Source organism: Telopea speciosissima, chromosome 5 (genome assembly GCF_018873765.1).
Source record: "Telopea speciosissima isolate NSW1024214 ecotype Mountain lineage chromosome 5, Tspe_v1, whole genome shotgun sequence".
NCBI classification, from domain to species: Eukaryota; Viridiplantae; Streptophyta; class Magnoliopsida; order Proteales; family Proteaceae; genus Telopea; species Telopea speciosissima.
In genome coordinates this window covers 49,112,592-49,184,680 of record NC_057920.1, presented here as the reverse complement: position 1 = coordinate 49,184,680, position 72,089 = coordinate 49,112,592, and the positions used below count along the sequence as shown (strand labels likewise).

Here is a 72,089-nt window from a genome sequence, read left to right as displayed (position 1 = left end):
TTACAACCAGTCCATTTGATCTATAAAGAAGATTTCAAGACTTGGCAATAGTTTTTTAGAGATTTCATCGTACCATGGTTCATTAAATCCAAAATAAGAGAGAGTATTCCCTTTTTTGATGAAATATCCATTGAGAGTTTTGAGATAAGGTGTGGTGAAGCTTGCCTCGACTTTTGTGTTCTTTGATTTCTTTACCCTCTTGTATTTTTCTAGGTCCTCCTTTTGTAGCTTTTTTAGGTAAGCTTCATATTTCTTTTGTTTCTCCTTCAGATCCTCCTTAGTTGGAGTGTAGCCTAGACCATAGTATTCTTTATTGGTAGAAGGTAGTAAGAGTTCTCACATTCCTTGGTGAGATTTTCCAAGGCCCATGCCTGAAAAATATCCCATTTTCTTGAGCATGTTAGGGACTGCTACATTATGATTGTTCAGGTGCGTGAGAGGCAGCTTCTCTCTTAGGGGTTATGTCGGGTATGTGGCACACACTGTAGCAAACTGAATACCGGCTAGCTAAGAATCTATTTTATTGCTGGCCTCCACATTTTCTAACATGCTTATCACCTCAGGATTGGCCAAGATGGTGATGACCTTATCGTCGACTATAAACTTGAGCTTCTGATGTAGAGAAGACGGTACTGCCCCAACAGCATAAAGCAAGGAGTATATTGAAAGATGAAGGAATGTCGATGACTTGGAACTTGACCTTGAACTTGGTCGGGCCCATTGTGATTTCAGTATCCAGAATTCCTTTCACATTTCTTCTAGTGTTGTCATAGGATCTCACTCCTTGTATGGAGAGTTGTAACTTCATGGGGTCAATCCATATATGTTGGATTGTTCGTTGTGGGCAAACATTCAAGGCTGAGTCATTATCTACTAAGACTTGAGTGATTCAACTTCCATTGTAGTCAATAGTGACATAGAGTGCCTTTGTATGGTTGGGTCCTTCAGGTGGGAGATCCTTGTCTGAGAACATGACAGACTTGACCACATAGAGGACCGCTACTATATTAACTAGTTGGATTGGTTCAGTTTCAATTGATACATGTACACTAGCCAAAGCTTTTAGGACTGCCTCTCTATGGGTCCGAGAACCGATTAACAAACCCCAAATTGAGATGTTGGCTTGAGTCTTCTTGAGATGTTTAAGAACCTCATTTTCTGGTTCAATTGTAGTATGGTTCTGGTTCTTATGTCTTACCAACTCTGCGGGGTTGTCAACATTGACTTCGACGCTGGTTTGAAATTCTTACCACATCTTGTATTGGCATTGTTGCACTCCTCATCAAACTGAAAGCATAACTTGGAATCAAAATGCGCTAGAAGGTGATCGACATCCTGATTTGATTCGTCTAATTCCCCATCACTTATATAACTCGAAACCCATAGACACTTCAATGGATCAGGCATGCACCTTAAGCCTAGACCAGTGCCCCAAAACTGATGAAGAAAGAAACCAAATGTCCAAAGTACCCTATGCAGCTGCAGTAGGTTGTCTTATGTATGCGATGATGTGTATACGTCTGGACATATGCTTTGCAGTTGGCATGGTTAGTCGTTACTAGAGTAATCCAAGACCTGTTCATTGGTAAGTTGTGAAGCCGATCCTTCGATACTTACAAGGGACCACAGACCTCATGCTCACCTGCAGTGGTTCAGATTTGAGAATGAGAAGCTACAATGATGTTGATTGGGTCAGTGATAAAGACAAGCATAAATCCACCTTAGGGTGTGCATTTGTCCTAGGAGGTGGCTGTTACTTAGTGTAGCAAAAAATAGACCTGCATCGCCTTATCCATGATGGAGTCAAAGTATGTCATATGTTCAACAACAGTGCAGGAAGCCGTTTGGCTCAGGAGGTTCTTGCAGAAAATTTAGTGTTTCTGCCCATTCAAACAATGTTGTGCTTATACATTGTGATAGCACAACCACGTTGGCTTCTGTAAAAGACCCCAAGTTTCATGGGAAGGCCAAACACATTGACATTCGCTATCATTACATTCGAAACATCATTGCGCAAGGTGAAGTAGTCCTGATGTGAATTCACCTAGAGGGGGGTGAATAGGTGAAGGTAGTGGAATATAAAAAAATTACAAAAATAAAAGAGTTATCTATGAAATGCAAATAAGTAACAAAGATAACACAAGAGATTTATAGTGGTTTGGCCAAAACTTGCCTACTTCCACTCCTCTCACCTTAGAGAGAATTCCATTAAAAAGAATCTTGAGAATGAGCAAGAGAACTCATAAAAATCTTGATTGAGAGCTAGAGAACTCAACTAATCTTGATTGAGAGCAAAAGGACTCAACTACTCTTGATTCCGAGCAAGAGGACTCAACTTAACACATATAATTGAAAATGTACTAAGAAAGGATTACCTCAACCTTAGTAGATGTGTGAACTACCTTCCACCTTTGAAGCTTGAAGCTAATTGAAGTAGAGGAGCTTGAGTGTGTGAGCTTTGTGATGATTTGATGCTTTCAAACAATGAATGGCTCACTTTGATGCTAATGCAATTGATCTTGTATTGAAGGCTCTTAATTGTGATTAGTAGTAGTAATTAGAGCCTTAAACAAGTGTGTATTTATAGGCTAGGTAGCTCTAATTAATATGGAAACTATCTTAAGATCAGATTAGATAAAATAGTAATAATCCGGTATACTGATTCCCAATCCGATATGCCGGTTCACCAAATTTCCTTAAATGAATTAAGGAGTAACGGTCAAATTCCAACAGTCATTTAATAATCCAATATGCTGGATCATGATCCGGTATACCGTTTCAAGGTAAAACACAGTCAGTAGTGATTCGGTATGCTGAATCACTATCCAGCGTGGGATGGAAAGCTATTGTGGCTTATTTCCTGAGACCAGCAATGATCCAGTATGCCGTTTAAGGATCTGGTATGCCGGATTAGCTATTTTCTGCTAAAATGAGCTAATTCCTTTATAGGGCTACCTTGGGGGTTTCCAAACTAAAAGGTCACATGTATAGGGGTTGATTTAACCTCCTAAAGTCATTCTATATAAATGTATGCATGTGTGTGTGTGTGTGTGTGCATTACATTAATTGTGACTTAAACAAAAAAAATTACAAACAAGTACAACTTTGAAATCTTTAAACTTGAAGGTCTTCAAAGTAGAATCTTCTGTTTGACTTGGTCTTTGTCTTCAAGACGTAATTCCTTCATTTTATTAACTTTAGAAATAGTCACTTGACTTGAGCAATAGTCCAATTGAGTGTGTTCTTCTATATGAGTGTATGCTCTTGTATGCTCCCCCTCACTTGGTGCTATGCTCTCATCTAAACAACTTAAACAAGAGTTAGTCCAAGAGTGGTTTTATTTGTTTTCATCAAAACTTCTATGTCATCATGGTGGATGACTTGGAGTGTATGAGGTCTTTTCCTCAACAATCTCCTCCTTTTGACGATGACAAATAATCCAAGTGAATAAAATAATAAAGCAACTTTTAATTGAAGCAATATACAGAAATGCAAGGAAATTGCACATATCATAAAGCAAAGTTGCACATTCAATTTGAAACTTGAAATAGTGTGAGCAAATTACATCAAAAAGTTTCAAAACATAACATACAAGACATTTTAAATTCCATTACATTTTTATTCCATGCCCATATATTTCTCCCCCTTTGTCATTGTCAAAAAGAGGGTGGAGACAATTCAAAGATATGGGTCAAACGGTGGAATAGGAGGGATGGAGCTTGATTCACCGGGGATTGGTGCGCGAAAGGGTGGTCTATACCCTTGAGGAGTAAAGCCTTGTGGTGTAGCTCCCGGTGTGTCAAAAGTTAGATGTCTAATATTGAAAGAGAGATTGAGGATTGCATTTAGGATTCCATCTTCGCAAGAGTTGATGGAGTCAAAGCCGGTCTTCATTTCTTGGCGAGGAGAGGTCACATCTTCTTAAATTCTTTGTTGTCCAAATTCAAGTTCCATGATCCGAGTGTTGGCTTCGTCCATGTACTCATCAATGCTAGAAACCCATTCTTGTAGATATGCCGGTATCCCTTCTTGTGCTTGACAAGGAGGGGGCACTTCATCATTTAAGTTCTCTTCGGCTTCCACAAAGACATCAAAAGGAGGAGAGATGGCAATAGTGTGAAAGCTATTGCGGGTGATGTGTTGGAAAGATAAGGTAGATGCCTCCTCACGATCAAGGTCGATATCAAAAGCCCAAAAAAGGTGAGTGAGAAGCCGTCCATAGGATAGATTAGTGTGCTTATGGGGGTGAGCACACGATTCCATGTACCTCATAATGAAGAATGGAAGACAAGTAGGGATGTTTGTATAGACACAATAGGTGAGATAGGCTTGTGGTGTGAGACACTTACTTCTATCTCCTCCCTTAGGGATGAAATTATGTTGGATGATGTAGGAAATGACATGTGAAATAAGCTTGAGTTTTGACAACGGTAGCCGCATGAGGATCAAATTGCTTGAGGATGGAGGAATAGACTTCTTCATGGTTGATGAGGTCTCCAAAGTTGGGGTTCTTCGGAGTCCAAAAGATACACGGTCCATCACTTAAAATTTCAAGGAGTCGGGCAAGATCGTCAATAGAAATCTCTATATGAACACTCTTCACATAAGAGTGGAGTTTCAAGCCTTGTTTCGTCCCGCTAAAATAGAGATTTGCATAGAAATATTTTACCAAATTGGGGTAACAAGGCTCCGACATGTTGAGAAGAGGTTCCCATCTAATGTCCTTGAATCTTTCTTTAAGTCAAATGCTATTGAATGAAAAAACATCAACTTCACGTCCTTCTTCGATCTTTTGGGCAAGGTAGAGAGGCCAATTCTCACGGCATTCTGGAGATCGAAAGAGGTGACCTTCTCCTTCTGAATATGGTTGTCTTGAGGAGCCTCCTCTTCCTCTGGTTCTTCCTCTTTTAGGAGGTTGTTGCCTTTCAGTCATAGCCTCCTTGCCTCTTGTACTCATGGTGAAGGAGAGAGTTGAAAGAGAGAAATGAAAGAGAATAGAGAGATAATGCTTAACAAGATGTAATTTGAGTTTAGAGTGAGAGGAGTGAATAGTGAATAGGAAAATGACAAAGAGAGGGGTTTATATAGGCTTAATTAAGTGATTAACAGCTATAAAATGGTCAAAAAGACTAATCCGGCATACTGTTTGGTGATCCAGTATATTGTTTCAAGTCCAATGGTTAAAATAACAGCTATATTTGCTGAACTGGTATACCGTTTGGTAATTCGTTATACCATTTCAGTAGAAACAATGAAAAATACCAGTTTTAACAGCATGAACACTTACTCAAAGGGGTCACATAAGCCTAAGTCTCTTCTAAGAGAGCAGAATCTTTCTTCACTTAAGGGTTTTGTGAAGATGTCTGCGAGTTGCTTCTTGGTCTCAATAAAGACAAGTCGGATTTCACCTCTTTGAGCTGTTTCACGTAGGAAGTGATGACGAATATCAATGTGTTTAGCTCTTGAGTGTAAAATCGGGTTCTGGCTTAGGTTTATTGCACTTGTGTTATCATACTGGATAGAGGAAGTGTCAAACTTAACTCCATAGTCTTGGAGAGTTTGCCTCATCCATAGCACTTGTGCATAACACCATCCGGCTGCGATGTATTCGGCCTCGGTGGTAGATAAAGCAACAGAATTTTGCTTCTTACTAAACCATGAAACCAAACATGATCCTAGGTAGTGACAAGATCCTTCGATCAACATGATATGCGGCAAAGTCGGTGTCAGAGAAGCTAACAAAGTTAAAGTCAATGTCCTTAGGGTACCAGAGGCCAATGCTTGGAGTTCCTTTTAAGTACTTAAAGATTCTCTTCACAGTACTCAAATGGGATTGCATAGGTTTGGCTTGAAACCTAGCACAAGCACAGACACTAAACATTATGTCTGATCTACTAGCCGTTAGGTAAAGTAAACTACCTATCATGCCTTTATATTTGGTAGGGTCAACAGGAGTTCTATCTTCATCTTTGGACAAGGTTACAGATGTACTCTTTGGAGCACTAGAAGATTTCTGTCCATTGATGTCAAACTTTTTCAAAAGTTTCTTAAGGTATTTAGTTTGACTAATGAAAATCCCATTAGGGGTCTGTTTTATTTGAAGTCCTAGAAAGAAATTTAATTCTCCCATTAGACTCATTTCAAATTCATTACTCATGGTTTTATTAAATTCATGGCAAAGTGATTCATTTGTAGAACAAAAGATGATATCATCAACATAAATTTGAACTATAATTAAATCATCTTTCTTATGCTTAACAAATGAAGTAGTATTAATCTTACCCATTGAATGTCATTATCAACAAGAAACTTACTTAACCTATCGTACCAAGCTCTTGGAGCTTGTTTCAAACCATATAGAGCCTTCTTCAGTTTGTAGACATGGTTAGGATACTTTGAGTCTTCAAATCCAAGGGGTTGGATAACATAAACTTCTTCATTAATGAAGCCATTTAAGAATGCATTTTTCACGTCCATTTGATGTAACCTGAAATTCTTATGACATGCAAAAGCAAGCAACATTCTAATAGATTCAAGTCTAGCTACAGGTGCATATGTTTCATCAAAATCAATGCTTTCCTGTTAGTTATAGCCTTGAGCAACCAGTCTAGCCTTGTTCCTAGTTATGTTACCATCTTCATCAAGTTTATTTCTAAATATCCATCTAGTTCCAATTATTTTGGTGTTCGATCGTTTTGGCACTAAGTCCCAAACTTGATTCTTTTCAAACTGATTAAGCTCTTCTTACATAGCAATTATCCAATTACTATCCAAAATGACTTCCTTTATATTCTTGGGTTCAATTGTAGAGATGAAGGCTACATTAGAACAAACATTTTAAACTTTACTTCTAGTTTGTATGCCTTTCTCTAGGTTTTCAATGACAAGGTTAAGAGGGTGATCTTTAACAGTCATTATCTCTTTTGGAAGTTGATGTACTTGATCATTAGGTTCTTCTAAAGAGACATTTTCTACTCTTTTCCTAATTTCAAGTACTTCATTTTCATCTTCTTCTTCTAAGTCTTTATACTTATCCTTAGTCATAGATTCATCAAATTTCACATTCATAGACTCTTTCACAACTAGTGTTCTTTTATTGAATACTCTATAAGCTCTATTATTTATGGAGTAGCCTCGAAATATATCATCATCGGCCTTTTCTTCAAACATTCCTAAGTTGTCCTTAGTATGAAGAATAAAGCATGCACAACCAAAAACTTTAAAATAGTCAACTTTAGGAAGCTTGTTATGAAAAAATTCATAAGGAGTCTTCAAAAGAATAGGTCTTATCAAAATCCGATTTAACACATAACACGCCGTATGAACAGTTTCGGCCCAAAAATACTTTGGCAAAGAGTACTAATTGAGCATTGTCCTTACAGTTTCTTGGATAGTTCTATTTTTTCTTTCCACCACACCATATGATTTTGATGTTCCAGGAGCCAAAAAGTTATGGGTTATACCTTGTTTTCTACAAAAGTCTCCAAATTCATCTATATTATCAAACTCACCACCGTGGTCACTTTTGATGGAAGTGATCAAGTAACCCTTTTGATTTTGTATTCCCTTGCAAAGAAATACAAATTCCTCATATGCATCATTTTTATGCTTGAGAAAGAGGGTCCAAGTGAATCGGGAGTAGTCATCTACAATAACAAAAGTGTACTTCTTACCTCCTAGGCTTGTGATTTCAATAGGTCCAAACAAGTCAAGGTGAAATAATTGCAACAACAGAATTAATAGACTTGTGAGAAGCTTTAGTAAGTCTACTTCTTTGACATGCTCCACAAGTGTGTTGCTTATCAAAGTTCAACTTAGGTAGATTTCTCATCAAATTCTTAGAGGATAGGGATCTAATTATTTTAGGATTAACATGTCCCAATTTTCTATACCATAAGATAGCATCATCAAATTCTGAAATAAGACATGCATTAGGAGAGTTTACACTAAATATGCAAATATAAACATTATTTCTTCTACATCCTTCAAGAATCATATTATCATTAGAAGCCTTAATTACACATTTAGAGGCATTGAAGTTAACAAAGTATCCATTGTTGCATAATTGACTTACGCTAAGTAGATTATACTTAAGGTCATCAACTAAGCTAACATTAGAGATTACTGTACCTCCAGATTTTATAGATTCGTTTTCAATGATTCTTCCTTTGCTGTTGTCTCCAAAGGATACCCATCCTCCTTTTTGCTTCTTAAGCTCAGAAAATAACTTTGGATTGGATGTCATGTGCTTTGAGCAGCCACTATCAATGTACCATTCCATGTTGCTCATGTGTACCTACAAAACAAAGATACTTAATAAAATTTCGGTCCCCATTATATGTTGGGTCTGTCATTGTTAGTATCATACCTTACTCTTGGTCTTCAAACCATTTGGTTACCATTTGTCTTTTGATTGTCATACCAATTTGGATATGATTGGGGGTTCCAAGGTCTTTGGTTTTGGGGTACTCTATATGATCTTTGGTTTTTTGGTGGTCTTTGCACCTTAAGTGGAGTTCTAGTTGGTCTTTGCATCTTTGGATGATTCCTCCTGTTTGGACCATTATAAGGTCTTCTAGGATGTTAGAAAGGTTGATTTATGTGATAACATTCTCAAATTGTATGTCCATTTTATTGCAGTTATTGCATACAACAATTTGAGGGGTATATGAAGTCTTCCCTCTGGGATTGGGTTTATGAAGACTTTTCTTCTTGGAATAACATTCCTCAAGAGAGTCTCCCTTTTTCCTACAATAGGTACAATATTTATTTTTCTTCATTTTATTACTTGTCATTTTACTTGTACTTGGCTCTTTGATTTGATTTGAACTTTTGTTCACATCATAGCCTACCCCTTCTTTGTTGAGGGGTGCTTTAGATGCAGTTCCAAGTAAAATATCAAGAGTCTTTTTACCATTAGTGAAGGATTCTAAAGCTTTACACAACTTTTCTTTTTCTTCTTTCAAGTCCTTAACTTGAGAAGTTAAAGTCATATTTTGATCTTTAAGGGTGTTTATCTCTTTCAAGAGATTCTTTTTGGTAGTAGCTAATTCCATATTACTTTGATAGAGGTCTTCAAAGGCTTCTTCTAATTCTAGAAAGTCTTTATCGTTATGAGATGTAGAAGTGGGGGTTACATCATTTTGATTCTCTTCATCTTCAATAGTCATAAGTACAAAGTTGATTTGCTCTTCTTCTTGAGATTCTTCGTCTTCCTCTTCTTCATCGCTTGAATCAAAGGAGCATTTCGCCTTGTAGGCCTTTTTGTATTTCTTTATTTTTGGACAGTCTCCTTTATAATGTCTTGATTTTCTACACTCAAAACAAATAATATCTTTCAAAGAAGAGTCAGTATTATCTTTAGAGGTACTCTTACCTTTTTTGTCCTTAGAGAATCTCCTTTTACTGAATGAAGCTTTTCCCTTATTTTTCAAGAATCTTGATAACTTCTTGAAAAGATAGGAAATCTCTTCATCAAAAATTTCTTCTTCATCATCGTTGATTTCGTAGCATGATTTGAAAGTGATGAGCACATTTATGTGTGAAATCTTAGGGCCATAAAGCATGCATTTTTATACTTGGAATGGAGCTACTCGAGGTTTTTGTTTGTATTTTCAAGTTTTAGGTGAATTCTTATGAAAATGGAGCAAATGATGCTAAGGATCCCTTTTTAAGTTGTTTAGTGGCGTTTGGTAGTAGTCGAAAGCGTCCAGGAGTCGAGAAAATCAAGTTTGGATTGAGCACTGAAAGAATCACATCAATTAGTCAAATTTGAACGTGAATATAGTGGGTCTCATAGCATAATTTTGAGGTGTTAATAATATAGATGCGCAGCCCATTGAGTCAACTTCGCAATGGTTCAAATGGCACTTGATTTCGAGTTGAAACGAAGAAGTTACGGTCGTTTCCGTAATAACGCGCGAAAATGGCATGCCAATGTTTTCAATTTTTATGACAGGGTTTATTTATAATTATCAAAATACGACCGGGGACAAAGTAAAGTGGAAGTTTAGATTTGAGGGGCCGTATTGCAATTATCAGAAGTCATCTTTTCTGTTAGCCAAAAGATTCTATTTGGAAGGCTCTGGAGCAGTCCAACTTCAACTTGAGATATCTTAGGCTCCCGAACTCCAAATTGGATGAAATTGGGGTCAATTTTGGATGATTTTTCACAAGGAATGCAACAATGAGGCCTATATAAGCATCCCATGATCCACATTTTTTGAAGGATAGAATGGAGATTTAATTAATTCTTGAAGAGAATCCTAGTCATCACCCTTATTCTCTCTCTCCTCTAACTTTGCAAGGGCACTTTTGGAATTGTACTATGGATAGATTTTTTTTAAAAAATATTTTCTCATCCATGGAAGGTTGAAAATTCAAAGATGTCTTGATCTCATTGCTTGGAGAAGACACCTACAAAGAAAAGGAAGCACAAGAATAGAATTAGAAAGTCACTTTTTGAAAAATAGAAGGTGTATGTAGCTAGGATTCTTATCTCTCTAGTTTCTATTTTTTCTATTTTTTCTTGGGGATCAAGTCTTATTGTAAAGGAAGGAGAAGGGAATATTTCTCCTACCTCTTCTCCCTTCTCCTCTCCTTCCCTAGAAATACCCCATGGTTCTCTCTTGTAAACTTGTTCAATTGTTTAGTAAATTTCTTCTTCTTCTCCTTTTAATTTGTGATTTTTGGCGTTCTAGTTCTTAGTTTTGATTTCATAAGTTTAATTCCATGGTTGTAATAGGTTTAATTCATGTTTTAATATCAATTTATGTCTTCAATTTGATTGTAATATTAAAATTTTAGTTTAGTTTTAAAGCTTTCTAGTCTAGGCTTCTAATCCTTGTGAGAAGAATTAGAGACTTAGAAGAGGAAGCCATGCAAAGATTATTCAAATGTTCAAGCTTCATCAAATTATATTTATGCAAGGCTTACTTAATTCATGCACTTTCAACTTTGGCAGAAGGGAGTATTAGTTCTTAATTTTATTTTTATTTTCTTCTTCTTCTTAACCTCTTAATTCTTTTAGTTTCTAATTTCTTCTTCTTATTCTCTACCTCTTTCTTCTTTTATTAGTTTTATTTTATTAGTATTCTCATCTCCATTAATCCCTCCATTCTAGTAGGAATATTCATTCTCCATTATTTTTATTTTCATTCTCATTCTCTATCTCTCTAATTCAATCATGCTTTTAAGATTTTTTTTTTTTTTTTTTTTATTATGATCATTATGCATTATGGTAGGATTTTAATTTAATTATTTTTGTTTTAATTTCATATTTGATAGCGTCATTTCAAGTGTAAGAAGCAAGTAATTTCAATCCGATTCAAGCCCCTTCAGGTTTTACATCTCTAATCTCTTAGTCTCATTCTCCCTCTCTAATCTCTTCTTTTGTTTTTTTATTTTTATTTTTATGTGGTTGTGATGTGTGGCTGTAATTTATTCCTTCGAATCTGGTTAGTATTGATAGGTTAGATGCTTGTGTATTAGGAGTTAGGACGCCAATTCAATTTGCTAGATGCTTGTGAATTAGGATGCGTTAATTTTTGTTAGTTTAATTAGTTTAGTTTAACACTTTAATTTGGTTGACTTTGCATTGCTTTAAAGTGAGTAAAATAGGGTGGCATATATCTCCTTGAGTTCGACCCGTAGCTACGATTGATCCGTATACTTGCGGTTATTATTTCTTGCAAACAAATTTTTTGGCGCTGTTGCCGGAGAGATTATTGTCCACTTTATTTTCTTATTTTTAATTAATTCAGAGTGCTTTATTTTCTTTTCTTTTTCCTTTTCTTCTAAAAAAAAAAAAGAAAACCCCATCTTGTTTCTCTTCTGTTTCAAAGAATGTGCGCTCAATCTAAAATTTTCCATATGCCCAAACCCAGTCAATCTTGGTGTCCTTCATAGGGTTTAGTCACCTATGACACTGCATCTTGACTTGGTTGGGTGGATTAGCATGTGACCTATCTTTGGAGGTGACCAACTTTGATAACAGGAAAGCGACATAGTGAGTGCTTTTGTTGTTAGTGATTTTTTCTAGTCCTTTTATTTTTCTTTAAATTCAAAAAAAAAATATTTATTTTAGGGAGACCTCAATTTTGGATAGGTGGTTAGTAAGCATGTTTGGAATAATGGGAGGTACACCCCCACCTATGACTTTGGGGGAAAGGTTTAAACAGACTAGGGCGCCAAAAGTAGTGAGAACCACTTTGCACCACCCCAGTACAATTTTGTTCCCCAACCCAATTATGGACTTTCAGGAAATTTTGATTGGTCACATCTCTAGACTATCCATGTTATGGAAGGATGCCCTAATCCTTATGGGGGTAGCTATAGCGATGAGAATGTGAGTCCTCTATTTCAATACAATTCTTTTCGCACTTACAATCAGGGGTGGAGTGATCATCCCAATTTCTCGTGGGATCAATGGAATAACCAAGCTGGACCCCCCAATTTTTAATATCATGGTCAATTTGGTCCTCCAATGCCCAACCCTCCCTTGAATCTCAATGAGCCATCTCTCCTTGAACCATATCACCAATCCCCTGAGTTTTAGAAAATGGGTGAGGAGGCCAGAATGAGTGAGCTTGAGAGGAACATTGCTCTTTTCGTAGAACGTAATAATAGCATGGAGAAGCAACTCTCTCAACTGATCACCATGATACAAGAGGAGGAAACGGGTAAAATACCTAGTCAGCTTGAGCCTAATCTATGTCACCAGATTCTAGGTCAGAATGAACCGCCCTACCCCCAGTTTAATGATGTTGAAAGTCCACCATCCCAGTTAGAAGTTATTGAGAGTCAACCCCAACAAGATGATTTTCAAGATGATTTATTGGTTGAGAGTGAGTTTTTTGAAGATGTTAGTGAAGCAAAGTTTGATGAGCCACCTGGGGAATTCCAAATTTTGCCTGAAATTTTTTATCTTAGTGAGTCTAGTATTTTTACTAATTTAGAATCAGACTTTCATGATAGCATAGAAACCCAGGAAATTCAATCTCTCTCTCTCTCTTTGAAAAACCTAGATCATTGTCATTTTGAGGATTCAGTTGTCCCGTATGTTGATTTGTCCAAACCTCCTAGGTTTGATGATTTTATTGAGGAGGACAATGTTAGTCATGATGTTCTTCAACCATATTATCGTGATCCTTATTAGGCAACCCAAGTTATGCAAAGGGCGGATAGTTTTATTGCTAGGATTTATTTGAGTAAACCTTCCATTTTTTATGATTATCTTGATGAGGTTACTGATATTCATGATCCTTTTGATGCTTACTGTGATCCATTCTTGGTTGGTTTTTGGAATAATGACATGCATTCTGCATTGACCATGGGAGGGAATGGGAGAATTTGTCTACATGGATTATTTTTCACTGCTTTCATTTTTCACTGTCCTGTGTGGACAGATTTTCCTGTTGGGTATTTATCATTTGTGCTTAACTTCCATGTTATTTCTCGCTTTACTAAAATTCATGGTCGAGTATTTTCTGGTTCTGAAGCTCTTACTTCATTTACTAGCCATGGATTGAGGTTTCTGTTGCTGCCCCTAGCGCTTTTTGTAGAGCTCATGGCTCTTCATGATCCTCTTTGGATTATATATGGTAAGGCCGCTCATCTCCTCTCTTGTCCTTATTCTTTCTTTTCTGCATGCATTGAGGACACTGCATGAATTAAGTGTGGGGGGGTGTGCGAACTTAATTGGTGAATTTTGATTGTGGCGGTAGTTTGGTTTTGTGCATACGTTTCTTTGACTGCAAAGCGAGAGAAAGAGGGAATTAGGTGCCTTAGCATGCGAACTAATAAAAAAAATCCCTTTTCAAGGACGGTAATTGATATGTATCCGGTGGGAGGGATTGAGTTGAAAAATATGAGCACCACTTTGTTTGATGGCTGGATTCCTCTGTGTTTTATGGACCCTTTGATCTTTTGGCTAGTAGTTGAGACCAATTTGTTTGTGGCAAGGCAGGCATGAAAGTGAATGAAAAAAAAAAAAAGAACAAGAAAGGAAAGTGAAATTCCTTGGGACTAGACAGGGCATTATTGCCTCAAGAAGCAGGGTGACTTGTTCGAAATTCCTTCGAAGGAAACTCAAAAAAAAACTCTTGCATCAATGACTCAAAGTCTTTATAGATACATGCAAAAGCGAAGCAACCAAGTATTTGGGTGCCTGGTGTATGCTCCACCATGTCATTCAGAGAACAGTAGTGGAGTAGAAATAGAGTTTGCTATTGTGAAAGAAAAGCTTTTGTTTTAATGCCTAAAAAGAAAGTATGGTAAAAAATACTCAATGTCTAAGTCTTTGGTTCCATCACTACTATGATTGGTTTACCTGAAGGTGAGTAGTGTTCAGAAAATATGAGGAGATCCCTTGAACTTGATGCATGCTTGTTACTTAAATTGATATGGGGTGACAAAATTCAAGGGTGGGGGAACCTTTGGCTCATTGATCTTTAGTTGAGCAGTTTTTGGGATTATGAGCACTATCCTACTTATGCCATGGTTAAAATTTATAGTATTTTTTTTGACTTATTGAATTTTAGGTGTACATTCACTACAAACACCCACGAGACACAACTCATCCACTAGGGGTAACCTAGGGGTTTAAAGGCTTGTTGCACATGCTAAGTGCAACCGTGATTCCTACGAAAGTGAGTTAGGATTTTTATATTTTAGGATAGTTTTTGTTTTGTTTACTTGAGGACAAGTAACGTTCAAGTGTGGGGGAATCTGATGAGCACATTTATGTGTGAAATCTAAGGGCCATAAAGCATGCATTTTTTATACTTGGAATGGAGCTACTCGAGGTTTTTGTTTGTGTTTTTAGGTTTTAGGTGAATTCTTATGAAAATGGAGCAAATGATGCTAAGGAGCCATTTTTAAGTTGGTTAGTGGTGTTTGACAATAGTCGGAAGCATCCAGGAGTCGAGAAAATCAAGTTTGGATTGAGCACTGAAAGAATCACGCCAATTAGTCAAATTTTAAAGTGAATATAGTGGGACCGATAGCATAATTTTGAGGTGTTAATAGTATGAATGCGTAGTCCGTCGAGTCAGCTTCGTAACAGTTCAAACGACACTTGATTCCGAGTTGAAACGAAGAAGTTACAGCCATTTCCGTAACGACGTGCGAAAATGGCATGCCAATGTTTTCAATTTTATGATAGGGGTTTGTTTGGAATTATCAAAAATTGGCCGGGGACAAAGTAAAGCAGAAGTTTGGATTCGAGGAGCCGTATTACAATTATCAGAAGTTATCTTTTCTGTTAGCCAAAAGATTCTATTTGGAAGGCTCTAGAGCAGTCCAACTTCAACTTGGGATATCTTGGGCTCCCAAACTCCAAATTGGACGAAATTGGGATCTATTTTGGGTGATTTTTTGCAAGGAATGCAACACTGAGGCCTATATAAGCATCTCATGCTTCACGTTTTTTGAATGACAGAATGGGGATTTAATTAATTCTTGAAAGAAATCCTAGTCATCACCCTTATTCTCTCTCTCCTCCAACTTTCCAAGGGCACTTTTGGAATTGTACTATGGATAGATTTCTTTTGAAAAATATTATCTCATCCATGGAAGATTGAAAAGTCAAAGATGCCTTGATCTCATTACTTGGAGAAAACACCTACAAAGAAAAGGAAGCACAAAAATAGAATTAAAAAGTCACTTTTTGAAAAATAGAAGGTTTATGTAGCTAGGATTCTTATCTCTCTTAGTTTCTATTTTTTCTATTTTGTCTTGGGGATCAAGTCTTATTGTAAACGAAGGAGAAGGGAATATTTCTCCTACCTCTTCTCCCTTCTCCTCTCCTTCCCTATAAATACCGCATGGTTCTCTCTTGTAAACTTGTTCAATTGCTTAGTAAATTTCTTCTTCTTCTCCTTCTAATTTGTGATTTTTGGCTTTCTAGTTCTTAGTTTTGATTTCATAAGTTTAATTCCATGGTTGTAATAGGTTTAATTCATGCTTTAATATCAATTTATGTCTTCAATTTGATTGTAATATTAAAATTCTAGTTTAGTTTTAAAGCTTTCTAGTCTAGGCTTCTAATCCTTGTGAGAAGAATTAGAGACTTGGAAGAGGAAGCCATACAAGGATTATTCAAGTGTTTAAGCTTCATCAAATTACATTCATGCAAGGCCTAATTAATTTATGCACTTTCAACTTTGGTAGAAGGGAGTATTAGTTCTTATTTTTATTTTTATTTTCTTCTTCTTCTTAACCTCTTAATTCTTCTAGTTTCTAATTTCTTCTTCTTATTCTCTATCTCTTTCTTCTTCTATTAGTTTTATTTTATTAGTATTATCATCTCCATTAATCCCTCCATTCTAATAGGAATATTCATTCTCCATTATTTTTATTTTCATTTTCATTCTCTATCTCTCTAATTCAATCATGCTTTTAGAATTTTTTTTTTTTTTAGTTATTATTATCATTATGCATTATGGTAGGATTTTAATTTAATTATTTTTGTTTTAATTTTAGATTTCGTAGTGCGATTTCAAGTGTGAGAAACAAGCAATTTCAATCCGGTTCAAGTCCCTTCGGATTTTACATCTCTAATCTCTTAGTCTCATTCTCCCTCTCTAATCTCTTCTTTTATTTTATTTTTTTTTATGTGGTTGTGATGTGTGGCTGTAATTTATTCCTTCGAATCCGAATTAGTATTGATAGGTTAGATGCTTGTGTGTTAAGACGTCAATTCAATTCGCTAGATGCTTGTGAGTTAGGATACGCTAATTTTTGTTAGTTTAATTTAATACTTTAATTTGGTTCACTTTGCATTGCTTTAAAATGAGTAAAATATGGTGGCGTATATCTCCTTGAGTTCAACCCGTAGCTACGATTGATCCGTACGCTTGCGGTTATTATTTCTTGCAAACAGAAAGCTACGACTTTCTTCTTGGGTTCTTTTGGTTCATCTTCCTTGGTGTCCTGTTTGAGTTCCATTTTATGGGTTTGGAGTGATCCCAACAGTTCATCTAGGCTCAACTTGTCTATGTCTTTTGATTCTTTGATTGTTATAGTTTTGGGTCTCCATTCCTTTGAGAGAGATCTCAATATCTTTCGAACATTTTCTCCATTTGAATAGATCTTCTCTAAGCCCTTCAGCTTGTTTACAATGTTAGTAAAACGTGTAAGCATAGCATATATGTCCTCATCATTTTTCATCTTAAATAATTCATACTCATTAATAAGCATGTCAATATTAGATTGTTTGACCTCCGAAGTACCTTCATAGGTTACAATGAGTTTGTCAAACATCTCCTTAGCGGAGTCACACATACAAGTTCTATTATACTCTTTTTCTCCCAAAGCACATTAGATGTAACTTATTGCTACAAAATTGAGTTGGATTTTTGTTTTATCAGCTACAGTCCATTCTTCTTTGGGTTTATCTATAGTGTTTGATCCATTCTTAATAACTTCCCATGCAGCAATGTTATTGGCACAAACAAAGTTCTTAAAGCGATTTTTTCAATAGAAAAATCCTTCACCTTTAATGAAGGGTGATCGGATAATGTTGTATCCTTCAATTTTATGAGTGACAGAGGATCCCATGGTCGTACACTCTTAATTAGATTAAAAAATTAAGGTCTTGAGTTTCCGCTCTGATATCAAATGTGAATTCACCTAGAGGGGGTAGAATATAAAAAAAATTACGGAAATAAAAGAGTTATCTATGAAATACAAATAAGTAACAAAAATAACACAAAAGTGGTTTGGCCAAAACTTGCCTACGTTTACTCCACTCACCTTAGAGAGAATTCCACTAAAAAAAATCTTGAGAATGAGCAAGAGAACTCGTACAAATCTTGATTGAGAGCGAGAGAACTCAACTAATCTTGATTGAGAGCAAGATGACTCAACTACTCTTGATTCCAAGCAAGAAGACTCAACTTAACATATATAATTGAAAATGTACTAAGAAAGGATTACCTCAACCTTAGTAGATGTGTAAACTACCTTCCACCTTTGAAGCTTGAAGCTAATTGAGGTAGAGGAGCTTGAGTGTGTGAGCTTTGTGATGATTTGATGCTTTCAATAAATGAATGGCTCACTTTGATGCTAATGCAATTGATCTTGTATTGAAGGCTCTTAATTATGATTAGTAGTAGTGATTAGAGCCTTAAACAAGTGTGTATTTATAGGCTAGGTAGCGCTAATTAATATGAAAACTATCTTAAGATCGAATTAGTTAAGATAGTAATAATCTGGTATATCGATTCCCAATCTGGTATGCCGGTTCACCAAATTTTCTTATATGAATTAAAAAGTAATGGTCAAATTCCAACAGTCATTTAGTAATCCGGTATGCTGGATCATGATCCGGTATACCATTTCAGGGTAAAACACAGCCAGTAGTGATCTGGTATGCTAGATCACTATCCAACGTGGGATGGAAAGCTACTGTGGCTTATTTCCTGAGACCAGCAATGATCCGGTATGCCGAATTAGCTATTTTCATCTGAAATGAGTGATGAGCATATTTATGTGTGAAATCTTAAGGCATAAAGCATACATTTTATCACATTAGACAGAGTTACTCGGTGCTTTCTTGTGCTTTTCAGGTTTTTGGGCTATTTATTGCTATGCTGGACTATCGGGAACTGCATGTCCAAATTTACACGTAAAGCTGCCCAGTGTTTTTGCATGGCTGTAAAGAGAACTAAATTTTGAGCAAGATGGACGTGATGGAATTCAGTTACGCATTCGTTTAGGTCTCTATGCAGTCAATTATTCTTTTCAGGCTAAGAAAGGATAATGGGTCAGAAATGAGCTGTAATGCAAGCCCATAGCCATTCTGCCACTTCCCAAGGGTACTTTTGACATTAAAGAAGGTATTTCTAATCAATGGTGGAGATCTACTGCAAGTACAGGACCATTTTGGCAATTTTCCAATCTTGAAGAGAGAGAAGAGCTGCTACTCACATGGGAGGACCCACACTGCCTACACCCTCCACGATTTTTAAAGGGACAACACTGTCCACGATTTTTTGAGCACCAAAGTTCCACGATTTTTAGAGGACAGCTTGGGCATTTGATTAATTGATTGAGTGGAATCCTAGTCATCACCCTTATTCTCTCTCTGCTCCAACTTTCCAAGGATGCATATATCTTCTTTAGGGAATTTGAGGAGGTTTGTGTTCTAATTAAGGTTCAAAATTTAACTGATGATGCAGTTAGGCTTCGGTTTATACCCTTTGCCCTGAAAGACTAGGCCAAGAAGTGGCTCTATGGACTGCCAACCAATTCCATTTCTACATGGGATGAGTTCACCATTGTCTTCTTGAGAAAATTTTTCCCTCTTCATAAGACCAATAAACTCAAGAGCGACATACTCCAGTTCAGGTAGAAACCACATGAGTCCTTCTCTAGATTCATAGAGAGATTCAAGGACTTCCTTTTAGAATGCCCTCACCATGGCATTGATTTGTGGCAGCTTTGCAAGATTATTTATGAGGGAATAGACTTTCAGACCAAGCAGCTTTTAGAGTCCATGTGTCCTGTAGGGTTTACCTCTTTTTCTGATGAGAATGAGGCTTGGACGTTCTTGACCAACTTAGCCGATAAGACTAGGGAGTAGGAATCTTTCCAAGAGGCTGAAAGGACCACTAAGGGGTATCTCATTGAGGGTGTTCCAGCCAAAGGGGCCAAACTTAACAGTCACATCAAAAGGTTGGAGTCCATAATGCCTAAAGAGCCTATGTCAGTTAACCAGGTCAACTATGTTTCAATATGCAGTTGGTGTCATACACCTGGACATCTTTTAGAGGAATGCCCCAACACCTTTGTGGGTAATTCTAACACTGAGAATGTAAGTGCTCTCTACCAAAATAATACATATAGCAACACTGACAACCCAGGATGGAGAAATCACCCAGATTTCTCCTGGAATCAAGAAGACCAAGTAGGCCCATCCAACTTTCACAATCAAGGCCAGCTTGGTCTCCAAAGGCCCAACTTTGCACCACAAAATCAAGGTATGTCTCCTCACCCCTTTCCCCCTTGTTCTCACTTAGGACCCACTATGAATTCTGCTAGGGCACCTCTCCTTGCACCTTATTAGCAAACCCCAGGGTTTACAAATACAGGAGAAGCAACAAGAATGAGTGAGATAGGAAATAAGATAGCTCTTCTCATGACAAGCCACAATAATATGGAGAAACAACTCACCCAGCTTGTCACAATCCTACATGAGAGGGAAATAGGAAAGTTACCTAATCAACCTGAGCCAAATCTTAGGCATCAGGTTCTTATTCAGCAAGGTACCCAAGCTCCTCCACTCAATGTTGTACAAGGCCAACAGTATCAAGGGCCCTCCAGCCAGGTTAATGTTGTATATGCTTTAAGGAGTGGTCATGAATATCAATAGGTTAGTACACCTCAATCGTTACCATCTCATACTCCTATTGACTCTCCCCCTTCTGAAGAAGTGCCTTCTGTTCCAGGTTCGTCTGATGAACCTGAAGAAATTCCAGATGATTTGGTTGAGGAAACCAAAGATGATTCTGTTGAGGAAGTGAAAGGACCACCCCTGAAAGAATTTATACCCCACCTGCCCCTTTCCCAAATAGGTTGGTTAGCAAGAAGTATCCTTCTGTGGAGAAAATACTGGATGTTTTTAAACAGGTTCAGTGAATATTGTTGATCAAACAACGGTCCAGGGATAAAACCATGGTTCCCTATGGAAACCAATTAACTGAAAATTAGGGTTTTGCACACCCTGGGTTATCCCATGGTGTCCCATGGGTGCCCCTAATAAAATTTAGGGTTTTCCATGGTCGCCCATGGAAACCCTGATACATCCCTATTAGGGTTTCTCCTTCCCTATTGTATCCCATAAAATTAATTATCACAATAGGGACGGAGAAATTCATCTCTAGTCCATCACATGGCAAGAGGGATCCATCCCATACTCGAATGCGCAGCGAAAATTAATCTATTCGAGTTTCTTTCGCATCCCATAAATATTAATAGTCAATAAACTGAAGGAATTAATAAAGAACTACTAATCTGGTGAGCCTCAAGTGTTGCTCCTCCAATAGACAGTGGTTCTTCCTCCAGTGAGCGCTCCAAGCAAATAGATCTGAACCTCCAATGGTGCTACCAAGGTTCTTCAAGCCAATCCCAGATGCTCTCGGACTCTTCAATACAGATCTAGGGTTTCTCAAACCCTAACTCTCAAACATAGATGAGAGAAGCAAGAAGAAGAAGAGAGATCACAAGAGGGAGAGAGAGAAAACCAAAAACATAGGAGAGAGAGTGTCTGCTCAAAAAAATGTGGAGAGCTTCTCACTTCTACATTTTTTTGGTCCTCTATTTATAATGTTTTGAATTAATTAAATCCCAATAGGATTTAATAAATCCCTAGTGAGAGTCTGACTCTCTCTCTCTCTCTTTTTGGCAGTTCTGTTTAAACTCAAAGTGCTACACAGGTGAAGAAGCAGAATTTAATAGGGAAAGTTTTAATTAGATTCTTTATTTAATTATTAATGGATAATTACAATTAGCACCATATCCATTACTTAAACAAAGAGCCAATTAAATTAGCAAATTTTAAAGAACTCCTCATATGATAACAATTATTATATATAACCCCCTCCCACTAATCAACACCATCATTATGGAATCAAGGGCATGCACACATGTACTGCCAAACCCCAATCCATAGTACGTGTCCATATACGAGCGTCTGTGCATTTGATCGGGTCCCGCAAAACTCGATTAAACACTTTATTTAAAATAACTATAATAATGCATCATTTTATGTAAAATAAATTTTGCAAAACCATTTTCAAAATGGTACTGGATCCAGATTCTGAACTGACCATGCACAGACAGTCTCTATCTTGGTATTCCCCAATCGGACAGTAGGGACCGTGTTGGATAACTCCTTCACTCATAAAGTGTTCACACATTCCTAGAACACTGTCTTTGACTCGCTTGAGTCTCAGTCGTTGATGAACCAAAGAATGCGATCACACTTTGCAGTGACAGGGTTCTCTCAGGTATAGGGTGTCGGTGACACATGTCTATCCCTTCCTACATCTGGCAGTAATACATGAGGGAATCGATAAAGTAGATTCTTCGCTAATGCACACATCAAACATGTGAGCACTCGCATTCGTACCCTGACATCACATGTCTAGGCATACCCAATGCGATGATCATATGATAAGGGTGCCCAGCCCAAACCCTAGTCGTGGCTACCATTTTAAGTAAAACTTAGGGACACATAATGCTCAAAAATTTTATATCGCATGTGACAATATCAAACTAAAATGTATAAATGTTCAATACAAAGGTGAACCGGGTTGAACCGGATCGAACCGGGTTTGATGGACACATACTTGTCCAACAAATATTCCTCTGTTGGATGATATAGCCCAGGTCCCCGCTTATACTAAAGTCCTCAAAGACTTATGCACCCAAAAGCGGACCACCAATGTGCCCAAAAAGGCATTCTTGGCTGCTAACATCAGTTCTCTTATTGCACAGCCGGTAGCAGCCAAGCATAAGGACCCAGGTAGCCCCACCATCTCTTGCACTATAGGCAACACCACTATTGATCATGCCTTATTGGACCTTGGTGCAAGTCTGAACCTGTTACCCTTTCATGTCTACCAATAGTTGGGATTGGGAGAGCTGAAATCGATCAGAATTACTCTTCAACTTACAGATAGGTCGGTTAAAGTTCCTAAGGGGATGGTTGAGGATGTCCTATTAAAGGTTGGGGAATTTATCTTTCCTATGGATTTTATTGTCATAGATACCCAACCTACTATCAATTGTAAGGACCAAATCCCGATTATTTTGGGTAGACCTTTCCTTGCTACCAGTAATGCTTTAATCAATTGTAGGAATGGTCTCATGAAACTATCTTTTAGCAATACTTTTGTGGACTTTAATGTGTTTAGGTTGGGCAAACAACCTGATATGAATGAAGAGGTACATATGCTTCAGGGATTTTCCGATGATGTTAACACTTTCTTTGAGATTGATTTTGATTCGGGATTTCAGGAATGTCTACAGGAATTGGAAGGTGTTGATGATATCACCTTATCTGAGGTCTGGAGCATCCAACCACCATTGGAGCCCCTTGGACCTCTATCCACCTCCATTCCTAAACCCTCTATTATTGAGCCCCCCGTATTGGAGTTGAAAGCATTGCCCTCTAACCTCAAGTATGCCTTCCTAGGGCAAGATCACACTCTCCCTGTAATTATTGCTTCTGATTTGACTTCTATTCAGGAAGAAGAGTTGATCAAGCTTCTAAAAGAACTTAAGGAAGCCATAGGTTGGACCATGTCAAACCTTAAAGGTATTAGCCCCTTCATTGTTCAACATTATATTCATTTGATAGAGAGTTCCAAACCTTCTAGGGGACCCCAAAGGAGGGCTAATCCTGTAATGAAAGGGCTAATCCTGTAGTTGAGAATGCAAATAATGAATTGATTTCAACCCGTATCCAAACGGGATGGAGAGTGTGCATTGACTACAGGAAATTGAATGTGGTAACTTGGAAGGACCACTTCCACTTGTCTTTCATTGATCAGATTTTAGAGAGACTAGCTGGCAATGAATTTTATTGTTTTCTTGATGGATATGCAGGCTATAATCAGATCCCTATTGCTTTGGAAGACCAACATAAGACCACATTCACATGCCCTTATGGAACTTTTGCTTATCGGCATATGCCTTTTGGGCTGTGCAATGCCCCTACTACATTCCAAAGGTGCATGATGAGTATCTTTTCTGATATGGTAAAGCACTTTCTAGAGGTGTTTATGGATGATTTTTCTATTCACGACTCTAGCTTTTCTAACTACTTGCATCACCTTTCCTTGGTTCTCAAAAGATGCATAGAAAAGAACTTGGTCTTGAATTGGGAGAAGTGCCACTTCATGGTGAAGCAAGGTATAGTTCTTAGTCACATTGTGTCCAAAGATGGGATTCAGGTTGATAGATCTAAGGTGGACCTTATTGTCAATTGACCACCACCCAAGAGTGTGAAGGACATTAGATCTTTTCTGGGTCATGCAGGTTTCTATAGAAGATTCATCAAGGACTTTACCCAGATAACTAGACCTCTGACCTCCCTTTTAGCAAAGGACTGTCCGTTTGATTTCTCTCCTGAGTGTCATAGTAGTTTTGAGCAATTGAAAAGAGTATTGACCTCAGCCCCCATTATTCAAGCTCTAAAATGGACAGTGTCATTTGAGCTTATGTGTGATGCCTCTGATTTTGCTATAGGGGTTGTTCTTGGGCAAAGAATCAATAAATTACCCCATGTCATTTATTATGCAAGTAGGACTCTTGATGATGCACAACTTAATTATACCACCACTAAGAAAGAATTTTTAGCTGTTGTGTTTGCATTAGAGAAGTTCAGGCCCTACTTGATAGGTTCACATGTGATTGTCTATACTAACCATGCAGCTATCAAATATCTTCTGCAGAAGAAAGATGCTAAGGCTCGTCTCATTAGGTGGGTCCTTTTGTTGCAAAAATTTGATCTTGAAATTGGGGATAAGAAAGGGTGTGAAAATTTGGTTGCAGACCATCTATCTCGGCTGCCTAATTCTTTAACTATTGATTCTCCAGTCAACGAGAACTTTCCTGACGAGTATCTGATGGCAGTGTCTAGTGAACCTTGGTTTGCTGACATTGCCAATTATCTGGTTACGGGTGTGACACCTGCACATTGGTCCACCCAAGATAAGAATCATTTCTTTTCACAGGTGAAATATTTCTTTTGGGATGATCCTTATCTTTTTAAGACTTGTCATGATCAAGTAATCCGGAGATGAGTTCCTGATCATGAGCAGCGATCTATCTTATCTTTTTGCCATGATCAGGCTTGTGGAGGCCATTTTGGGCCCAATAAGACAGCGGCCAAGGTGTTACAGTGTGGATTTTATTGGCTTACTCTTTTTAGAGATGCTTTTACTTATTGCAAGGCGTGTTCTTTATGCCAATCTTTAGGGCATCTCACTAAGAGGAATATGATGCCCCTCAACCCAATTCTGGTGGTTGAGGTGTTTGATGTATGGGGCATAGATTTCATGGGGCCTTTCCCTAATTCTTTTGGTAACCTGTACATATTACTTGCTGTGGACTATGTGTCCAAATGGATTGGGGCAGTTGCTTGTAAGACTAATGACCACAAGGTGATTGTGAAATTCCTTAAAGGAGAACATCTTCTCCCGTTTTGGTAGTCCCCGTGCTATCATTAGTGATCGGGGCAAGCATTTTTGCAACCGGCCCTTTGAGGCCCTCATAAGGAAATATGGTGTCATTCAAAAGTTAGCCACACCCTACCATCCCCAGACTAGTGGCCAGGTTGAGGTTTCAAATCGGTAGATAAAGCAAATTCTTAAGAAAACCATCAACCTGAACTGCAAGGATTGGTCTAATCAGTTGGTAGATGCTTTGTGGGCCCATAGGACCGCCTTCAAGACCGATCTTGGTCAATCTTTGTACCATTTGGTGTATGGAAAGGCATGTCACTTACCTGTTGAGTTAGAGCAAAAAGCCTTTTGGGCTACTAAGAAGCTTAACTTTGGTCTACCTATTGTTGGTGCCCATAGGAAACTCCAACTATCTAAGTTGGAAGAGCTTAGAAATGAGGCATATGAGAATGCCCGGATTTACAAGGTAAAAATCAACTTTTCATGACAGGCATATTTTGAGGAAATCTTTTGAGGTAGGTCAGAAAGTTTTGTTGTATAATTCTCGTTTGCACATCTTTCTAGGTAAGCTGCGTTCTAGATGGGATGGTCCCTATATTGTTCAGACTGTTTATCCTCATGGGGCTGTTGAAGTGGCCAATCCAAGTACAGGTGCTACATTTAAGGTAAATGGCCAACGTTTGAAGCCATACATTGAGATGCCCATTCCAAGTGTGGAAGAGGTCATGGATCTCCATGAGCCTCTTTACCTGGAAGACTGAGCTCCTGGTATATATCCCCTCCCTTATCCTTATTCCTTCTTTTCTGCATGCATTGAGGACATTGCATGAATTAAGTGTAGGGGGGTGTGTTAGACTTAATTGGTGAATTTTATGAATTTTGATTCTGGCGGTAGTTTTGGTGTTGTGCATACATCTCTTTGATTTCAAAACGAGAGAGAGAGAGAGGGAATTAGGTGCCCTAGCATGCAAAATAATAAATAAATCCCTTTTCAAGGACGGTAATTGGTATGTATCCGGTGAGAGGGACTGAATTGAAAAATATGAGCGTTATTTCATTTGATGGCTAGATTCCTCTATGTGTTTTATGACCCTTTTGATCTTTTGGCTAGTAGTTGAGACAAATTTGTTTATGGTAAGGCATGAAAGTGAAACTGAATGAAAAGGAAAAAAAAATGAAAAGAAAGGAAAGTGAAATTCCTTGGGACTAGACAGGGCACTATTGCCTCAGGAAGCAGGGTGACTTGTTCGAAATTCCTTGGAAGGAAACTAAAACAAAAAAACTCTTGCATCAATGTCTCAAAGTCTTTATGGATATATGCAAAATGCGAAGCTACCAAGTATTTGGGTGTCTGGTGTATGCTCCACCATGTCATTCGGGGAACAGTAGTGGAGTTGAAATAGAGTTTACTATTGTGAAAGAAAAGTGTTTTATTGTCTTAATGCCTGGAAAGAAAGTATGGTAAAAAATACTCAAAGCCTAAGTCTTTGGTTCCATCGATACTATGAATGGTTTACCTGAAGGTGAGTAGTGTTCAGAAAATATGAGGAGATCCCTTAATCTCCATGCATGCTTGTTACTTGAATTGATGTGGGGTGACAAAATTCAAGTGTGGGGGAATCTTTGGCTCCTTGATCTTTAGTTGAGCACTTTTAGAGCTTGTGTGCACTATCCTACTTATGCCAAGATTAAAATTTGCAGCATTCTTTCTTTTTATTGAATTTTGGGTGTACATTCACTACAAACACCCACGAGGCACAACTCGTCAACTAGGGGTAACCTAGGGGTTCAAAGGCTTGTTGCACATACTAAGTGCAACCGTGATTCCTATGAAAGTGAGTTAAGATTTTCTACATTCTAGATTAGTTTTTTGTTTTTGTTTACTTGAGGACAAGTAACATTCAAGTGTGGGGGAATCTGATGAGCACATTTATGTGTGAAATCTTAGGGCATAAAGCATGCATTTTACCACATTGGACAGAGTTACTCGGTGCTTTCTTTGTTCTTTTCAGGTTTTTGGGTTATTTATTGCTATTTTGGACTATCGGGAGCTGCATATCCAAATTTACACATAAAACTGCCCAATGTTTTTGTATGGCTGTAAAGAGGACTAAATTTTGAGCAAGATGGCTGTGATAGAATTCAGTTACGCATTCGTTTAGGCCTCCATGCAATCGATTATTCTTTTCAGGCTAAGAAAGGATAATGGGTCAAAAATGAGCTATAATGCAAGCCCATAGTCATTCTACCACTTCCCAAGGGTACTTTTGACATTAAAGAAGGCATTTCTAATCAATGGTGGAGATCTACTACAAGTACAGGACCGTTTTGGTAATTTTCCAATCTTGAAGAGAGAGAAGAGCTGCTACCCACATGGGGGGACCCACACTGCCTACACCCTCCACGATTTTTAAAGGGACAACACTGTCCACGATTTTTTGAGCACAATGGTTCCACGATTTTTAGAGGACAGCTTGGGTATTTGATTAATTGATTGAGTGGAATCCTAGTCATCACCCTTATTCTCTCTCTCCTCCAACTTTTCAAGGGCACTTTTGGAATTATACTATGGATAGATTTCTTTTGAAAAATATTCTCTCATCCATGGAAGGTTGAAAAGTCAAAGATGCCTTGATCACATGACTTGGAGAAGACTCCTGCAAAGAAAAGGAAGCACAAGAATAGAATTAGAAAGTCACTTTTTGAAAAATAGAAGATTTTTATAGCTAAGATTTTTATTTCTCCCTCTTTCTATTTTTCTCTTTTCTCTTGGGGATCAAGCTATGTAAAGGAGGAAGGAGAAGAGAATATTCCATTATTTTTTAGATCCTCTCTCTCCCCTCCACGATTTTAGAAGGAGAGGAGCTCCCAAAACCGTGGAGCCCCTCTCCCTCCTCTCCCTTCTCCTCTTCCCCCTATAAATACCCCATGGTTCTCTCTTGTAAACTTGTTCAATTACTTAGTAAAATTTCTCTCTTCTTCTTCTAAATTTTTGGCTTTCTAAGTTTCTAGTTTGATGTATGAGCTTAGTTTAATGGTTGTAATAGGTTTAATTCATGCTTTAATTTATTTATGTCTTCAATATGATTGTAATCTTTTAATTCTAGTTTAGTTTTAAAGCTTTCTAGTCTAAGTTCCTAAGTATGTGAGAAGACTTGGAGATTTAGAAGAGAAAGCCATGCAATGATTAATCAAGTGTTCAAGCTTCATCAAATTACATTCATGCAAAGCCTAATTCATTCATTGCACTTTCAACTTTGGTAGAAGAGAGTATCAATTTCTTATTTTTATTTTATGTTCTTCTTCTTCTTAACCTCTCAATTCTTCTAGTTTCTAATTTCTTCTTCTTGTTCTCTACCTCTTTCTTCTTTTATTATTTTTTATTTTATTAGTATTCTCATCCCCTCCATTCCATCCATTCTAATAGGACTCTCATTCTCCACTTTTTATTTTTATTCTCATTCTCTACTTCTCTAGTTCACCCATGCTTTTAAGATTTTATTTTTTTTATTTACTATCATCATCATGCATTATGTTAGGATTTTAATTTAATTATTTTCGTATTTTAATTTCAGATTTGGTAGCACCATTTCAAGTAGAGAAAGCAAGCAATTTCAGTCCGGTTCAAGCACCTTCGGGTTTTACCTCTCTAATCTCTTAGTCTCATTCTCCCTCTTCTTCTTTTGTCTTTATTTTTTTTTATGTGGTCGTGGTGTGTGGCTGCGATTTATTCCTTTCAATCCGCGTTAGTATTGATAGGTTAGATGGATATGTGTTAGGACGTCAATTCAATTTGTTAGATACATAATTTCGCTAGATGCTTGTGAGTTAGGATACATTAATTTAATTATCATTAGTTTAATTTCATACTTTTACTAATTTGGTTTACTTTGCATTGCTTTAAAGTGAGTAAGATAGAGTGGCGTACATCTCCTTGAGTTTGACCCATAGCTACGATTGATTCGTACGCTTGCGGTTATTATTTCTTGCAAACAATGAGCTAATTCCTTTATGGGGCTGCCTTGGGGGTTTCCAAACTAAACAGATCACATGTATAGGGGTTGATTTAACCTCCTAAAGTCATTCTACATGAATGTATGCATGTGTGTGTGCATTACATTAATTGTGACTTAAACAAAGAAATTTACAAACAACTACAACTTTGAAATCTTTAAACTTAGAATCTTCTGTTTGACTTGGTCTTTGTCTTCAAAACGTAATTCCTTCATTTTATTAACTTGAGCAATAGTCACTTAACTTGAGCAATAGTCTAATTGATTGTGTTCTTCTATATGAGTGTATGCTCTTGTATGCTCCCCCTCACTTGGTGCTATGCTCTCATCTAAACAACTTAAACAAGAGTTAGTCCAAGAGTGGTTTTATTTGTTATCATCAAAACTTCTATGTCATCATGGTGGATGACTTGGAGTGTATGAGGTCATTTTCTCGCCATCTGAAGCATATCTCCACTAGCAATATGTTGGCTGATCTTTTGACGAAGCTCATTGCTAGAGATGTTTACCTTGTTCACATTAGGAACTTGGGACTGAGACGGATTTGATGTATATCTATTCTTTTGGACACTTTATTGGATGGACATTTATTTGTATCTCCTTTTCACATATATATATATATATATAAGATATGTTTTGGTTGAGCGATATTGCGTGTACATATTTATTTATAGTTTGAAAGATGTCACCAGGCATTGAATCGACCCACTCACACGGGTGATTCGCCTCAACGCTTGAGAATAGCGAGCGAGATGAGCCCATGAGCATATGTGCTTGATGGCGCCTAAGTTAGAACTAAGATGAGACCTCAGCAGGTCGGACATGGAAGGCACCACACTTTCGAGTAGCCTGAGCGAAGCCGGATGTGAGATTTCAGGCAGGAACCATGAGGGTAATTGGGCTAGAAACTCAGGTAGGCACTTGTTCCACCAACTAGACTTAGATCTATATGGTGTTTATTTTATGAGTGACATGCCCACTTCAGTGGGAGTCACGCCATAGCATACATATCATACTGTATGTGCTACTATTGACAGATAGTGGGAGTGACTGAATGGATCCCTGCTTCGTCACTGTGTGAGCAACGTGGATCATACTTGATTGAACCCATGGTACCCTTATTACCTGAGACCATGTCATGAAGAGGACATCCAATGATGCTACTTTGACTTTCTCCTTAGGATCATGGATGATGCGGTCCAGCGGCACATGGTTGGGAAAATTATTGGAGACAGTCGGATTGACATGAGGGCTCAGGGAAAACACCTTTGTTTTGTGACCCATTGCCAGACCGACTTTTCATTTTGAGATCGACGTAGTCATGAGTACATCACATACAAAGAGCCAGCATTGCTTATCATGAGGGATCGAGAGTGCTGAGTTTGGTGTAATTGGATCGTTTGGGGTATTTTGAGATTGTTTGTGAGTGATGTGCTATGTTGGTTAGATGGAAGCTTGATATAGTACTCCTACCTCGTATTATCTCGTTAGGTCGCACGCTCCATTTCCTGTAAATGCACCATATGTGGGCGAGGGGGAGATGTAAAATAGACTTGGGTCTTGGGCCTGGTCCATGCACGCCCACAAGGGGGTGACCCCCCCCCCCTTGTGTTTGATTCTTAGTGAGTTTAAAAAGCGGGAGGGGGACTTAGGGTTTTGGTTATATATAGATGACCTCTAACCCTAAAGCCAATATACTGGAAACCAAATTTTCACTCTTGACTCTAAAAGTACTTGTGTTCTCTGTGGGGTTTCATCTCTTCCCAAAGATTTATTGTGTGGAGTTCTCTGTGAAAAAACCTAACAAGATATTTGAAGATTGTGAAGGAGATTGTTCGAGTTAGTGACACTTGTAACCAAACCTGTACGAGATCCTCTTCCACTGTATTCCCATCTCCGTTCAGGTAACACCCTAACGGGTGATGATTTATTTACACTTCTAATCACCTCCATTATGAAATTTTGCTTTTATTGAAACCCAAGGTATTCAACTCCCCAAATCTTGATCTAGTTCTTGTAGAGGATCCACTTTTCCCTCGATCTACAGATTCTCTTAAGAATGGCTTTATAGAACACCAACCAATAAATATGCTGGAGACAAATTGATGTTATTATGATTTAGTAGCACCATCTCTAACCTTAAATTCCAAATTGGATACAAAACCAAGAACTTCCCTTTCATCGTTTGTTTTGATTCAAAAAGCTTTAACTTCACTTTTGCCCCTACACCCAGCACCCGCTCTGGCTCTCACGCTGCATTTTGGGCACTTAGGTATAGACTATGTATATACGGTAGGCAAAAAAATATGCAAGGGGCAAGAGGGAGGGCAACAGGATGGGTAGAGAAAGGGAGGTGATTTGGAACTTCACAATTTAAACATGTACAAGAATCAACAACATTAAAATGCTTTTGCATAGATCTCCAAAATTTTCCATTTGAGTGGATCACATTAATAGCCGGGAAAAGAAGGTAAAACATGAAAAAATGGGAAAATGGGAGAAAAAGGATATGGAAAACAGCAAATAAACTACCCCTAGAGGAAGCAGCACTATGAAACAAGTTGGCAGCATCCTCAAGCCCAGACAGGATAAATCCTAGCTGCTCTGCCAATCACCCTTCTAGAAAAAGAAACCTGGTTGGGGGGCATTTGAGCCATCTAAAATGTGGCATTTTACAACATGTCAATATATTTACGGAGAAACCAGAGGGGCTATGGGGTCGAAACTGTGGATCCGACCAAAGAATAATCACAGAGAAAACTCAGACATTGATGTGTAGTTTGATAACAGGTGCAGCATCTTATCCAGAGCTTCCGGGTAGAACTTCCTTGCAAATAGATAACACGGTCGTCTTATACCATTCCAAAAGCAAGGCCTTATCTGCACTTCCTTCTGCACGAGCAGATGAGAACCAAATACTGCTGTTAGATTTTCCCAACACACAAGAAATACATCTAGAACTTAGAGAGCATTGTCTGGACTTGAAGCCCTATCCTATACCTTCGCCTCACTTGTAACGTGAACGCTCTCATCAATAGACTGCAAATAACAATGACATTAAAGGAACTAGATAAGTAAGGTCAATACTAAATGGAATGCGGTAATAGAAATTTAAAATGGGTTTAAGCAGAATTTTACTGTGATATTCTTCAGCAGCTCATAGGTGACATCCTGAGCCCTATATGCTTTTGGATGCCATTTTCCCTCAGACCAATCAACATGTGTGACTGACCAATTCGCAATGCCACCAGGGTCAACCATCTGAAACGCAGAGAACCAGTTCAGTTACAATGAAAATAAGAGGAGAACAAAAATTGTGGTAAACTGAAAGAAAAAAAAATGAAATAGTCAAGCGTGCTCACGTGGAAAAGGGTTGGAATGTAATGCTCATCAGAATAGCAATTTCTCCCTTCCATCCCCGGCTGTGAAAATCACACACATTCACATCAATACATGTTGTTCATGAAAGTTGGTATCAAAATCAATAAGTCCCGCCATCAGATCACATTGATACAGCTAACATTATGTATGTAGTCTATGCTAAATGCTCATGATTGATTTGACAAGAACTGCAGAAGACGTCCTCAAATGTATGGTTTAATGCTTGAATACATAAATATAAAGCTTTATTTTAGGCAAAAAAAACAAATCTACATGGGTCTTCTTGGAGACGTTTTCTAAGTGGGCCACCTACTTCTGCCATGTGAAGTGATGCAATCGTAGGTTCAAAAACCCGGCTCAGATTTCTTACAGGCCCATCCAAACAACAAAATTCAACTATTAAAGGGGAGTGGCAGTTTTGTAAATAAACAGAGTATTAGAGCGGCACTTAGGTATATGACTAAGGAAGTTATTATGTAAGAATTAGGAATTAAAGATTAAGGGTAGTCTTGGCATTAACAGAAAATAAAGATAGAAGTAGGATAGAGGATGAAGGGAGAGGCATTTTGGGAAAGAAGAGAATATGGTTATCAATAAGATAACGATACAAAGCTCACCTTCAAACTCACAATGGGTATAGCCAGCGGTAAAACCAGATAAGTTCTGATGATTGAATCTCAACCAAATGGGCTCACATTGACTCAATTTCTGGGGAAGGTAGCTATTACCATGGCCTATTGATTCCAACAGAAAAGCACCCCAAAACAAAGATCCAAAACATGAATTAAAGTGTCTGCACACAAGAACAAGAGGAACAGCCCTAAGTTCTGATTTGGTTCTCAGGATTGGAGAGAGATTAGGGGCCAATGGTTCTTGGGTTTAGTCACCCCTACGGAGAGTATCAGACCCCAGAATTTCAGTTTGAAAGACACAGTATTGAAGGAGATCGAACCCTCTTTTTGTGGTTCTTACAGTTGTTGGAACAGAGTATCTGCTGAAAGTAAGCAAAACAACAAGAAGAGGAATCGGAAGAAGAAATAATACAGGATAGCAACAAGGAACAGGAAGAAGAATAAGCGAAAAGAGAAGGCAGATAGCACCCGTGATTGGAACAGAACGATAAGATGAAACAACAATTGAACCAATCTTTGACCCTCACAGTAAGCAGTAGCCAACTAATATCAATTTCATTCCATTCTAATTCCATTGTAGGGTACATAGTACATGTAAGGGCTCTCAGCACAAATAGAAACTAATTGTAATTAGAAAAGAGAAACAAACTAGGAAATTAACAACTCAAAGCAAATCTCCTACATAGTTATATCTTAAAACAAAGAATAAAAATTACATTATTAACTCCAAATGATTAAATACGTCACTACCAGTCCTTGTTAGACCAAAATCTCAGGTTGGGGCGGTTCTATTTGGGTTTGGGTTTCCAGAGCAGGTTGTGCCGGCCCAACCAAGATAATGCCACTGCATCATGGAGCCATGACTTGCTGATTCCAACTGTTGGATATTGAAGGAGTGGTCTAGATTGGCCGTGTGTCAATCAATCATTAGACACAAATTTAACTAATACACTCCAGTGTATTGGCATGCATCCCGTGTAATGTCCATGCATGCCTACTGGTACTCTAACAACTACTGGATCTCTCCTATTTTTCGGTGCTTGTTTTGACAATTTACAAATTTTGATTGGGATGAAACTTGAGATGTGAACAGAGGAACTTTCAACAGATCTGCAGCCCCGTCTGACCTGCCACGTGGTAGAAGAAATGCCTGCCTGGAGAACTCTCTCCAAACTGACCCACCTAGAAACACCGCCGCCTTTATTTTATTCTAGGTAAAAGTTACTTGCCACCATGGACTCTATGGACTGCACACTCAGTCATGCCATGTGGAAAGGTGATGTGACTTTGGATTTTTTTTTTTTTTTCTATGTATCCTTTTATCCTATGAATAGCAGAACCAGGAATTCCATAACAAATTTATTTCAGTATAGTTTCAACACCAGCCTGACATTTTTCAAACTAGCTCACAAAAAAAATTAAAATAAAAAAGGGCACAAGTTTTGCAGATAGGCCCACCAATATAGAATCTATAGAAGGGTATCTCTTTCTCCCATGTGGTAGGATGGAGTCTGATGGATAGGACTGAAACTTTGTGGGCAGGTCTCCAAGGTCCCCCACTTACACGTCAAATTTCAGCCGAAACAAAGTTGGACATATGAGAAAACAAAGCATTATAAAATATAGACAACCAAGAGGGTGTACAGACTACCAAGAGGGTGCATGGACATACATGGGAGGGTTAATGATCAAATTTGAATCTGAAATTTGACATGTGAACAATCCAAATCATCCCCTAGCTATCCAATTGTCAGAATAGCCACATCAGCTTTCCACATGGCAAAAGTGGATATGCTTGTCCATACATACCATATGGATGAGCCTGTCCATAAAGCCTTTTGCCGAATAAAAAACCTTCTTTACAAGTGGAAAGAAGCAATACGTATTTTCATAAAAGCAATTGAAGTAATCTCATATTCTCTTTTTCATTTTTATGTGATTCAGAGTACAATGTGTCATAAAGATTAGAACCTAATAACAATGATTGGGGGAAGGGGGACAGATTTAAGAGAACTTAAGTAATGAGGGATTTGAGGAATCTACTGACAGACATGGAATTATTAACTGGAAGTAGATAATAAGTTAAGTATATTTGGATATTTTTTGGTAAGAGTTTTACAATGATCCTAAGCAAACTTTCAGAGACTAGAAAAGGGATAAGTGCCTCCTGGTGAAAAATTCATGTATGGTCTATTTGTTTGGCTCAAGGTTTTCAGTACTGTTGGAGAATGCCAACCCTGTTTAATCTAAACATCTCTCACATTGTACAGATTGATTGAGAGCTTTGTTATAGCTATCATTATGCCTTTTTAGCCCAAGTGATATATTACAATTATAGTTACTTTGACAGAGTTCCTTCTTGCTGAGGAAAGGAATTGTTGAGTGAACAATCCATGAATTTAAATGTTATTTGCTCTATCATGGATTGTTGAATGAACAATCCATGGTTTATATGTTTTGGCGTTTACAATCAAATTGTGTATGAAAATAAGTTATTTTCTCTTCCAAGTGCTATACTGAGTAACCAGGTTCCAAGCATTGGAGGAGTGTGTCCTTGAGCCAAGAGCATCAAACTGGAGATATCAACCTGCTGTCATGGAGTGGTTGAACATATTTTGAAGATTATTCAAGCCCTCCATGAGGATTCAAGCAACATGAGCCAAGATTGGAAGATTTTCTTAGTTTGCTTGAATGTGTTCCCCGTGTTCCTAGGTATGTTTTCAATGTGTGATTTTTTGGATGATCCTAGGATGCAAGGATTCCAAGTGCTCAAAGCTCATTTAATCACCCAATGACTTAAATTGGAATACCTAAGATAGGTGGTCATTAGTGTAGACCGACTAAGTCAAAAAGGACTTAATGGTTGACACTCATCATAAACCTTGACTTAGCCCTTTGGTAACTTGATTGGACCTTATTTTGGTTCACTCGGCATATATGTATTAATTGGAAGTTTTGTCCAAGGGATATGTGCTTATTATATTGTCAAAAAGCCCAAAATAGCACCAGCGGTCGATTGAGCGGCCGACCGGGTGCAAGAGGGTGCGGTGCGGTCAACCGAGAACACCATCATGCAAATGGGCGATATGGCGGCAACCGGTGGAGTCCGAGAGGTGTTCAAATTCAGTCTACATTATAGTGGCCAAACGGCTTTGTTCAGCGATCAATCAGTGTTTGAAAAATTAGTCCATTAGAGAGTATAACTGCTAGTATTTTGACTGTTAGAACCCTCCTTCATAAATAAGGGATCGCCGAGTTTTCAAAAAAAAAGGAAGAAGTTTTGACGAAATTGTGGGGAAACTCTGCCGGGCTAAAACTTGAATATTCCACAGCCAATGTGAGTTTAACCTGGAAAATCATATGAGCTTGTAAAAGAATTTGAGCAAAGGGATCAAGTGAGCTTCATCTTGTATATTTGCCTACGAAAGAGAGAATTTGTTTTTGGCTGACAAGCCATTTTTTTATCACTATTTAATGATTGTGGTTTGATCATGATGGTGATCATTGTGAGGCCTTTCTCCTACCTGGCAAAAAGAGTGGTTGATCACAGGATGATCATTGTGAAGGTTGATAGATCCTGGAAAACTATCATAGGTTGATCACGGGGTGATCATTGTGTGAGGGTGTTTCTCCTACTTTGTAAGGAGAGTGGTTTAGTGTATTCCAAGCTGGGAGCTTGAAGAGTGGACATATCCAGTGACCTAGCCCATAAGATTCTTTAGTCATTACCTAATGCTTGGGAAACCAAAGTGACAACCATCCAAGTGGAAAAAGATTTGAGTACCTTACTATGGTTGAGCTTATTGGTTCACTAATCACACATGAGTGGACATAAAGAGGGTGGTTGATCACAGGATGATCATTGTGAAAGTTGATAGATCCTGGAAAACATTCATTGATTGATCACAGGGTGATCATTGTGTCAGGGTGTTTCTCCTACCTTGATAAGGAGAGAGTGGTTTAGTGGATTCCAAGCTAGGGGCTTGAAGAGTGGACATAAATCCAGTGACCTAGCCCATAAGATTCTTTGGTCATTATCTAATGCTTGGGAAACCAAAGTGACAAACATCCAAGAGGCAAAAGATTTGAGTAACATACTATGGTCGAGCTTTTTGGTTCACTAATCACACATGAGATAGTCTTAAAACAAAATGAGAATCCCCTAGTGAGCAAGGACCTTTCTCTCAAAGGATCGTCATAAAAATGATGACTCTCATGACCTTAATGAGGATGCAGCTCTTTTGGCTAGAAAATTTAGAATTTTATTAGAATGAATAGACCTAGTAAACTCTAGCCAAGGTTCCCAAATAAAGAAAAATGTCTAATGCTATGAATATGATAAATTTGGACATGTGGCTGATGATTTCCCCACAAGAAAAGGGGAAAAAATGAAAAGTTTAAGCAGAAAAAGAAATGAGGACTTCCAAATGGCATTCTATGGTTCAATTGAACCTCCAAGTGATGGGGAGAATGAGAAAGAGGATTCTGAATTTTACACGTTTTCCAAAGTATATTGTGCCCGGAATATGATAAATCATTGAGAAAAACAGAGGTCTAACAAGGACAATATATACTTTTGGAAAATGAGAATGAATCCCTAAATAAGGACATGAGTCCTTACCCATTCCAGGACCATACAAGCCTGTTACATGAAATGCGCCAAACCCGAAGCAAGCCACCCCTGAAAGAAATAAATGAATTCCAAAGATCTTGGGCAAATCCAAAGAGGGTTTTCCTGTACACTCATCACAGAATATTTCTAGATCCCAATACACCCAATACCATATAGCTGCCAAGAAGCACAAGCCAGAAAACACAATATGTGCCCCGGCCACGCCTTCGTAAGTTTGAAAGTTGAGGATTTGAAATCCTTGGTTGAGGATTTGAAATCCTTGGTTGAGAAATTCACCACCGAGACTAAGACCCTAGATAACATGTTGGATGACTTGGGTCAAGGAAAACCAGTCCCTAATACTTCTGGACTTGGATACAAGGATAGGCCAAAAGCACCTTGGAAAAAAGCTAATGTTAAACCTTATGTTAACTGTTATGGATGTGGCAAAAGGGCACATAAATGTTCAATGCCCATTGAAGTATAACCAACCCGCAAGGACCCAACTTAAAATGGGTACCAAACGGCCAACCTTGCACTTTTGCTAGAAGTTCTGCAGGTCCCTTCAAGAGCTAAAAGGAGAAGCTATCCAAATCAAATTGGAGGCCTCAAAGGAGCAATGCCAAGCAAAGGTTAGAACCTATGTATGACCACAATGTTGCCAGGTATGGTAAGCAAACTTACCATGATGTGCATGACAATGTTTTTATTGAAATGAACGGGTGTTTGTGGGAGAGGGTTGGTGTTGGGAACACATCCCACTCCACTTGAGAAAAGAAGCTCTTTTTAGGATGGCTCTAAAGTGAGCATGCTCATGGTATGCTCTCATGGTATGCTAGAAAGTAAATTCTAGCAAATATGGAATGAATGATCTTATACACTATTATTCTTGAATGAGGTGACTATGTGAAAATTGTGCTTGAATGGTCAAGAATTGAATTATATATCATGGGTGTATTTTGAGTGTGCATCGTAGTTGAATTTTGATAAGCTTGATGCACTTCATTGAGCATAAGCTGAGGGTTGCATATCATGTGTGGAAAATTGGTATGTAAAAAGTGATCGCTGATCACTCACTAATAATTGAGAAAATGGACTTTGATCACTCCACCATTTTAAGAATACACCAAAAGGAGATCTTGAATTGTCTCATTTATTGAGCTCAATGGATTCTGGAAACGAAATGATGATATGAGGGGCATAATGAGAAATTGATTAAGACTGCCTATGCAATGGCAGTCGACCAGAATATCAAGACGGTCAACCGAAATCGTAGAGATTTAAATCTCACGGGCTTTGACTGAGCTGATCTTTCAACTTCCAATTTGCTCATTCTCTAGGCAACTACCTACTTCTCTACCCAATATGGTTTCATTACAGATCTTTCTTTTATTTTCATCCTAAACGCTCTTGTTATTCTTCTCTTCTCTTTAGAATAGTATCTTCTTTTCTTCCCTTTCTTCGTTGGTCGGTGTTGAGAGTTATGGCAAATGAGTCAGGCAGAAATAGGACCATGGATATCCCTCAAGAGTATGATATTAAGAAAGTCAATCAGATTCTTCAAAATGGATTAGCCTTGGATCAAGCTTTAGTTATGAGGACCATCAACAGCTACAAAGTTTTTGATCTGATTGAAGATATAACTTTAGAAGGGGAGTTTATCCATGAGACCATCAAAGAACGGCTTCTGGAAATAGCTCATCAAGCTCAATCCAAGAGACCAAGAAGAAAGGAATCTCAAAGGAAGACCGTCATGCTCTTGCATCAGAAAATGAACTAAATGATGATATTGAACGTATTCGAGAAGAACTGCAAGGGGTCAAACTTAATCTGAAAAATCTTAAGAAAAAGAAGCTGAGAATTGTAAGGAAGGACATTCTCCTAAAAGTTGATAATCTTCTCGATCATCTCTTGTACAAGCAGATTAATACCCTCTCATGACTTTAGGAGTCATATATATATATATATTCTTTTGATTTCAGTTGAATCTATGGAATATTCACAACTTTTGGTTAGGTTGTCACCTTGCCAAATTTTATGATGCGAAGAAGGATTGATATTCTGATTATTATTGGCTTGTGTAACTGTTTGTGGCCTTGAGAATGCTATGCTTAAACTTGATGATTATTTCATTCTCTTGTTAAGTCCAGGTTTGTGGCAATAGGAATGCCTTGAATGAATGGTAAAATTTTCATGCCTGCATAAGACCATGTCCGGCCTTAGGGATTGAGATATCTTTGATCCCTATGTAAGTCCATATACGTCATTAGACACCTTCACTAAAATTGGTATTCATTTTGTGTCTATGTAAAGTCATTTCCAGCATTAGAGTGCTCAATCCTTGAGTGGGTTTTGCTTTCTTTGTAAGACCAGCTTTGCGGCTTTAGGGTAGCCTATATCATGTTAGGATTTCATGTTTTCCCTATGTAAGTTCATGATTGTTTGGTTTTAGGCATTCTTGAAAAAATTGGGAAAATATTGTGTTGGATCCTATGTAAGTCCATCGGCTATGTGAATTACCCTATTCTTAATTGGAATTATTTAAAATTTATGGTATTCACATATGATTTGTGTTTTGGTGCCTATGTTGATATACTTGGATTTGGATTATGAGATATTGTGGCATCAACATGGTTTAATATGATTTTGGCACCGGCCTTAGTAGCCTAATACATGATCGGATTATCTTTTGCTACTACATAAGTCTATTGTTTCCTTTGGCCTTGAACATCAATGTCTGTATAAGTCCATTGTCGGCTATAGGTATTATTGAACTTGAAATTGCTATATTTTGATGCATATGTAAGTCAAATTTTGATATAAAGTAGTTCATCTCAATCGAGATTTTCCTCTCTTTGTAAGTCCACTTGTGGCTTTAGCAATTCAATGCTTGATTGTTTATGTTCTCTTTGATTGCTATGCAAGTCCATCTCTATCCTTGAGTTCTCATTTCACACTTGAGTTTCTCATATAAGGCCATCTCTGGCTTAGAAGTTCTCACTTGAGTTGATGATGAGGACATCACTCAAGGATTTATGCAACCACATGTCATTTCATTATGGCTAGATGATCAGTATTATGTGTAGTTTTTTTTTTTTATTATTTTTGTATTTTTATTTAGGGCCAGAACTGAAACGTACTAATGTTGTAAGGGAATTATTAGGGAGTTATAGCTGGAGAAATAGTTATTAGGGCATTATTTCTTTTTTTTCGTTTTGGGGTTTAAAAAGACAGTATTAGGAGATGGAAGACAAGCAAGGAAGGAATGAAAGAATGAGCGACTCTATGCAATTCTTGGAGTGAATCCAAGATGGTGTGAAGCCAATAAGATCTTCTTTCTTGTTTTTCTTCTATCCTGATATAGATCAAAATATGAAGAAAAGAGGCCAAAACACTGTTCACGTTACTGTTCAAGTGAACAGTGTCACAGCCCCTATTTTGCCTACGTGTGAGTACTACTAGCAGATTTTGTGGGCCCAAGACCAGATTGCATGAAGACTTTTTAGAAGAGTCAATTTTGTCTATGCATGGGGATTTAGAAGTTTAGTTTAGTTTCTAATTTCATATTTAGAAAGTAGGCTTAAGTTTCTATTTTTAATTAGACTTGGTTTCTATTTTATAGTTTCTAATTTTGTTCCTTATATGTTGACTGCAATATAAAACCTAGTTTCTATTTTTAGAAGTTGCAATTTCTTTTAGAAGTTACTATCTCTTAAATTTCTGATTTTGTAAGCTGACCCTATTCCATTGGCAACCCCTCTTGTAATAGAAACAGAATTTTGAGAATAGAATTTTCTGGCCCAAGCTTGCCATCGAATTATGGGAGATCCTCCTTGTTTCAACAGCTGAGATAGTTGTGGGTGAGAGACCCAGGTTGAGAGAGCCACCCCCCTACCCACTTCTTCTTCTATCTTCTCTTCTCCTCCCTTCCCTATTCAATATACACTGTTATGCTGTATCTGTGACTCCAATAAACTATTGTTAAGATACCCTTTGAAAACCAAATTCAATACCCAATCATCTTCAAGGTTTTCTGTTGTTGCACACCATTAGTAGATCCTTATCGTGTTGCTCCTAGCTGCAATCGATCTCTCACTGGTTTCTCCCTGATTCGAGATCGACTCTGCATTATTTGGTATCAGAGATAAGGAGAGGCAGTTCAAGATTGACAGTTGTTGCATTCTACTTGAAGACTTGTCATGCAAGTCAAATTCAGCATCTCTACCAAACTCAATGACGAGTTTTTTTTCAAGATGGGGAGAGTTGATGTAGATCAAAATATGAAGAAAAGAGGCCAGAACACTATTCACATGAATAGTGTCACAGCCCCTAATTTGCCTTGGTGTGAGTGCTACTAAAAGATTTTGTGGGGACCAACACCAGATTGCATGAAGACTTTTTAGAAGAGTTAATTTTGTCTATGCAAGGAGATTTAGAAGTTTAGTTTAGTTTCTAATTTCATATTTAGAAAGCATAGTCCGAAATCTCGGCCTTTGAAAAAATCTAGTTGGGCCGAGATCTCGGCGAGTTTGTGCACTTTTTTTTGTTTTCGACTCGGAAGCCCATCTCGGTGGGTTTTAGACCTCTGTTGGGTCTGAAAATCAGTAGACAGCCTATTTTAGGCCATTTAAACACAATGGCATTATTAGATTTTGCAAAAACAAAGTCCAAATATGACTTTTACATCGGACCCTTAGTTGGTAGGCGGCGACGTATTAAAATAGCATAGTATATACATTAATGAGATAATTTATGTACATAGAACTCAAACAAAACATTTAATTAATAGGAAAACAAGTTAATAAGCATTACAAACCATCAAAAACCTTCACAAACTTGAGCAATCCTCAAAAATTGAGCTGCAATCTTCACTTTGCCACCAAATTCAGCTTCCAAATGTTTCAATCCAACCAAAAAATGAAGAAGGGAAGAGAAGATTGAGAGAAGAAGAGAGTTAGAGAGAAGAGAGCCAAATAATAGAAAGCAAGGTTCGACATACAGCATGTATATGCCTAACATTTTAAGTTAAATGGGTAAAGTGAGTGAAGTGACCCATATCCAACAACCGAGACCCGAAACTCGACCCAAGATCTCGGCGAGATCTTGCAATGTCTTTTGTTTTTTCAATAAAAATTCATGATGATATCGAGACGTCGCCGAGATATGGTACTTTTCTGTTTCCCTTGCCATCTCGACTCGGCTTTTGAAAAAACCTAGAATCTCGGCGAGATCTCGCGAGATTTCAAACTATGTTAGAAAGTAGACTTAAGTTTCTATTTTATAGTTTCTAATTTTGTTCCTTGCATGTTGGCTGAACTATAAAGCCTACTTTTTATTTTCATTAGGTTTCTAATTTTAGAAGTAGCTATTTCTTTTAGAAGTTACTATTTCTTAAGTTTCTAATTTTGCAAACTGACCTATTCCATTAAATAAGCAGCCCTTCTTGTAACAGAGACAGAATTTTGAGGATAGAATTTTATGGCCCAAGCTTGTCATCGAATTATGGGAGATCCTCCTTGTTTCAACAGCTGAGATAGTTGTGGGTTAGAGACCCAGGCTGAGAGAGCTATCCCCCTAACCCCTTCTTCTTCTATCTTCTCTTCTCCTCCCTTTCTTGTTCGATATACACTGCTGTGCTGTTTCTGTGACTGCAATAAACTATTGTGAAGATACCCTTTGAAGAGCAGATTCAATACCCAATCATCTTCAAGGTTTGCTGCTGTTGCACACCATTAGTAAATCCTCTCACAGGTTTCTCACTGATTTGAGATCGACTTCTGCATTATATCCACTCCTCTCTTTCAAACTCTATATCTACAACAAACCATTCCCCTTTTTTTTTTTCATTTTGGGTTTAAAAAGACTGTATTTGAAGATGGAAGATGGAAGCAAGGAAGGAATGAAAGCATGAGTGATTCTATGCAATTCTTGGAGTGAATCCAAGATGGTCTTCTTCTTTCTTCTCTATCTTCTTTCCACCCCTCCTCTCTTTCAAACTCTATATCTACAGCAAACCATCCTTGTTTGATCCCTCCAAATTCATTGTTATTTTGTTCTATCATATTTCTCCCAACCCTTATTTTCATTTCTTAAGTGCCTTCCATTTGTTCTTTCAAATACAGCAGCCCCTAAACCCCAATAAATTATACTTGTGGCTAGAATAGGACTGGTTTGCGGTTTTATGTGGATTCTCAAACCTGTCCTGCATCAAATTTGGTATCAAAGCCAGACTTAGTACATCTTGTACGTGAATCCTCGAGGACAAGTTTCAGCGCCTTAAACCTGATTTATTAGAGAGATACCAGTGCCTACTTTCACCGAAGGTGAATTCTTCCCACCTAGGGAGAATTAATGTGGACACCACTCAAGGATTTATGCAACCACATGTCACTTCATTATAGTTAGATGACCAGCAATTAGGTGTAGTTCTTTTTTATTATTTTTGTATTTTTATTTGGGAGTTGGGACCAGAACTGTAATGTACTAATTTTGTAAGGGAGTTATTAGGGAGTTACTGCTGGAGAAGTAGTTATTAGGGAGTTATTTTCTTCTTTCTCCAGTTTGGGGTTTAAAGACAGTATTGGGAGCAAGGTTCTAAACTCGGGTTTCGACTAGCTAGAAACTGAGATATGGTCCAAACTGGTGGAGACCATAGTTGTCAAGATGCCGCCTATGCGTCCAACCAGTTTTGTTGGGGCCTAGGCGACCTCCGCCTTATTGCAAGGTGCCTTGCATTGGTTTTTATTGGTATCAAACCCGGTATTGGCCCTTAATTATGCCAAATATTATGTAAGTAAATATTTTTATATTTGGTATTCCATTTACTTAAGATATTATTCATAAAAACAAGCAAATACCCTCCTATTTGAATTCAATAAAAATAGTTAAAAAATCAAATTCCAAAAGGATAAAAAGTCAACACCCCAATTCAAGAACAAAAACTGGATTTTCGACAGTAAGTAAAATTTTCAACTTTCTAATGTTGGGGTTTTTCTCAAATCTGAAAATTCTATAAATCTGAATATGGTAAAACATTGCTAAAAACCAAAAGTGCGGTAAAATATTCATTTGTTTTGATATCTAAAAAAATATTTTCATTCAGAGCAATTTTAACAGCATTCGGACATACCAAATAAGGTTTAATCGGAACATAATTTCTTCAATATAAATCAGATTTAAGCAATTATGGATTTGTTGGAAAGCTGGTTTTGTGCTCTACCTAATACTAAAAGTCTCATGTAAAAATAAAATCATCTGACTAATCAAACTTCTTAGAGAACAAGAACATTTCTCTAAATCGAAAACAATTTAATTACTTGTAGATAAAATCATATTTTCTAAGAACAGAATAAACCAAATGTGAGACTAGTATAAACCAAATGTATGATTGTTTCAACTTCCAATAGCTTGCTTCTTCAGTTCTGTTGTCTTCTAGTTCTATGTTGATTTTTTATGACTAGATGTGACTTAATGTGGCTTAAAGAATAGGCTCACTTGGGGTCGCCTAGGCGAGCGCCTTGTCGCCTAAGCGCTTAGACACCCCTCCAGCGCCTTGGTCGCTTTGCCGCCTTGACAACTATGGTTGAAACTTGTCGAAACCTATGCTTTTTTTCCCAGCCAACTCGAGCTAGTTGTTTCGAGGCACATAAATTGTTTTTTTATTTTTATTTTTTGTATACAGCCTATTTTTGACATTCTAAACACAATTCATGAACTATTTTCACAAAAAAAAAAAAACTCAAAATGGTACTAGTGGATTTTGACCAAAGTTTACTAGTGTACGCACAATGTACTAAGAATCATAGTTGTCAAGACAGACACTTATATATGCCAAATATCATTTACTTAAGATATTATTCATAAATAAGCAAATATCCCCCTATTTGAATCTAATAAAAAATTAAATTCCAAAAGGATAAAAAGACAACCCCCCCGGTACAAGAACAAAAACTGGATTTTCGACGGTAGGTGCAATTTTCAACTTTTAAATGCTGGGTGGTTTTTCTCAAATCTAAAAATTCCATCAAATCCAAGATTGCTTAAATCTGATTTATATTAAAGGAGTTATGTACCGGTCAAACTTAATTTGGTGTGCTCGAATATTGTCAAAACCGCTCTGAATGAAAGTATTTTTTTAGACATCAAAACAAATGAATATTTTACCGTACTTTTGATTTTTAGCAATGTTTTACCATATTAAGATGGGGGAAGTTTTCATACACGGCCGTGTATAAGCATGCACGATCGTGTCCCCTCTCACAAAGAGTTGGAAAAGTCATAAACCCCCACCCATTAATTAATGCCTTGAAACTCCCACCCTCTCACATACACGGCTGTGTAAGCCGTGTATGAAAACTTTCCCCTATTAAGATTTATGGAATATTTAGATTTGACAAAAAAAAACCCAACATTTAAAAGTTGAAAATTGCACCTATCGCCGAAAATCCAATTTTTGTTCTTGAAACGGAGGGTTGACTTTTTATCCTTTTGGAATTTGATTTTTTTAACTATTTTTATTGGACTCAAATAGGGGCTATTTGCTTATTTATGAATAATATTATTTCCTTAAATGATATTTGGCATAAATAAATGTATGTCCTGGTTTCTGGCATAAATAACTGTTTGTCCTGCTTTCAAGCCAGGTTTTCTCAAGTTTCGATGGGCATGAGTATCGAAACTTGCGAAATATGGGTTGTTTCAGTCGAAATAGGTCGAAATTGGTCGAAACTAGAGACTTTATTAACTCCATCCACATCACGTCTCGGTTTCGTAAGATTTCTTTCCATGATTGGGAGATGGAAGACAAGTAAGGAATGAAAGCAAGTGATTCTATGCAATGGAGTGAATCCAAGATGGTGTGAAGCCAAGATGATCTTCTTTCTTGTCTATCTTTTTCTTCTTCTATCCAGTCCTCTCTTTCAAACTCTATATCTACGGCAAACCATCCCTGTTTGATCCCCAGATGCATGGTTGTTTATTCCGTCATATTTCTCCCAACCTCTATTATCATTTTTCAAGAGCTTTCTATTTGTTCTTTCAAATACAACAGCCTGTAAACCCCAATAAATCATATATGTGGCTAGAATAGGACTGGTTTGTGGTTTTATGTGGATTCCCAAACCTGTACTACATCACTTGAGTCTTCATGTAAGACCATTGCTATTGGCTTTAGACATATCTATTTAAGTTGGAATTCATATCAATGTTCGGCAGTAGGAACATATTTTCATCTGGTATATATCTGTTGTTCCTATGTAAAACCATTTTAAGCTTTAAAAGTCATGGAACTTTCATTGATATATCTGCTGACTTTCTATGTTAGATCATCTATGTGGCTTTTAAGTTGCTTGTTCTTAATTGGCTTATTATTTGCATTCATTGCAAGACCATTGTTATTATAAGCATATTCTGTTTTAATTGTCATATCCTTCCTTCGATTCCCTTCTTTTTGTTGATGACAAAGTGGAAGAAATAATATAAATGAATGGTATAACTAGTAATGTGAGGATGTGTGCAACACCTCAAGGGGAGTGTTTTATTTGAATATATCTCATGTTTGTGTATGCTACGATTGCCTTGGTCAAGAACAAAGGGGGAGATTAAATGGACTATATAAAAATGTATGTTTGAATGCATACACTTTGTTTTTCATGCTTGGATATTTATGCATTGATTAAGGGGGAGCTATGTGGTTAAATGGAATATATTGTTGTGCTTTTTCAATAATAGCTTGTCATCACAAAAAAAGAGGGACATTGTTAAAGAAAGGGAGTGTCGAGTGAACAATCCATGAATTGGTTTATATGTTTTGGTGCTTACAATCTATTTGTGTGCGAAAAAGTTATTTGCTCTTCCAAGTGCTATAATGAGTAACCAGGTTCCAAGCATTGAAGGAGTGTGTCCTTGAGCCAAGAGCATCAAGTTAGAGATATCAACTTGCCCAGGAGACTTTCTCATGGAATGGTGGAGCATAAACTTGATGATCAAGTCAAGCCATCCATGAGGATTCCAGCAACTCGAATCAAGATTGGAAGATTTTATTAATTTGCTTGAATGTGTTCCTAGGATATATTTTCATTGTGTCATTTCTTAGTTGATCCTAGGATGTAAAGATCCCAAGTGCTCACAGTTCATTTCATCACGTAATGACCTTAATTGAAATACCTAAGATAGGTGGTTATTAGTGTAGACTAAGTAAAAATGACCTAATGGTTGACTTTCATCATGAACCTTGACTTACCCCTCTAGTAATCTGACTAGACCTTATTTTGGTTCACTTGGCATATATGTATTAACTGGAAGTTTTGTCTAAGTGATATGTACTTAGTTATATTGGCAAAAGGCACAAAATGTCACTAGCGGTCAATTAAGCGCCCGACCAGGTTCAATAGTGTGCGATCAACCGGAATAGGCACCCCGCTGGTTACCGAGAACACCAATATGCAGATGGTCAACATGGTGGCCGACTGGGCTCTATTCAATGGTCAACTGGTGTTTGAAAAATTAGTCTGTGTGAGAGTATAATGGCTAGTATTTGGACTGTTGGAATCCTCCTCTACAAATAGGGTATTGCTGAGTTTTCAAAAAATTACTTTTTGGCAAAACTGTGGGGAAACCATGTTGTGCTAAAACTTGAATATTACACAGCAAATGTGAACTTAAACTGGAAAATCATATGAGCTTGTGAAAGAAGCATTTGAGCAAAGGGGATCACGTGAGCTTTGTCTTGTATATTTGTCAATAAAAGAATTTGTTTTTGGATGGTAAGCTGTTGTTTATCACTTTTTAGTGATTGTGATTTGATCACGATGGTGATCATTGTGAGGTGTTTATCCTACCTGGCAAAGAGATTGTGGTTGATCACAGGGTGATCATTGTGAAGGTTGATAGATCCTAGAAAACTATCATTGGTTGATCATGGGGTGAGCATTGAGGTGTGTCAAATCACTATAAAATTGGTGGCCGCCATGGCGTCTGGCGCTGAAGAGGGCTGCATGGCGACCTACGCCATGGCGACCCTCTTTGATTTCTTCCTCCTAACTCTCTTTCCCTCTTCGATTTCTTCTTCCTGTCTTCGATTTCTTCTTCCCTCTTCGATTCTTCTTTCCCTCTTCAATTTCTTTCGATTTCTTCTTCGATTTCTTCTTCCTGTCTTCTTTCCCTCTTCGATTTCTTCTTCCTGTCTTCTTTCCCTCTTGATTTCTTTCGATTTCTTCTTTCCCTCTTCGATTTCTTCTTCGATTTCTGAATTTTCTTCTTAAAACTTGAGAAACAATAGAGAAAAAAATAAAACATGGCTTGAGTATACATCTATTAACACATTAAAAATAGAGAAAATAAAAAATAAAACATGGTCGACATGCTCGCCATGGCAACGCCATGGCGGGCGACATGTCGATATATCGACGTGACACCCCTCCACCGACTTGGATCGCCGTGACGCCGTGACAACTATGGTGTGTGCACTCTCTCTCTTTTTCTCTATCCCCTCCATATGATTAAGCTTTGTTTTTGTTAACTAATATTTTCTTGGAGTTTAGAGATAGTTAGCGAAAAATTTTGAAATTGGGCCACAATTCTGCATTACCCAATTCACCGCCCCTCTTGGGTTTCCTATACGATCCAACACTTCTTATTGCTGAAAAATGAAAGAGAATAGAGGGTGAGGTTGGAGAGGTAATGAAGATGCTTTGCAAGCAGTACCAATCACTCATACGGGTAATTGGCAAGAGTGGTGGTGTGTAAAGGTGGAAGTCGTGTTTGGCTCTCTATAGGTGCACCATCCCTCCACAGTGCACTCCTATCCCCGCCTGCAGCTTTGTATTATAAAGGCAAAGCCCTGTCCAACTGCTGATCACAACATAGAATCAGGTCTTCCAACTTGCTAAAAGAACCCCCCTAAAGTTCATGTTTCTTTCTAGAGAGCCCAGTGAAGTTGTCTAACATTCATTACAACAAACCATACGGAAATTGTCGAACCCAAGTATGGTCAACAAAGCCAACAATTAGATTGGGCCCAAATGGACCATATTTGGTTCCAACCTACTGATTCACATCAAAGAAGAAGCTCAGCAGACTGATTCACATCAAAGAGGATTATGAGTTTGGTAAAGCCCTTTGGACTAACTCTTTCTACATAAGAAAGGGTTCTGACTATAAGAGATTTCCAAACCACAAATGGAAGAAAAGAATGTCACAAAGCAAACCATCTTTGTGAGGCCTTTTGCTTCTAGTTTCATCACTTATGTGGGTCATGCATTTTGGGTCTAGCTCTTTTGGCCGTTTCCCTCAAGGAGGGATGTATTACTACCACGTATTTCTATATGTTGAATAATGTACACTAGAATACCGTGGGGGTATTCTGGTCTTTTGGGTATTTTATTTTGTTATTTATGTACTGCCTAGCTATGTAGGCTATGGCAGAGGTATTATTGTCACACAGTGTTATTTTTCACATTATAAATATAAGCCTTGGGCTGATCACATTGATCATCCAAGCAATTCCATATTTCAGTTTTGTTAACATGGTATTAGAACCTAGTTCTCTGATCTAGGATACAAAACTTCCCCCCCCCCCTCCATCGTTTTCCTTTCTCTCCATCTTCCTCCACTACTTTTTTCTGGATTTTTTCTTTTTGCTTAAGGGCAGCACTAATGAGGTGATCAGATGATCTAGCTGCTACCCTCTACATACCTCAATTTATGTTCTACAAGATTGGTTAACATCGGCGATAGCTGCTGCCCTGTTCTTCTCTGCGATTTTTTTTGGAAGCCCTCTCCTTGAAGATTAGACATACTTATCATCGGAGTTTGATTGTTCACCTTTGGAGGTTCCTCTCTCACACCATTGGACAGCAACTACTGCAGCCCTACATTCAGCATTGGAGCTCTCTTCCCTCAATCGATCTCACTTTCAAGGTTTTGTTCAAAACCCTGACTTTATCTATTTTGGGGTTTTAGGTTTCAGCTGTTGCTGATTTTTGGAGGGTGTGTCTCTCCCACCACACAGAGTACTCGACAGAATTTTCAGCCTCTTTCAGTTTTTTTGAAGACCCCTAACCCTAATCGATCACCTCTTTCAGGGTTTTTTCAAAACCCTGCAACTTATCGAAACTTGGGGTTAGGGCTGATTGTGTTGCTGCTACCAAGGGGTTTTTCATACCCTATATTCGGCTTCTTCTTCTGGTATTTTTGCCCTACTTATCATCATCATGCCGGACTCTGATATTACCACAGCTACTTCTGACGGCGATGGTCAGACTAGGTCTGATTTTCTTCCATATGCTACTGCCATTAAGCTTGATGGAACGAACTATTTGATTTGGGCCAGATCTCTATCCTTGACCGTGGCTGGTAGGGGACTCACTGGCCATCTTACTGGCACTACCAAACACCCCACTGAGGAAGGTGCTGCCCGTACTAAATGGGCTGCCAACGATGCTATGGTGATGTCCTTTGTTCTGAATTCTATGCACACTGACCTCTCTAGTCAGTATCTCCTCCTTGACACTGCTACTCAGATATGGCCTGCTGTCAAGGGAACTTATGGTCGATCAGGAAGTGGTGCTCAGATTTATGAGATCTGGAAGACACTCCAAAACACTACTCAGAAGGAGTTGTCTGTCACTAAATACTATGCTACCCTCAAATGTTTATGGCAGCAATTGGATCACTATGCTCGTTTTCAGCCTACTACTACTGCCGACATTACTGCCTATCACTCTTATGTGGACCAGTTTCGGGTGTATGATTTTTTGGCTGGCCTTAATGATGACTATGATCATATTCGGGTGCAAGTTCTTGATCGGGTTCCTTTCCCCACTTTGGAGGAGACCTTTTCTTATGTTCACAGTGAAGAGACCCGTCGGGCTGCTATGATGGTTACTCCTAAAGTTGAGAGATCAACCTTACAGGCTACTGGCTCCACCCTGATTCCTTCATCTAACAGTATTGTTGCTGCTGCTACAGCCAAAGAGCTTGTGAAATGTGATCATTGCCACAAACCGTATCACACTAAGGCACAGTGTTGGAAGCTACATGGGAAGCCTGCTGATTTTGAGGCCAAACGTGGTCATGCTAAGCCTAAAAACAAAGCCAATCACATTGAAAGTGTAGCTCCAACTCCCACTGCTGACATTGGTTTCTCCCAGGAAGAATTCCAAGCTCTCCGGCGTCTGTTGCAGACATTTGCTGCCCCTACTACATCTGCTGCCAATTCAGGTTCCTTCTTTGCCTGTTCAGGTATTTCCTTTGCTGGTCATTGCTCATCGGTAGTCTCCATTCCTTGGATTATAGACTTCGGTGCCACTGATCACATGACAGATTCTTCTAGCCTCTTCAATACATATTTTCCTGCTTCTGGCAAAGATAAAGTCAAAATTGCTGATGGGTCCCTCTCCTCAATCTCAAGGAAAGGATCCATTGGATGTTCTCCTTCTCGTACATTGTCATCTGTGTTGCATATTCCCAAGTTTACCACTAATCTTCTTTCCATTAGCAGTATCACCAAATCTCTGAATTGTAAAGTGACATTTTTTCCTACTCATTGTGTTTTTCAGGAACTGGGCTTGGGGAAGACGATTGGATCGAGTAAAGTGCATGGCGGATTGTATCTGCTTGATGGCGACCCTGCATCAACCCAGGCATTACCTTCTAGGCTCTGTCACCCGGCATCTTTCTCTTCTGAATTACACAAATGGCACTCTAGACTAGGACATCCCCCTTTAGGTACTTTATCCAATTTATTTCTAGCATTAGTTAAATATTGTAATAAGGGAGACTTTTTTTGTGAGCCTTGTGTCTTGGCCAAACAGACACGTTCAAATTATCCCATTTCTAATAAAAGATCTCCCTTATTTCATGTTGTTCATACTGATGTGTGGGGTACTAGTAGAAAAGTTTCTCTTTCCGGTCATCGGTGGTATGTCACCTTTATTGATTGTTATTCTAGATTCACTTGGGTCTACCTCATGCACACAAAAAATGAAGTCTTTTCATGTTTTCAGCATTTTCACTAGTTGGTTAAGACCCAATTCAATGCTACTCTTCGAATTTTGAGGAGTGACAATGGGACAAAGTATATGGAAGGTCAGTTCCAAAAATACCTTGCTGCCCATGGAATCCTACATCAGACCATCTATGTTGACACGCCAGCCCAAAATGGTGTGGCTGAGAGGGAAAACCGCCACCTCTTAGAGGTAGCTAGGGCCCTTCTGTTTGCTCGCAATGTCCCTTCCCTTTATTGGGGGGATGCTGTCCTTACTGCATCCTATTTAATTAATAGGCTACCCAGTCGGGTTCTGCATTCCAGACCCCCTATTGAGCTCCTACTTGGCTCTTCTTCCTTTGTTATCCCCCCTAAGGTGTTTGGCTACGTCTGTTATGCCAGGGATACAAGGTCCCCTGGTAAACTTTAACCATGTAGTCTCCGCTGCATTTTCTTAGGTTACTCTGCTACTCAGAAGGGGGTACAAATGTTATTACCCTCCATCCTGCCGGACTTTGGTCAGCTTGGATGTCGTCTTTCATGAGAGCGTTTCCTATTATGTGTCCCCACCTCTTCAGGAGGAGAGTGTTAGTGAAGATGTGTTGACCATAGACTCTCCACCTCCACTCCAGTCTGTTTACAATGAGCCTGTACCAGTTCGGCCTACTCCTAGGCCTCCCTCTGAGTCAGGGGGAGAGGTCCCTATACAGGGGGAGACCATCCCTATTCAGGGGGAGCAAACTACCCCAGTCCAGACTCCTGTCCAGAGAACTATTAGTGAATTTCAAAGGAGGATTGATGACAGTACTGTGAAGACCTATGCAAGGAAACATAAGCAGATTCAATCAACTGTTGCTCCAGTACCCATCCAATTGCCGAACCTGGATCTAGAACCTGCCTCTCCACCTGGTAATGTCCCTTCTCCTGAGTTACCTATTGCTCTTCGCAAAGGTGTCAGGACTTGCACTCAGTATCCCATATCTTATGTTGTTTCTTATAACTCCCTTTCCCCATCCTTTCGTGCTTTTGTTTCTTCTCTTTCTTCTGTTCGTATTCCTAACAATTGGCAGGAAACTCTATCAAATGGAAAGTGGAAGGCAGCAATGATGGAAGAAATGGAGGCCTTGAAGAAAAATAACACATGGGAGCTTGTGGTTCTTCCACCTAGGAAGAGAACAGTTGGATGTAAGTGGGTGTTTGTAGTGAAACAGATGGTGGATGGCACCGTGGATAGGTATAAGGCACGACTAGTGACCAAGGGGTTCACTCAGACATACGGCATTGATTGCCAGGAAACCTTTACACTTGTTGCAAAGCTGAATACTATTCGTGTCATTATCCTGTGCAATCAACCTTGGATGGGATTTGCAGTAACTGGATGTAAAAAATGCTTTCCTAAATGGAGAAATGGATGAGGAGGTATACATGGACATTCCACCGAGGTTCTCTTGTGATAAAAACTAAGGTAAAGTGTGTAAACTGAAGCGTGCACTATATGGGCTGAAGCAGTCACCTCGAGCATGGTTTGGCCGGTTCCACAAGGCCATGATTTCTGAGGGCTATAAGCAGAATAATGCTGATCACACACTCTTTATAAAGAGGGTTGGTGAAAAACCCACTGTTCTTATAGTCTATGTTGATGACATAGTGGTTACTGGCAATGATGATGATGAGATCAGACGGTTGAAGACCTTCCTTGGACAAGAATTTGAGATTAAAGATCTAGGGAAACTACGATACTTTCTTGGGATTGAGGTTGCTAGATCCTCTAAGGGCATTTTTCTCTCCCAAAGGAAGTATGTCCTAGACTTATTGGCTGAAACCGGGTTGTTAGGCTGTCACCCTTCAGATACTCCTATGGATCCTATTGTTCGTCTCAAGGAAAAAGAAGGTGCGCCTGTTGATAAAGGCCAGTACCAAAGGCTTGTAGGGAAGCTGATTTATCTCTCACATACTTGTCCTCACATTGCTGTTGCCGTGAGTACTGTGAGTCAGTTTATGCATGATCCCTACTCTTCTCATATGGAGGTTGTTCTTCGTATTCTGCACTATCTGAAATCAGCTCCTGGAAAAGGCATTCTTCTGTCTGCACATGGTCACCTACGGATAGAGGCATACAGTGATGCCGATTGGGCTGGTTCTGCGGATTGCAAGTCTATCTCTGGGTATTGCTCCTTTGTAGGTGGAAATCTTGTCACTTAGCGTAGCAAGAAGCAAAATGTAGTTGCTCATTCTAGTCATAGTTCAAAAACTCATTTCGTTTCGGTGTTTCGGGCTATCCGAAATGTCGAAATTTTGCATTTTTCTGTTATGTTTCGGTAGGTCATTTCGGTGGGTTTTAGGCCAAGTTAAGGCCTGAAACTTCATGGAAACCCTATTTTAGGCTATAGAAACACATTTAAATGTTCAAATTGCAAAAATAGTTTTGGATTTGCACCATTGATTGGCAATGTATGGTCGAATCCTAATGTATAACTTAGTTAATTACACACACACATTGTTTAAGACTTGAAGTACTAGAGGACATAATAAATTAATGATTAATAAGCAATTTAAACAAGTAAATTGACTTGGAAGTTGGAAACATAAAGTGAATGACTCATAAGTCATAACTTAAGTTATAATATTAAGTATAATAAGTAAATAACAAGTTAAGAAGATGATATCAATATGACAATATCCCCAATAGTCTAATACAAGTCAAGTATTGTAATGGTGTGTTCTCTGGCGTAGATGCGGCGAAGATTTGAAGGCCGGTGCAAGAATCAGCAAGGAGAAGTGAAAGGATGAAGAACAAGGAGAAAAAAACCCAAAAAACTAGAGCTTGTTAAGTCTTGGTCGAAAGAGTTTTGGTATTTATAAAGCTACTATTGAAAAAGGAATCTAAATATCTCGCGAGATTTTAATTTTGTTTCGAGATATTGCGAGATGGACAAAATTTCGACAGAGTTTTTGCATTTTTTTTATTCGAGCTACTGTTTCGTTTCGGTTAGGTCGAGATACTCGAAATATTCAAGATCTCGACCGAGATTTCACGAGATTTAGTACTATGGTTCTAGTGCCGAAGCTGAGTTTCAAGCTATGGCACAAGGTATTTGTGAGTTACTCTGGCTCAAAGGTTTGCTACAGGATCTTGGTATTCCTATTCGTCTTCCTATGATGTTGTACTGTGACAACAAGGCTGCAATCAGCATAGCACACAACCCAGTACAACATGATCGTACCAAGCATGTTGAGGTGGATATGCATGTCATCAAGGAAAAGTTAGAAGAAGGACTGATTTGTGTTCCCTTTGTGACATCTGCTGATCAACTTGCTGATATCTTCACCAAGGGATTGTCTGGGAAATTATTTCACCCTAATCTAGTCAAGTTGGACATGATAGACATCTTTGCTCCAACTTGAGGGGGAGTGTTAAATAATGTACACCAGAATACCGTGGGGATATTCTGGTCTTTTTGGGTATCTTATTTTGTTATTTATGTACTGCCTAGCTATGTCGGCTATGGCAAGGGTATTATTGTCACACACTGTTATTTTTCACATTATAAATATAAGCCTTGGGCTGATCACATTGATCATCCAAGCAATTCCATATTTCGGTTTTGTTAACACTATAACTTCTATTTCAATAAAATATTAGTTATCAAACAACAACACCCCCCCCCCCCCCAAAAAAAAAAAAGCAAACCATCTTTGAGTAGAAACTAGAAAGCTACCTTGCAGTAATGCTTGAACTTAGTGTAGTAAAGACTGTCTGCCATCACTATCAGAGCATGCTGCCGCTTCACCGAGAACCACTGCAAGAAATATGAATCAGAGCCTACTAATTTCCTTCCACACAGTTCTTTTAATTCTTAATGATAACATATTCCCCAAACCCTAACAAAAGTAAACCTAAAGAGGGAGGGGGGAGGAAGCAGAGATGGTACATACAATTAAAAGATAAACAATTTAAATTTGAGTATCTCAAGAAGATGTCTGTAAAATTGAGAAACATATATCAACTTCTGGTTGAACAGAAGCTATGACCCTAAATAGAGTGAAAATGAGGAACATAACTTGTACAGCAAAACCCATGATGGCTAGGATGGTGCTGATGATGAGATGCGAACAATGAATTACTATGTCTTTTCAACATGGCAGGATTTTGTAAAGAGGAAGTCCCATTGCTACACAGGTTACAGATCCAATGAAACTCACCATGATTGACAGGTTGCCCACAAGGGTTGAAACAATGTGTTGACCATATCAGAACACTCAAACCTTAAGACATGACAGTTGTTTGACAAAAACACAGCTGGAGAATAGTAAATTTGCTGATGTTCATATAACCATGTAAATCTTTTAAAGCCCTAATAAGCTGTTGAGTTTTGTGTATGGTCGGTTTGGGAAAATGAAAAGATGGTTAGAGTATCAAGGAAAGATCAAATTCACAAAAGGTCAATAACTTAATAGTGACAACATATCTACTTTATGGATATATTGAGAAAAAATGAGAACATAAATCTATTAGATACTGAGGAAAAGATCAACAACCAGTTACATGTACGTCTCATACTCTTTGGTGAGAAACCCTAAGTTGAATGTTAACCATATTTTCATGCATGCAGATGTACCTGTGCACCCTTCCTAAAATCCCTCTTTTCAACCTCTGGTAACATATGTTCTGAATATCTGCCAGAACCATGTGGGCCAGGATCCTCAAAGCTGTTTAAATGGGAAATAAAGAAGTGTATTAGAAAGACGAAGAAGTTTGGACCTCATCCAGATGTGCCATCAACGTTACTGGATAAAAAGCTTCAATCTTGATAATTCCCTAACCATCCTCACAAAGTTTTAGGAGTACAGTTATTAACAAGAAATAGTTCAGCACTTTTGAACTTGTCAAACAAAATTATATCTCGAACAAAACCAACATGAGAGTAAAGCAGGCTTACCAGTCAACAAAACTCATGTTTGTATCCATCAAATAATTATACACATAATCAAAATCATAAAGTGGCACACAACTGCAACAAAAGAAAACAAGTACTCAACAAATGAGCAGAGCACCCTCAAGTGCAAATCAGCAAAGGTGAGGAAGCTAAAAGGAATTCTATGATCCAATCACCTGTCAGAAAGTAAGACAAATTGTTGATTATCAGGGTCTTGTAGTGCATTAGCCAAAAGTCTCCTCTCAGCATCAACCATAGAAATTTTTCCCCATATGACCTGCACATATCCCGTCCATATCAGCACATGCCAATCATGTATTATTTACAGAATAAAGATGGAGTAAGATTAGCTCAGTTGCAACATACCAAATAGGCTCATTCCAATACAAAAGCAATAATCATAAACACATGTCAATCTCATTTTATTTACTAGATTGAAATAGAGAAAGATTAGTTCACCACCTCCATAACACATAAACTTAATCAAATAATAATAATAATAAATAAATAATTATAATAACCAACAGATAACAAATCATTCTTGAATATTAATAAAAGGGCAGAGTTTTCCTCCACCCATAGATGATGGCACCCATAATCCTAGGGTTCATAAACCTCTATAGGGTTTTAGTATTTTCTCAAAACACCCTTGTGATGCTCTTTCCGGCACGTCTGACACCCAAGGTGAATGGAATCCCATTCACCGTGGGTGGAGGAAAACTTGGTCCTACAAAAAAATACAATACTTTGACTGCATGAACAATACATAGGTGTAAGTGGCAGGCAATCTATACTTGGATAACTGTCATATATAAGACTTCATATTGTTTTCGTCCCTGTGGCAATATTAATTCAATCTTTACTAATACATTCATCAATACAGAAACTTGTACCTATGGAACGTAAGTTCCAGAGAAACAAGAAGAAAGAAAATATAGCAGTATGCAAATTTGAAAACAGAGAATCTTCTAGGAAGAATCTTTCACATACCTTCTCACTACGAATGTCTCGATCAATGAAGTAACGACTAACATGCACTGGCTTTTCCCTAGATGCATGTACATAAACAGTGAATCTGTCTTCATGGCCCTGCAGAATCCAATGAAAATACTCAAGCTCAGTCAACTCATAAACTAAACCTCAAATCTTACTAGCAATTTTCGTTTCATTTTGGCTGAAAATCCCCAATATTTTGTTTTTACGAACAAAACAAAATACTTGTTTTGCCCAAATTCTTCATTAAAGTGTTTCAGTCCATTTCAGCCTACTTCAGTGTGTTTCATTGTTTCAGCCATAGTAATGGGAATCATGGATTTGGAGTCTTTTGGTTTTGGGCTTAATCTGTTTTGGTTCAAGAAGGACTAAACAAGCTCATTAACAACTAAGCTTCATATACCTACCTTGTAGCAAAATTCAAGGGATTTCCAATGCCCGAATACTTTTATTCAGCATCATGTGATATATAGTATAGTTGTTAAATAAAAAATAAGGAAAAAGAACTCTGTCCGGGAGTGTGGCCTACGCCAGCACTCTCATGAGTCTATCTCTCTCCTCCCCATATAAAAAGACACCTATGCCTCCTTATTCAGACAAAGAGAGAGATAGACACATGGGAGTGCTGGCGTAGACTACACTCCAGGACAGAGAACTACTTCCCTAAAAAAATATTATTATTACTTACAAAAAAAATTATATTTTTATCAAAAATGTTGCTAAAATATTTCACCAAACCAACTGAAGTGCCAAAACCTTTCATTTCGGGACCATTGTCAAAACAGACACTGACAAAAAATTTATAAAAAGGGTGTATGCAGTGCACGAGGCTCCCTCCACTGCGGGGTCGGGGAAGGGTCAAAATTTATAACTAAGCTTTAAATAGAGTTGAATGGTGACACAAGATTAGTGGAGCCAATCCCATTTAGTTAAGGTAAGGCTTAGTCGAGTTGAGTTGAGTTACCAACAAAGCACAACATTGATCAAACAGACAATTGGCGCATTTTCAATCTATGCTAAGAGTTAATGTGACAGGTAGTATCCTACAGTTCTATCAGGCAAACACCACACACATATTTACCACTATATAGAGTTCTTGCATGTGACAGGATTGTTCTACTCTGCCCCTATGCCTTATGCAGTTATAATATATTACAACTTCTCAGAAACCATGTCAAGAATTCTGTTATCCTCTCAGACATGCAAGTTCTAGAGCTATGCATTACTTTAATCCTCATTCCATAAAGTACACAACTTGCCTCAGACCTCTTAATGATGTACGGGTACCTATTTTGTTATTTTGAAGCTTATGTTCTAAGGATGCCAATTCCCTAGACTACTTGAATGAACAAAAATTTCCACCAAGTTCTTTCTAATCAAGTTTTCAAGCCCTACACTAATGAAGGACCATATAATCATCAGATCCTAGGAAGCCGTCTCCCTGATATCTACCATATGAGGAACTTTGTACATAATAATTCCAGAAACCCCCGCGTTGCATCAACTATCCTCAGTTAGACTGCCTAAAGTTGAATCGTTCCACCATAATTCCCATGAACAGAGCAAAGCATTGCAAACTTCTTCTAGGCATCCCTTTTTTGGCCTACGGCAAATGACCTAGGTTGCCAAAGGGTCAACTTCGACTGTACATTAATGGTAACACATCAGACTACAACTCCACTTGCTGGTGAAAGCATATCTATGCACAGTTGTCAAGGTGTCTAGGCAACCCAAGACATTAGAGGGGGCCTGGCTGCAAGGTGACCAAGGCGCCCACCTAGCAGACCAAGGCGTCAAAGGAAACCAAGGCACCTGGAGACCTAGGCAACGCCATGACAACTATGAATCTATACTTCTAGCTTGGTCAGAAGTAGGGTGGCCACTCATCTTCCTGCATTTTCCTCTAAAGCACCACTCTAATTGCAATGGCCAATAAAATTTTTTGAAGGTCATCAGTTGATCATCAGGACTCATAACTCTGTTCAGTTCCCTAGGGGGATATCATGAATTTGTTCCATGAACCGCTCTTTTAACAAGATAACCCCCTTTCTATATTCTTCTCCCCCAATCCACCAGCATTATCCTCGTCAACCCCAGTCCTATAGCAATGGTCAATAAGTTCATACACAAACGTGATTTATAAGTCATACAACAACAACAACAACAACAACATAGCCTTATCCCAACTAAATGGGTTCGGCCACATGGACACTTGCTCTCCATTCAGCTCTATTCTAAGTCATACAAGATACAAGTCCTATGTAACGCATGTCTTTCCTCACCACCTCTCCTATGGTTAATTTATGCCTGCCCGTGGCTCTTTTAGATCCTTCAATCTGAATCAAATCACTCCTCCGTACGGGACTATCCCAAGGCCTCCGTTGCACATAGGGATGTAAAAGGGTCGGATGTGATCGGAGCAGGATATTCCCTGGCCGAATACGGACACCTCTAAAAGGATTCGGATGCGGATCGGATTCGGATTTTTGACCATCCGTTTACATCTCTGCCTTGTGTAACCCGGACCTTCCTCCCCCTAGCGGATACAATTCACTCTCAATCCATATCTCTTAGATCTTGATTCTCTTTTCATCATATTCTAGAACATGTTGAATCTTCCAAAACCCTCAAAATCATTTTTTACTTAATTTTTTATTATTAAGTATTCGGATTTTTTTTCGGACGGATTTTTATCGGAGTATTCGGATTTTTTTCCGGATATCTCTAAACAAATACGGATGTCCCTAAACGGATACGGACGTGGATTCGGATTCGGATTTCGGTTATTCATTTACATCCCTAGTTGCACATGGCCATGCCACCTCAAACGACCTTGTTTGGTTCTCTTGTGGAAACCATATGGTTGGTTTTTCAACCATTCTTCTGATGGGAAACATTCAACGACTTCCCCCAGTATTAGCCACTAGGAACATTGGTTACTGAGACTCCTTTCAATTCTTCCTGAAAGCCACCCTCCTTCCCACCTTTTCCTGTCAACAGTACAACCCACCTACTCGAAGAAAGTATACCATGTTATTTGGTTACTTTAGAACTCTCTTGGATCATTCCTCTTAATTCAAACTGTTCCCAAGACTTTAAGCAGTTGAAAATTGCCTTCTCTACAAAATGAAATTTGTAGCATGTGCCTTCCAAGATTTTATCCGTTTTAGCAAACTTCATCCATGTGGATTAATCTTTTCCTCCTTCTACAGACTTGAAATCCAATTAAACTAATACACTTTTTTGCAGAAACACTATTAACAATAAAATAGTTGCTCTTTTCAAAATAACTTCAGACTATTTTCATGCTTTTGCCCTTCACTGTGTATGTTGAAACATGTGAAGAGAAAATTATGGAAAGGTAATATATAGCAAAATGTTAACTGAGACCTTCCATATTCCAAAAATTCTTTCAACCATAACTTGCAACTAGTCAGGGTTACGGTTCAATTCAAATCTTATACATAATATTACTTTTAATATGAGGAAGACATCTTGACAGATCACCCAATCACTTTCATGGCTTTAATTGCTTCTCCACTGTATGCATGAACCCTTTTTTTATGAAATTAGGTAACCTCTTCACATCTTATTCTTTATTAACTTTTCTGGTCAGTTCAATTCTGTGCTTGCTAGTTTCTCCATTTCTTTATTTGATTGGAAATGGAATTTTTACTCAATATAACATGGCGATGAGGCATTATAAGAACCTGTAATCAACATTACTGATCAACAGTAAAGACCCAAAAGCATTATGTCTCCAAATACATTGGTGTTATAATTTATTTAAGTTTGGGCAGATCAAATCTGGAATTCAAACTGACATTTTTCATACAGAAATGGATTATGGAAACATTTAACACACATCTCTATTTAGAAAGTAAAAAAGGCAACGGAATTAAAAAGGAAATGGAATAACTATATTATAGAAAGTCTTACATGGAAGAATTTGTCCCACAGCCTTTCGAAAGGTAATGTACCCGGAGTCAAGAACATGAAAGCAATCTTAGCATTCTTTGACTGAACAGGAGGTGTTCTCAAAATATCACTAATAACAACACGAGCTGCTCTCTCATCATCTGTAAGCTCCCTGGCAGGAATAGGTGGAAGCCAATCGGAAAAAGTCTTACAGCCATTTGAAGAAAAGATATAACAGGTTCCAGAGCTTCGGGAAGGATAAATGTAAGCACCAATTAGCAACAAGCTCACAAAAGAAACTAAAACAATAATCCACACTGGCCTCTTTAAATGAGGCCGGTGGCGCGGCGCAGGCATGATCTGGAAATCTCCAATGCCTAGCCGCCACGCCTGAGCTGTCTTCATTTAGAATAATCACATCACAGTAGTAACTCCAATCATGTTCCTTCCTTTTGAAAGTCTAAGACCATCTTATTCCTGAATAGATCAGATTACTGTTTAACCATTAACAGCTCCAATCACAAAGCCTTCAATCAACTAAATTATTAAATATATGACCCTGTGAAACAAGAAGGAAAGAGGGAAAAAAATCCATCAGTGGTGGAGTTAAGTAAAATGAATGTAAGGTTAGTGATTCATTGTGCAACATAACACTAAATTAATTAAGATGACAATTCAACAAAAGATCTACAATTTTACAAAGATATTATTGGAAAATAAGATTAAGATTAGCTTTTGAGAGAGAGAGAGAGAGAGAATCGAAGGGAGAATGAATTTTTCTAGCGTACAATGATAATATAAGTAGATTATGTAAAAATCGAAAGACAATCCAATCCAATGGAAAAATATCACAAATGGAAATTATACAAACTCTGAGAGACAAATCAACCACATGAAAACAAGCTAAACATAACATACATAACTACGGAGGAGTATGAGGACAAAATTGTTTGTCCAAAGATAAGAAGCCAGTAGATGCCGATTTATATAAAAAAATAATCAACGAAACACATCTCAAGAACAAACCTAACTATTCCTAAATTTCAAATCTTTCCCCAAAAAAATGCAAGTGAAGGAGACATCATCTAAAGGGCAAGAAATAATCCTTTTATCAAAAGAAAGAGAGGAAAAGGATAAGAGGAGGACCTTGAAAAAATTGAACGAAAGCCACCTCAGATAGAGGGAAGCAACCCCTTCAAATCGGACACAATTCACACCAATCGAAAACAAAAGAAATTGTTAAAAAATTAAGTTCCATCGCCCTCATCCGGCCAACAACATAACCGAAGCAAAATCCCGAGCAAGTCATAAAGTGGCAGCAGTCATAGCAAAAGTCAAGTCAATCCAGCCAAATGAAAGCTACCAAGAAAGAAACCATTGAAAACCGAAAAGCTGGGGGAGGCAGCGAGGAAATCCATCACCATTGTAAGCTAACCAACCAAGACTTTTAAATCAAGTTATCCAAAACAAATTCAAATGCCACCACCATTCCACCGTTAAAAATTCCTCAACATTAACTCCCCTTCAAGCTTTCCTCCCTAACATACTAATAAAACCTGAACCCAAAATGGTAAAAGAAAACCAAAATGCATTTAAATAAATGGCATTAATATCAAAACTCATATAATCCATCTATTTAGTCAAGTAATTCAAAACCCAGCTTCAAATATTTCAAGTAAATCCATTCTCAACAGAAAACGAACCGATCAAGAAACTAACCAAACAAATAAACACAAAAGAATCAACTCGCCCACACCAGCTCGAACTCAACAATTCCCAGTCCAATAAAAAAATTAAACGCTTCGAATTTCCAAGACAGAACACAAACACGTCAATCGATGCGGATGCAAAAAGAAGTACCTGGTCAACCCCGAGCTGAAAAGAAGCTCAAAAGTAAAGATCCCAGGCTTTTCAACTCAAATCAAGATTCAAAGATCTCAGATAAAGAATCCGTCACAAAGAGATTTTTTCTTTCATTGCTTGGGTTGTTTCGAGATCCAGGTCAAGAAAAGAAGAAGATGAAAGAGATGGGAAGGAGACTATAAAATAAGAGAGTTCGATTTTAGTCGATTCGTCTCTCTCCCACCATTTCTCTCTGTCGAAGCAGTCGTTTCGCTCCGTTCCCAACAAAGAACAATTCAGCCGGCGAATTAGAATATTTATTTTTGTATTTTCGTTTTTTTATATTATTATTTATTCCACGTATACGGATACAGTGTATTCCAAGACTACGGTTCTTCTGATATAATGAAATTACTTTACTATCCCCTAATGGCCCAACCTCTATTTTCTTCCATTCTCAATTCCCCGTCACCTTGGGGTTCTGCCGTGGATTTTCAAAGTACGAAAATACCCTTGGCTCCAAGAATGTCAGTGTGAAATGACGTAAATACCCCTTTACGAAATATCAATGTCTTTCCGTCTCTCTCTCTCTACATTAATTCCTTGTTTTTTACCGTAATAGTTAAGTATGAAAATACCCTGCTCTCCAAGTCCTCAAATGACCTGAATACCCCTGTTAATTCGACAATAGCGGATTTTGACTCCAATTACCAATGTCATGGGACTGTAGAACGGGTCTGGGGCATCGATGACTTCTACATGTCTCAAGTCTACAAGCGTGGTGCCCACAACTTAACAGACCCATGCTCCAATATTTTCAAGGTAAAAAATTTAGCGTGATAAAAGGTTCAAAAATATCTTGACCAAAAAAAAAAGGTTCAAAAATATTAGGGAGATGGTTTCCCACGTCATCTAGTGTGAGGAGGATTCTGCATTCACACCAATAATTATGTTGAAAACGGTATCATTTATATAGAACCCACATACACAGAACATGTGAGAAAAAATTATAAAAAAAATTTGTGAGGAAAATTTCAGAATGGCAGTGTCAGGGATTGTGAGTAATTTTTTCCCATATATTTATAGGGTAAGAGTTTTTTGTCGGGGAGTCGGGAGCATGGCCTTACACTCACACGGGGCCAATGGGAGTTACCCTAACATCATGTGGGGATATCATATCTTTGTCCCAAGGGATACCAGTAGCTTGTGGGAACCTTCACCTCCCTTGGCAGCTTGGTCGTGGCGGTCGAGTGAGGCATCCACGGTGCGAGGAGCTCCACCAGATGGGGAGGTCGGCTCAGCTGGGATAGTCCCAACCAGCTCCTCGACCCTTTTCCACTTCTAGGCGGCAACCTCGGAACTATATAAGGCACAGAGGAACAAAAACTTACTACTTGGGCGAAGGTTGAAGAAAGAAGCAGACGAGGCAAGAAGACTTGAGTTGGAGCTGATCTTGGTGCTCCTTGACCCTCTTCTGAGCCTTCTCCAATCTCTCCTTTGTGAGGGCCTCCTCAGACTTGCGCTGAGTTGCGATCTCGGACGGGCTCTTGGTAGAACGCTTCTCCTCCACCAACTTATTCTCGACATCCCTTAAGTCCTTGAGGGCCTTCTCAAGGCGCGTAGCCAGCTCGGCCAGAGTTAGGTGGCCCTACAAAGAAGTTCATACAATCATAAAATGACGGAATAAGAGACAAAAACAAGGATAGAGCATAGGAGGAAACCTACCTCGACCACGTGCAGATACGCCTCGATAGTGAGCCTCGGGTGGCTCAGTAAGGAATTTCCTTATCCAATGGCAACCGCAACTGCTCAACCAACTCCCTAGACGTTCGTGGGCTCACTAGTATCGTATTGGTCTCCTTTAGCTCCCGAAGGGGAATGAAAGGATTTCCACCCTTGGGGATCTTGACCTCGACATCACGCGGGGATATTGTGTCTTTGTCCCAAGGGATACTAGTAGCCTCCTGGGAACCATCACCTCCCTTGGCAGCTCAGTCATGGTGGTCAAGCGAGTCATTCACGATGTGAGAAGCTTCACTAGATGGGGAGGTCGGCTCAGCTGCGATAATCCTAGCCAGCTCCTCGACCCTTTTCCCCTTCTAGGCGGTGACTTCGGCAATAACCTTAGGCCGCATCTTTGGTTCGGCATCCTCAAGAGCTCGAGGCGCCTCTTTCCTCCGAACGACCTCGAGGGCGAAAGGCCTCATCGCTAGTGCCTTCTTGGCAGCCTCCTTAGCAATAGCCTCTTTCTGGGTGGCCTCGTCTGCCTTTTGGAAGCATCTTTCTTGAAGTCCTCCTCTACCTTCTTGGCAGCCTCTTGCTTGGCCACCACATCCTTCTCTGTGGTTGCCTCCTTATCAGCAGTCCTTTACAAGTCTTCCCGAGTAAATTTCACTATAAAATGAAGATAAAAGATGACAGCACACAAAGAAGTACATAATAAACGAGAAAACTAAACCACTCCTTGTAGGTACAACGTGCTCCAACCGACGAACCACCCTTTTCAGGGTTAGGTTCATCGTGACGCCTCATAGCATTGATGTCCCGTTTTCCTTAATGACTCTAATTGAATGGGTGTATCCAAAGGTGTTGTGGTTCACTCTAACAAACTGGTGATGGTGGTGCAGGGAAAATCATAATTTAAAATAACAAAAGAGAGTCACCACCTAGGTTGTGAAGGGCCTAGAATCCTAAATAGGTAGCCCAAATCCTGGTTAGAGGATAGGGCTACGAATGATTCCACGTGATCTTCTAGAGAATGAGTAAGAGGTTAGGTTACGAAGATTGGAAGATTTTACGCACCCCACTCCGCCCGGAAGAGCCGGTCCTTCATGTTAGATGCTAGGATTTATAGATTCTCTCTAAATAAGGTCTCATATAACAACATGCAAGTTTGATCTAAGGTCAAAATATCATGATCATGCATCTTAAAACATTAAATATGCAAACCAACATAAAGTAATGGAAATTATCAAAATGCCCCTAGAAGGCATAAAGGTATAAAATGAAAATGAAGTCATGTCTGAACATTATCATTGATCTAAATATGACCTAAATGCGTTAATAACATATATATCAAATATTGTAAATATAAAAAATGCAAACCAGCTCAAAAGGGCAATAATTACCAAAATATCCCTAGAGGGCAAAATTGCAGAAAATCATAGTTAAACTTCACCCATGATATTAAGCATGACTAAAAATGTTAACAAAACATACATGAGATATTCTATATATCTAAAGTGCAATCCAACATGAAATGATGATAATTACCAAGATGCCCCTCGAGGGTAGAATTGCAAAAAAACTATGTTTAAACATCACAAATAATATTAAACATGTCTAGATATATTAATAAAACATATGTGAGGTATTCCAAACACCTAAAATGCAATCCAACATTAAATGACAATAATTACCAAAATGCCATTGCAGCAAACCATGTTTACACACCACCAATGATATTAAACATGACTAGATCAAAACATATGTGAGGTATTCCAAACACCTAAAATGCAATCCAGCTTAAAATGACAATAATTACCAAAATACCCCTAGAGGGCAGAATTGCAAAAAATGCATGGGAATGATGCCTTATGTCCCAAAACATGTTTATTAATGTCAAAACATGTGTTAAAATATTCGGAGTCCTTCTGTGGTCCTAATCAAATTATGACAACAAAATGACCGAAATGCCCCCGAAGGACATAAATGCAATGAGTGTGAATAAAATCATATTTGGGCATCACCATTGATTAAAAGCATGATTAGAATGCATTTATAAGCATGGAATAACGTTCCGAGCCTAATGGGGGATCAAACGTATTTTTAGAAAAAGTCAGTACCATGACGATACAGGGATCAACAGGTCTTTCAATAAAATGTGACGGTGTAAGGACCGAAAAACTGAAATTATGGAATGACTAGAATGAAGCAATAAGATTCTGTCAATGCTAGTCTTTTATTCTACAAAGTAATAATGATCGATGGTGGGTACAACCTCACGGCATCAATCAGATCATTTGTAAAATAACGCATGCACACATCACTAAAACCCCTGAAAAGCAATTAATGATTGAGGGTAGGTGTATCCAAACACCATCAATCAGATCATTAGTGAAAATAATGCACACACACATCACTAAAAACTCTAGAAAGCAAATAAGCATTTGATGGCAAACATCCTAAAACAACTAAATATGCCAATTTAGTGATAGTGGATGGCCATTTTGGGGTCTTTTGGACAATTATCAGAATGCCCTTGAAAGACTGGAATGATATTTTATGTGAATTTACGATCAATAATGAGCACAACATAAGCATGGAAATGACATTAAAATTACAAACAAGCATATGCCATAACCCGATTACTTTACCAATTTACATTATGCCAGAGTTGGAATGAAGCAAGAAGGTGAAAATACCTGGATAAGACCTTCCACAAGAAAGGAACTACCGAGCAGAATTTTTGGTGGCGCTTCCGCTCTATCAGATGGGATTCGTTGATAAAATTTGGTCAGAATCCCAACTTATCAAACAAACTTTTGTTGACCAAAATCGGACTAAACCTCGGCATACTGGAAGAACTTCGTCGGAAATCGGACAAAACCTTAACTCAGGTGGAGGTGAAAATACTTATTCTCTCTCACTTGAAGGGCTATACATCCTACAAGATAGGGTTTGGAAACATTCCCATTATCTGCAGATTTGGGACTTATCAAGGGATTTTCCGCAGAGTAACGGGGCATTGGGGAGACAAAACCATGTCAGGAAAATAAAGACTTTGCAAAATGAAAGCTAAAAAAGGAAAAACTACTTTTGAAGCTAATGGATTCCAGATGTTCTTCATGTGAAGAAGTGCTGCACCTTTTGAAAAATTCTCGTTTTTCAAATTCTGATTTTGGAAACTCTCTCTGATCGAATTCCTTTAATGAAATCCTCTGATTTTACAAAGGGGGGGGGGGGGAGGAGTCCTATTTATAGTAAAAAAGAAGCGGTGGTTTTAGGATATTTATTTATTTTTTATTATTTTTTTTTATCTTTAATTGAAACCTTCCACGGATTTAAGGAACCGCCCTTGAGTTCCACGGATCCGTGGAAGCTTAAATGGAACTATATAACCTTCCTCGGATCCATGGAACCTTCCATAGATCCATGGATCTCCCAAATTGATCCAGATTGCTCAGAATGGAATCTTTTGCTAGTTTTGGGCTTGCTTCGCACCCAGGTGTTGGATTTTGACATAAAATATACCGTTGTATTCATCTTTCCGAGCACTATCCGAAGGTATAAGTTTTAGTCAAGATTAGGTCAAAAATATTTTACTTTTGAGCAAAGTGATAAACCCTAATATGGTGTCTAGGAAATTCCAGACAGTGTTTCCAATCACTGCTTCTGCACCCTTGGCTACCATTGAGTATTTTGCCCTTAAAAACACCTGTTCGAACCTTATCGGGGAGGTAGGTTAGGTGCCCTTCTTGAGAGAGAATCTACATCTGATTGTCATCACTGTCGAGGGGGTGACAAAATTTAGGATCCACAGAATGCCACTCTTTGACCGATATGCGCCAGTTGAAGTTCAAAGACAAAAGAACAATTGATTTTGCTGCCTAGAGCATATACTGTCGGCACCCTTCTTAGGGATAACAGAGATGCAATGAAAAATACGAACAATAAAACCAAATTCAATAAAAATGAATCGATTAAATCATGATTGAAATAAAGCCACAAATATGCAGGTTGCCCATCATAAGGCTAAAAACATGTAGATTGATATGCACGAGTAGCCTCTCATAAGGCTAAAACTATGTAGATTACCTTTCATAAGGCTGAAAAAATGCAGATTCATAATATTCATATGATCCATCATAAAAAAACATTTGTACGGTTATTTACTTATGGTAAGGTTTGGAGGACACTCCCTATTGGTAGCCCCATGGTTATAAACCTAAGGATTTCTGTGTAACATTCCCTATTGGCAACCTTATGGATATCAACCTAAGGGTCTTTTGAGAGTAACAGTCCTTATTGGTAGCCTTATGGCTATCAACCTAAGGGTCTTTTGGGTAACAATCCCTAATGGCAGCCCCATGGCTATCAACCTAAGGGTTTTTGAGTAACAATCCCTATTGGCAACCTTATGGCTATCAACCTAAGGGTCTTTTGGATAATAGTCCTTATTGGCAGCCTTACAGGCTATCAATGGAAGGGTTTCTAATGACTAAGGATTAAAGGTAGTAATGGTGGTCAAACAACATTGGTACCCTTTGTCGATCCCCTCTGCTTACAAACCTGAGGAGGAAGGAACGATGCCCTTCAGGTAATGATGGAAAGAATAGTGATTTGGGCACCCTTTGACCAATCACTAATGTACGGGGGTGACGTAGCACCACGCCACTGGAGAATAAGGGTGATAAGGCACCACTCGACCAAACTATATGGGTGATAAGGCACCACTCAACAAATAACAGATTTATGAGGGTGATAGGGCACTACTCGACTGATCAAAGATTTATGAGGGTGATAAGGCACCACTTGACCGATCAAAGATTTATAAGGGTTATGGGGCACCAATTGACTGATTAAATCGATCGATTAAAGATGTGTGAGGGTGATGGGACACCACTCAATCGATTATGATTAATGAGGGTAATAGGACACCACTTGACTGATTAAAGATGTATAAGGGGTGATAAGGCACCACTCGACTAATCAAAGATTTATGAGGGTGATGGGGCACCACTCGACGAATTAAAGATGTGTGAGGCTGATAGGGAACCACTCGATCGATTAAAGATTTACGAAGGTGATAGCGCACCACTCGACCGATTACGAATAGAACTTTAGATTGACAGTATCCTTTGGTCTTTCCAAGAAAACAATAAGTGGAAAGATATCCATTGGTCGATCCCAAAAAATGGGATGTGGGAAGACACCCTTGGTTGATCCAAGAAAAAGAAACCTTGGAGTGACACCCTTTGGTCGATCCAAGAAAATGATATGTGAAAAGACATCCTTCGGTCGATCCAAGAAAATATATGTGGAAAGACACTCATTGGTCGATCCAAGAAACTGGATCCTTGGAGCAATACCTTTCGATCAACCCGAGAAAAAGATATGTGGAAAGACACCCTTCGATTGATCCAAGAAAAAGATAGGTAGAAAGACACCCTTTGGTCGATCTGAGAAACTGAAACCTTGGAGTGACACCCTTTGGTTGATCCAAGAAAATGTTATGGCTTTGGCTGATCTGACTGACTTGTGGCTAATCTGGTCTTTCAAACTTTGGAGGAGTACAAATAAAGATGCAATCCTATGCACAAAAATCCATGATGTAAATGGAAAAGCAATCCAATATGTATACCATTGGAAGTTAGGTAGTATGCTTGTACTACGGTGACGAAGATCAGACAGCATACGAGTATTGCTACAATTAGAGTATGGGAAAGTACAAAGGAAGATGAAATCCTATGTACATAAATCCATAATGGAAATGGAAAAGCAATTTGTAACATGTATTGGAGTCACATGGTACACGAGTACTACAGTGACAAAGATTAGACAACATATGACTGCTGCCATA

General features: G+C 38.4%; 1 protein-coding gene across 1 annotated transcript; it reads right to left on the bottom strand.

Annotated features, from left to right (window-relative positions):
- Window positions 1–31,586: 31,586 nt before the first annotated feature.
- Window positions 31,587–64,713, bottom strand: LOC122662448 (glycosyltransferase BC10-like). Its single transcript, XM_043858080.1, has 11 exons — window positions 64,526–64,713; window positions 62,687–63,224; window positions 58,745–58,843; window positions 57,931–58,031; window positions 57,758–57,829; window positions 57,437–57,527; window positions 56,537–56,617; window positions 32,569–32,628; window positions 32,345–32,467; window positions 32,207–32,245; window positions 31,587–32,098 (listed from the first exon to the last, which is right to left on the bottom strand). The coding sequence occupies exons 2-11, from the start codon at window positions 63,068–63,070 to the stop codon at window positions 31,955–31,957; spliced, it is 1,194 nt and encodes a 397-aa protein (XP_043714015.1). The 5' UTR covers window positions 63,071–63,224; window positions 64,526–64,713; the 3' UTR covers window positions 31,587–31,954.
- Between the last annotated feature and the right edge of the window lie 7,376 nt (window positions 64,714–72,089).

Excerpts from the sequence above, each read along its gene's own strand:
- LOC122662448 (XM_043858080.1), bottom strand. The coding sequence starts at position 63,070 with ATGAAGACAGCTCAGGCGTGGCGGCTAGGCATTGGAGATTTCCAGATC. Across the intron at positions 56,618-57,436 it reads ATTTTAGGAAGGGTGCACAG|TGGTTCTCGGTGAAGCGGCA; the intron begins GTACATCTGCAT and ends TATTTCTTGCAG. Across the intron at positions 32,629-56,536 it reads AGTTCAAGCATTACTGCAAG|CCGGGGATGGAAGGGAGAAA; the intron begins GTAGCTTTCTAG and ends TGATTTTCACAG.